Source organism: Nicotiana attenuata, chromosome 2 (assembly GCF_001879085.1).
Source record: "Nicotiana attenuata strain UT chromosome 2, NIATTr2, whole genome shotgun sequence".
Taxonomy (NCBI): Eukaryota; Viridiplantae; Streptophyta; class Magnoliopsida; order Solanales; family Solanaceae; genus Nicotiana; species Nicotiana attenuata.
Window position 1 is genome coordinate 80,688,968 of NC_031990.1, and position 72,089 is coordinate 80,761,056.

The 72,089-nt window shown below is 40.1% G+C and overlaps 3 protein-coding genes across 3 annotated transcripts; 2 read left to right on the forward strand and 1 right to left on the reverse strand.

The window, feature by feature from the left end:
• On the reverse strand, positions 588 to 11,044 carry LOC109213757 (succinate--CoA ligase [ADP-forming] subunit alpha-2, mitochondrial-like). Its single transcript, XM_019377590.1, has 7 exons — positions 10,618 to 11,044; positions 8,147 to 8,356; positions 6,330 to 6,500; positions 4,061 to 4,184; positions 3,322 to 3,383; positions 1,735 to 1,816; positions 588 to 1,172 (listed from the first exon to the last, which is right to left on the reverse strand). Exons 1-7 carry the CDS (start codon positions 10,846 to 10,848, stop codon positions 1,036 to 1,038), a joined length of 1,017 nt encoding a protein of 338 aa, XP_019233135.1. The 5' UTR covers positions 10,849 to 11,044; the 3' UTR covers positions 588 to 1,035.
• LOC109221485 lies at positions 52,854 to 53,309 on the forward strand. Its single transcript, XM_019385966.1, has 2 exons — positions 52,854 to 53,075; positions 53,160 to 53,309. Exons 1-2 carry the CDS (start codon positions 52,854 to 52,856, stop codon positions 53,307 to 53,309), a joined length of 372 nt encoding a protein of 123 aa, XP_019241511.1.
• LOC109221493 lies at positions 55,771 to 56,295 on the forward strand. The gene has a single exon (XM_019385974.1). It carries the CDS (start codon positions 55,771 to 55,773, stop codon positions 56,293 to 56,295), a length of 525 nt encoding a protein of 174 aa, XP_019241519.1.

Here is a 72,089-nt window from a genome sequence, read left to right on the forward strand (position 1 = left end):
ATTAACTCACAAATGGCTAAAGAAACAGGAAATACTAGCATTTATACATTCTTTGCTCAGGGAGAAAAGAAATACTATTCATCGTGAATCCTTTGATTTCCCGCATCTTCTTTACACATAAGATTATTGTAGCACTCTAGACGATGAAGTAAATGGAATGACTTCTTTTGCAGGGAAGCTCCATGCTAAAAATGTCAATGGCGCTATTACACTTCTTCAAATACGAGTAGCTTTGTAATCATCCCCGATTGTTGATAACCAATGTTCTCACCGCTTCGCTTGGAAGAAAAAAAACTACTACTTCCGTTTTAATTTAGATGAGCTGATGAGGTAATTTAACTCGGTACGGAGTTTAAGAAAAAAAAAAAAAAGACTTGAAACTGTGGTCATAAAAACTTTAAGGGATTAAAGCTTTGTGAGATCATGACATTTGTATGGTTATAAAAGCTTCTCATCAAGAGTAAAATAGGTAAAATGAAAAGTTTAAAGTTGAATTATTTCTAAATTTAAAAATATGTCATTTATTTGGAACAGACTAATAGTACTCTACGCACAACATAGGTAGTGAACGAAAATCACACCCAGAACAGGGGGAAATATTTGTGCAGAATGACATTATAGAAATGTGACAATTAATGGGAAAATGAAAGGATCCCCCAGACGGGCAGATTATTAGCCATTTGGTTTACACAAATAATTTGCTATTACAAAAGAAGGAAGGGTAGGAAATAACACAGCTCTGGATTGTGAGTTTGCTTTGCTCCAAAAACATGCTGTTAACATAAATTGCATTACTGCAAACTGCAACATCCTGTCATAACATGAAAATTAGGATCTAATAACAGTGAATTCTAAAATGTCAACATTATAAACCCTTCCGCAGTTTCTTCTCGGTTCCTGGATAAACAAGTATATCCATCAAATTTCTCTTTGTTATTATCTTCCATGGTTAATGGTGGATAACCGGACATCATTTAGCATGTCCGCGAACAAGCAAACAAAAAAGTTTCCAAATGAAAATGTCATGCCACAGGCCTACACAAGACCCCTCTGTTTGAACACATCGAGCATTGAGGCTCCAATTTTCGCAGGAGATTCACACACTGTAACACCAGCTTCCTTTAGTGCCTTGATTTTGTCTTGGGCTGTTCCCTTTCCGCCTGATACAATAGCTGCACTTCCAAAAAGATCAGAATGAAACAATTACTCTAGGCATGACAGCAGGTAATATGACACATCTTTTTATAGCTCATGCAATTTCATTCATCATCATGATAATGCAGCAAAGCAAACTCAGTATATATCAGAATAACACAGCAGAAAAGCGGCCATACCCGTTCCTAATAAACTCAAGAGATAAGAAAAAGACTAGCTTGAATGGGCAGATAAAAAGAGAACAGAGCCAGGTTGTGCAATAGCATCCCTAGTACTTCCGAATATCAATAACCAGCAGATTGTTCTCACGAGTATCGACAAGAAACAGTTTGGATCTATTTTTTAATTTTCTCCCATTATTTTTTGGTTTAAGGGGGCATGGGAATGGAAGGCACAGTTCAGAATTAACATAGAATCAACCCATTTACGATTTTGACCAATGAGGAATTCTCCCATAAGACTGTTTAGTATGTAACCAAAAATCAAATTTAATCAGTTCCCAGATCAATTTAACTATCAATATCGAAGGTTACAGAGTCAAAATATTTAATGCATGCAAGTTGTTGGCCAACTCAGTACCTCCAGCATGACCCATTCGCCGTCCAGGAGGAGCTGTCAATCCAGCAATAAAAGCAACTACAGGCTTTTGAGTTCCACTTTCCTGTTTCAGGAGCAAAATACATAAAACCGCACAAATCGTATGAATACAAATATTATTCAGCTCAGCTTAAAATGCTATTAAACCCAGAGACATGGCAAGAACTGGATGTTAAGAAATTCTAGCATAATAATCAGCCAAAGATTCTAAACATCCTCTCTAAAATACGAGAAGCTAACAGAGTATCTTCTTCTTATGCTCCAGCAGCCACATCATTAACTTTCTCGTAATTCTCAAACAGGGAATGATAGAGCAGTGCATACAGATGCAGGATCAAAAGCTTAAAATTATTGGTTTGGTCTCTGTTAGACAATCTAGGGCAAATTAAGGGTGTAGAGGATATAACCACAAGCTTATACGTGGAAAGGAAATCAAAATGATGAACCAAGAAAAGTTATTCAACAAAAGAGCCAGTCAAAGAAGGCACAAATACATCTGGGCTTAAGAATGTTCTCTTTGCACAGGTTGAATCCAAAAACATAATGGTGTGGAAATTAAGAATTCCAACTCTGGAGGTACTTTAGGCCTTTCAAAAAGCACAATAAAAAGGAAGCAGATAGAAACGTGGAGATTTCAATCGGAAGTGAGACAGCAAATCTTCAGTCACAAGAGAAATGAGTTCACTGGTAAGGTATTCCAAGTTGTGCAAGGGACACCTAAAACGAGGGGATATTTTAATTAAACCACAGTTGAAAAGATAATAGAAAGAAGTGTGTACTTTTGGTGTATGGCAAGATGTTAAATCTCTGCTATGGTTGTTGGACTAAGACAAGAGATCAAGAAGCATGATCAAGAGGTAGAGTTATTTTACTTCTTTTACCTTGACAGCTGGCAAGGAAGAACATCCTCTGCCGGAAGGAATTTTGTACCTATTGGAACCAATACCATCTTGCCTAGTTTGGGGTGCACCCACAACATGGATAGGATTTCTGGTATTTTTTATTAAGATGTTTTCTTTTGAAATAAAATCTAGAGATTGAATAGCTTGAATGTGAGTGATATAGTTTACTCCTACTATTCCATGAGACTTAAGTGGTATAGAAATATTTCTGAAGAAAGAAGAACCCCATTTACATATACTACCTAAATCTGACAAAATTCTGGAATGTTGATAAATCAATCATCACTAAAAATTATTTCAGTGAACTTCAGTGGAGATGCAGTATAAACACTATACTGCATACCTTGAATGATATAGTTCCTTAATACCAAATACATCTCATTAAAATTTTATAGTGCTGGATATGAAGGAAATCCTTGGTACTTACCATAAGAAAACTGTTACTCCTGACAGTATCGCAGTAACAGCTTGGCACTCATAAATATGGCTAGGACTCTCATAAATAACTTTCCAAATCAAGGTGGACAGAAATTCACATCACCACAGGACTACCATGAAAGAGCATATGATTTATTCCATAAAATGCTGAATGAGCCAGCATATACAACAGTATAATCCTGACATTGGGATACTTTACTCTGACATAAATATTTCATTCATCACGAACCTTTATGAAGGCTGCAGCATCTTCTTCTGCTGTGCCACCAATCTCACCAATAAGAACAATACCTGTCATACGACGGGCACGTATAAATAGATTGAATGATCCTAACCTTCAGGATAATGCATAGATCTTCTAACTTCCGTTTATCATCTAATTCTCAGTTCCATACTATTTCTTTCTTGATAAGTGAGTCATTGTCAGTTCCTTATAAATGGAACAATAGGTTAAAGGCAGCAGAGAAGTCTGGGAAAAGTAAAAAACATTCGCAACCCATCAAATTTTAATTAAGAAAAGATAGTAAAGTAAATGAAAAGTAATCCTAAGGTCTAACAACACTATGGAGAAAAAGAAGTACCATTTCTAGAGACAATAAATGTGATAAAGGATTAAAAAGAGTTCTTCCCCTGGGTTGGGCGCTTGGTGATGGTCGTCAACGTAAATAGTAAGAAAATTTTCTTCTTCCCACTTTCTGGGGCTGGGCCCACCTCCATTTATAAAAGCCCTATAGCAAATTTTCCCCTACAAATTCTTGTCGCTTACCGTACACTATTGCACTCTGGTTGTAACAGATGTTAAGTTTAATCAGGAAATCTGGTAATTTTGGAAAATATAAGTAACTATCTTATTTTGTCATCTACTCTCTGCTAAGATATGCATATAACACTACCACACAGAAAAAAAACATGTCATCCTGGCCATCATCTGTAATACTTGGATTAATTAATCCTTCAATAAGGTTTACCTTCTGTCTGTGGATCAGCAACAAATTTCTCTAAGCAATCAACAAAGTTTGTACCATTGAAAGGATCCCCACCAATCCCTACACAGGTTGATTGCCCAAGGCCAACAGCAGTTGTTTGAAAAACCTGAAAAACAAATATCAAAAAGAATAGTTCAGGAAAAAAAATGCTTATAAAAGAAGAGCATATATATAGTAGATTACTATTCCCCAGGAAGATCAGATGATTCCCAATGCTGTTTTCTAAGAGAAAAATGTCCAAATTATCTCACACGCAGGGACTAGATTTTTTGAAACTGGATCGTTTTGACTTCTTTAGGCACCGCTTCCTACATTTTATTATCCCTTTATCTTCCCAACATTCACAATGACAGGGCACATTTACACATGGAGAATTCAATGATGAGAACCTTAAATCTCATCAATGAGAAAACCATAGAAAACAAACAGATTGACCTGTGTCTGGTTAACATGCAATAACCGCATTTTTTTTTTTTGGATAAAGCATGCAATAACAGCATTATTGACTTGGAAAATTTATTTCAAGGACCGATGACTTCCTAGATATAGCAAGTCCTATTAACATTCCACACACATAAATGTTTAGTGAATAACATGGTCAAAGGGGAAAGGCACAGAAATACATCAAGTCTGCTGGACTTTATAAGCAAAGCGCCATAAAAGATCGTGCAGTTTCAGTAAAATGCAGATTGAAAAAAGAAAAAATGAGAAAAAAGTATACGTAAAACAAGAAAAATAACTACAAATACAAGCACTAACTATATGGACAAAATAATAGAGAAAAGCTGCAATGCGAAATATATGATGTAAAAACAATATCATCCATTTAAATTTAAAAATTCAGATGCAAAGATACAGCTTTAATTTTTAATTCAGATTCAATGACTAGACATAACACATTCATTTCTTTATAACCAAGAAATCCATTGTTCCAACTTCGAAACTCCATGGTTAATGGGCCACCCCTCTACCCTTTTCCATTTAAATACCAAGAGCGTGGTGCACTAGATAGGATTCAAACTCGTGAAGTGTGCCTAGCACACACATAAGCTAGGCAAAACACCTCGCCTCCATTGCACCAGATTCCGAGCTTAAGCGCACTTATAACAATGTTAATATAGACACCTCAAACCAATAACCATCACTAAATATTAAAAGGTTTAAGATCATATTTATCAAGAGACTTACTTTTTCCCTTAGAAATAGTTGTAAAAGTAAGAGGGAAAAGAAACTCAAAATAAGGTTTTAACTTTTTAGCCAATAAATTACTGATAAAATATATGCCCTAGACATAAATGACACTGGATCTTTTCAGACCACCAAAACATCTTTAGCCAACTACATTTATTGTCCCCTCTAGTGATGGTGCCAAAAATTCAATCAAATAGAGTTTTTTGCCCCTCTAAATGGTGCCAAAAGTGATACTATTTCAAGACATGGTTTTTCTTTTGCTGCAACAGTTAATGCACCCAACAACCCCTCCCTCTTTGACAACCATAAAGGGAATCTGAATTCTCTCATTTCTTCTCTTCAAGGCACAGTCTTGCTAGATATACATTCAAAATTAAGCAGCAGAAACAACTCCATCAAGTGTTTAAACAATGACCTATTAGCACAATGTCTTCTACAAGCAGCAATGAGACTGGGATTTATGGATCAATAATAGATCACCAAATAAAAATAACATCCTATTCATGTTTCACAAAGTTTGCATTCAGCTAGATTCTTTTAACATTTTAACCACAACTATGTTCGCTTGGCACCGGAAGAATTGCTCATAGATTCCCTACCACTCTCAAGCGACAGTTAGTGTCCCTCGTTCCCCTCTCTGCTTTAAAACCTTTTTTTCTTTTGAATAAGGTATATAATTTTATTGATGTGGAAAAAGCTCCTGTATACAAGCATGAAGTAAAAAAGCTACACACCAAAAATGGCCACTATGAAAAACATCAATCTTTTGTCTAACGAGGACCTCATGTGTACACCAAAAATCACTAAAAACATGAAGCTGTTCCTATACCTTCAAGCGTTCGCATATTTCTTGCCTTCAAAACCTACGAGTGAGGGTTTTCGAAAACAGGTAGGATTTTGGAAAAAGCAAATATCTAAGAGATCCTTTATTTTTTGGAAATATGGCAGAATCTTCTAAGCCTCCAAATCTTTAGCGGCTCATCATGAATATGAGGGGTGCACATAATACGTACAGTTTAAACAAGTTTAATAGAAAAATTTTACAGAGAATAAATCTTACCGCTTCATATGTCAGCGTACCAGATCGAGAAACAATTCCGATACGTCCTGGTTTGTGAATGTATCCAGGCATAATACCGATTTTGCACTCTCCTGGTTTTATAATACCTGGACAATTTGGACCAATCAGCCGAGTTTTAGATTGCTTCTTGAGAGCTGCTTTTACGCGAACCTGTAATTGCATGGGAAACCCAGGCAAAGAAAACAAGCCAGTGAGAGAATAACAGAGTGAAAAGACAAAAATGTGCAAGCTCAATTAACAAGCTAATCCCAATAATAACATTTACTGAATCAACTCAAAAACAAAGGATCATAACCCCCAAAAACAATTTATATAACCCTGAAAATAAACTCATCTAAGGGATTATTACTTGCAATCAAAATTAGCTTATTGTAATTTCCCTTTATTCGTATTTTCTTGTTGAGTCGAGCAGCTGGAAACTAGAGTTTAAACCTTAAAGTTGAGCATTCAGTTCTGAGAAACCCTGTCCAATCTAGTTGTCAAGAACCCATCTTAATGCATTCAATAATTAGGACTACAGCTTCAAAGCTAATCCAAGTAGAAGTGAAACAAATGTTATAAATGTCTTATGGCAAAAACATTCTTTTCTTTTCTAAATGGACATTGAAAGGGATCAAACCCCTTTCACCATTTCATCTTCTGCATGATGAAGAAAAATATCGATATTGCCCCTAATGACTATAATAATACATAAATCAACAAGAATGGCAACAATGTTTGACACATAAAATACACGAGCAAAATGACTAAAGCTGAACAAATAAAAATGACGGAGGGTGAACAAAAATGTTAATGTGAGATGTTCCTTTCCATTTTAATACAATTTCAGCCCATTTGCTCTTTTTTGGGGATCAGTCAGCCCATTTGCGCATCTTAACACATCCATCATGACAAAAAGTTTTAGATTTCAGCCTTCGTTGATAATCTTTGTTGTCGGGAGATACAAATAAGGTTCCCATATCCGTGAGTTTATACAAGAGATTGGCATTAGGCTAGTACTTGTTTCCCCTAGTTATGGATGAGCTAAATAACAACAAACAGGATTAAGTCCCATGGTTTATACTATATGCGGACAGTTAATGGCTCAATAGATACTATCCCCTCCAACTAGCACTAAAATTCCTTTTACACACATTTTCTTTCCGGCAACCTATTACACACTTTAACTTGAAAAATCCGTAGTTAGGACCCTTTGAACGGTCTAAGACCACATCTTCCTAAGAAATGCATTACACGATCAATGCCAGCACGACAAATGCCATTGCATTAGAACACTTCATCACTCCTAAGTCATTAGATACAATGAATGTTGGGCCACAATGGTATCACCCTAAAAGACTCCTAAAAAGCATAGGACCTAAAGTAAACATACTAACATGACTAGGTTATCAAAGAAATATATTAACATGACTAAAGTATATTTTCAACTAATTGGTATCACCTACATAAATGTTGTTCTTCCGTTGTGCCCTATCTTTCGTTGAGTCTACAGTGATTTCAAATGATTGTAAGTTTTTCAAGACAACTTCCTTCTATGTAATATCGAGACAACTTCCTTTCCAAAGAGTGAAATGTAAAAAGAAGAAAAACTATGTATTACTACATCGTAGTATATTTCTCCAAAAAGATTTTGTATGTCTCTAAATCATTGAATTGTAAATCTCCAAATTCTTGTGCAAGGGTAGAGTAGAATGTATTCACCAGCTCTGGTCTCCAGCTATAATTTAAAGACAATTCACTTATCTTTAATCAGAAAAAAAAAAGGAGAGTTCCAGTAGAATGGATTTGTATCTTACCATATCATGCTGAGGAATTCCCTCAGTGATGCAGACAACTAAGTCCAATTCAGCCTCCATGGCCTCCATAATAGCTGCTGCAGCAAACGGTGGAGGAACATAGACCACTGAAGCATTAGCTTTTGTTTCTGCTTTTGCCTCTGCAACAGTATTGAAAACAGGAAGCCCCAAATGTTCTGTACCACCCTTTTTGGGTGTCACTCCACCAACCTATTTAAGCACAGGAAAGACAAAATGAGCACTAGAGAACTATCTCTTTCCAAAGTCTCTTAAAAAGAGAGGGGGCGGATATCCATTATGATTAAACAACAAACTTTCCAAATAATTTCATTAAAGAACAACTGTCTACAATAGGCGCAGATCATACAAAAAATCACATTTTCTTCATGGGCTAGAAATCAATAAGGAGCTCAATAATAGAAAGGAATTTAAATACTTGCTCAAATGAAATCAATCTGAAGGCTGCAAATAATACCAACTTAAACAAGCTAGCAGCATTACTAACAGTGACAATCCCAAGGAAACATTAGAAAACAAAAACGAAGAGAAGACCTTGAAGACACAAGGAGTTTAAAACATCATAAGAACTTTTGTTTTGGATAACGATGGTGTTTGGGCCAACTTGCGCGCACTTTGACTATTTCACTGGATACCTATTACCTCCCACCAGCAGAGGTACCGAGTAATTTTGCCTACCAAGGCTTAGGCAGATGAAAAGAAATCACCCAGCATCTTTTGCCTCTACTGGGATATGAGTCCTAGTCAGAGGCGGATCCAGGATTTAAAGTCTATGGGTTCAACTTTAAGATTTTTAATCTTGAACATATTATATTTTTAAAGTTATGGGTTCAGATCTACTATTTATTCCAACGTTATTGAATTTTTACATATAAATTTATACCCCGCGTTAAAAGTTATGGGTTCAATTGAACCCGTCTCTTTTACCTTACATCCGCCCCTGGTCCTAGTCTCCCATGGTTTTCATCTCACTTAATTGACAATTAGGCTATTCATTAACCACCAGGTCACACCCTTAGATGTGCATCATACATGAACTTTTGACATGAGTATGAGTGAAAGAACTATGATGCTTACAATACGAATCATTTCCAAAGGAAGAAAGCACTATTATAGACATCCATAACGAACTGCTAACGAATAAGCCAGAAGAAAGGGCTAAGTGCTAACACTATTATGGCTAGGCAGTCTATCACAAGAATGTGCAGAAAGGATGCAACTGCTTATTGGAAAACTAATCCTCGGAACAGATTGGGACGTCTCAAAGATAATCTCTAATAATCATAAGGCTTATGCAACTTTTTGAAAGAGCTTCAACTTGGAAAACGTTTTGCTTTTGGCTGTCTGCCTGTTCTGCATTTCCCTAATGTGAGCGTAGCGCCTAAAAGTGCTTTCTGAAATGAAATATTCAGACATTATCGGTAACCTAAGCATGTATAACATTAATGGACCCTAATGTGCACATAAGAAATAGAAAATGTTAAGAAACAACTTGTTTCATCTTGAAAGAAAAAACAGAAATCAATTGACTGAAATTGTAGCATTATCCACACAAAATCACAGTTTAACAGAATTATACAATTAATACTACACTCGGTGGAATGAAAGAGAGCTCAGTCTTAAGATACTTTATCCAATATAGGATCTTGTCAATATCCCAAGGTCAAATAGTTGCAGGTTATCTTCCCGGTGAATTATATGACCGTATAAATTGAAAGACATTGAAGTTGACATAACAATTCCCATTTCAGTAAAACATAACTCCAGACTACTGTAGTCCGGGAATCCAGACTTACAAGGTTGCCTACCCCAGATAGTGAGAACTTTAAACAAACGAACCAGCAGCCACTTGTACATCAATATTGAAAGGTACTTGACCATCATGACTGAGGATAAGATAACAACTAATTACATGATCCTTAAATATAAACTGAAGAATAATTACTGAAATATTAGACCATTCTCAAATGTAACTAAGAAAAAGGTCATATTCTAATCAATTTTCCTAAAAATGGTAAGGCTTATCCGAAGCATGAACAAGCAGTAAACCAAGTCCAACTAATCATCAGCAATTTGAGATCTGTTATGGTCTCGTTTTGATAGAACAGTGGGTGTGTGAGATCGTCAAAATTGGATTTCAAAGAAATTTGAAGCAGTAATATCTTCATTTCACTATTATGTCCTCTTTCATGGATCAAAAAAGGAATAACAAAAACGCCATGTTACCCAGCGTGTAGCAGGTGCGGGTACACCCGCTGCTTTCAGCTCAAACTATAAATATATAACTGAGTTTCTGTAAACACATAGTATAAAATTATACTAAAATTGTGATGTTATGGTACTAATGCATCCACTGGTCTAAAATTCAAGATCCACCTCTGTTACACAAACAAACTGTCACTAACTAGAATGTGTAGACACGTTACAGGTAAAATGAAAGAGGGGAGGAGTACCATTTTGGTGCCATATTCAATGGCCTGTTCGGTATGGAAAGTGCCGTTCTTGCCGGTGATGCCTTGACAGATGACACGTGTGTTCTTATCAACGAACACAGCCGGCGAAGGCGGTGGCGATCCAAAGAATCTGTACTGCTGCCACAAGGACGAAGATGCAGAGGGTGTGGGGCTGCTAGAGTTCAGCTTTGTTGACAGATTTGCAATCAGTCTGGTGGCTTGGCGAGCCATGGATGCTCTTACTGTAAACCTTCTCTTTTCTGCGATTTATGGTGGCGTTTTTGGTGGCGTTCTGTATATGTAATGGAGCGGCAAAAGTAGTGAAAGTCTTCTCAATCGGAAAAGTTGAACTTGAAAGGGCGACCGAGGAATATTCTTCGGGGCGAAAGTGATGGGTCTCACTTGTCACCCAATTTCGAATCGGGTCTTGCCTTTGTTTCCTTGATTGTGCCCTTTTTTGTTTGCTCTAATAATGGACGTACTGATGCGCCACATCTATTCAGGGGAGGTATCGTGGTGCATGCTATTTACAGATGATATTATATTTATTAACAAGATGCGAGATGGTGTCAATGCGCAATTAGAGGTATGGAGGCAAGACTCTAGAATCTAAAGGTTTCAAGTTGAGCAGGACCAAGACTGAATACTTGGAGTGTAAGTTCCGTGGCGAGACTCGGGGAGGGGAAGGGGAGGTGAGGATGGACTCGCAGGTCATCTCTAAGAGTGGAAGTTTTAAGTACCTTGGGTCTATTATTCAGGGGATGGGGAGATTGATGAAGATGTCACACATTGAGGCGGATGGATGAAATGGAGACTCGCTTCCGGTGTTTTGTGTGACAAGAAGGTGCCACCGAAACTTAAGGGTAAGTTCTACAGAGTGGTGGTCAGACCAACGATGTTGTATAGGGCTGGGTGTTGGCCAGCCAAGATCGCTCATGTCCAGAAGATAAAGGTAACAGAGATGAGGATGTTGAGATGGATGTGCGGGCACACCAGATTAGATAGGATCAGAAATGAGTTTATTCGCGACAAAGTGGGTGAGGCCCCTATTAAGGACAAGATGCGGGAAGCGTGGCTTAGGTGGTTTAGTCATGGGAGGAGAAGGAGCACAGACGCCCCGGTGAGGAGGTGTGAGAGGTTGACATTAGAGGGCCAACAGAGAGGTAGAGGTAGGCCAAAGAAGATGTGGGGAGAGGTGATTAGGCAAGACATAGCGCAACTTCAGCTGACCGAGGACATGACCCTTGATGGGAAGGTATGGAGGTCGAGGATTAGGGTAGTAGAGTAGGTAGTCTAGAGTGTTCATAACAGTAGTATTGTCACGTAATCTCGCTTTCTGTTGGTAATAGGTTTTTATGACTAACGTTGTTTGCTTTCATTGTTGATCACCTTACTATCTTGTTATTTTGTTCTGCTTTTATATGGCTTTTTGTTACTGTCCCTTCTTGGCTATATTTTCATTAATGTGGTGCTTATGCTTTCCTGAGCCGAGGGTCTATTGGAGACATCCTCTCTATCCTCACAAGGTAAGGGTAAGGTCTGCGTACACACTACCCTCCCAGACCCCACAGTGTAGGATAATACTGGTTATGTTGTTGTTGTATTGATGCTTCCCAAAAGATAAAAATATAAAAACAAAAAAATGGTTTTAGTAATATTGTAATTAGTTATGTTAGAATTATTTGTTATCTGATTGTTTGGTTTGATGTATTTAAAAAATATGCATTGCATAATTTTTTTAAAACATTATTTGTTAACAAAAATACTCTTCGCAAACTTGAAAAAATACTGGAAAGGATTTTAGAAAAGGTTTTTGAAAGGGCAGTTTTGATTTTATATATGCTTATCCATGCGCTATAAATTATGGTATTGCTAATGTCATAGTTTACTGTGTATAAGAATAGTACTGAATATGGTGTATAACTAATACAAGTATTTGTTATAATAGGTTATAAAACACTACCAAACAAGAGATTAATAATACCATAGCTAATACAAATATTATTTTTCCACCCCTAAGGTCTTTGACTACAAGTCTAAAAAGATTACTCCTTTAGCTCGTCTAGATGCTAGAATAACGTTTACTCAAAGCAAAAAGGGGCAGAATTCACAAAAATTCTCCAAAATTTGGCTTGGATTATTAATTCTCTTTAAATTATGTGAAGTCCTTGTGAGAAATAACACACCGAAAAACTATATTATTGATGTGTTTAAGCTATACTACAAGGACCCCTATTTATACCAATACACAATACATACATTACTCCTATTCCATGTAGGACTATGACTATTTACATGAACTAACTCTAGCACTCCCCTCAAGATAGTGCATATAAATTAAATATATCAAGCTTGTTACATATATAACTAATACGAGGACCAGTGAGGGACTTGGTGAAAATATCTGCAAGTTGATCATTTGACTTTACAAACTTTGTAACAATATCTCCTGAGAGAATCTTTTCTCTAATGAAGTGACAGTCAATCTCAATGTGTTTAGTCCTCTCATAGAACATTAAATTTGATGCAATATGAAGGGTAGCCTAATTATCACATACAAGTTCCATCTGGTTGGTTTTTTTTCAAATTTTAACTCTTTGAGCAACTGTTTGATCCAAACTAGCTCACATATTACCATAGCCATCGCTTGATATTCTGCTTCTATACTAGATCGAGCAACTACATTCTGTTTCTTGCTTTTCCAAGAGACCATATTACCTCATATAAAACACAATATCCAGATGTGAAATGTCTATCAGAAGGTGATCCTGCCCAATCAGCATCTGCGTATCTAATAATATGCTCATGACCCCGATCCTCGAATAGCAGTCATTTACCTGGAGCTGATTTTATATACCAAAGAATTCAAATAACTGCATTCCAATGACTATTGCAGGGAGAGTCCATAAACTGACTTACAACACTCATAGGAAATGAAATGTTAGGTCTAATCACAATGAGGTAATTCTATTTGCCAACCAACCGCTTATATCTTGCATGATCGCTAAGAGGCTCCCTCTGTCCTGGCAGAAATTTTAATATGAGTGTCAACAGGTCTGAAACCGATCATTCATGTCTCCTCAATAATGTCTAAAGCAAATTTTCTTTGTGAAATAACAATACCTGAGCTAGACTAAGCAACTTCAATACCTAGAAAGTACTTCAATCTGCCTAGATACTTAGTTTGGAAGTGCTGAAAGAGATGTTGCTTTAAATTAGTAATACCATCCTGATCATTGCTAGTGATAACAATATCACCAACATAAACCACCAGATAAACAGATTAAGAGAAGAATGCCGATAAAATACTGAGTGATCAGCTTCAATACGAGTCATGCCGAGCTCCTGAATAACTATGCTGAACTTTCCAAACCAGGCTAGAGGAGATTATTTCTAACCATAAAGTGACATGTGCAATCGACATACAAGACCACTAGAACCCCCCTGAGCAACAAAACCAGGTGGTTGCTATATATAAACTTCATCCTCAAGATCACCGTAGAGAACGACATTCTTAATGTCCACTGATAAAGAGGCTAATGACGAACAACAGCCATGGACAGAAAAAGGTGAACAGATGCGAGTTTAGTCATGGGAGAGAAGGTGTCACTATAATCAAGCTCAAATATCTGAGTATAACCTTTTGCAACCAGACAAGGTTTAAGCCGATCAACCTGGCCATCCGAACCAACTTTGACAACATAAACCCAACGATAACCAACAATAGACTTACCTGAAGGAAGAGGAACAAGCTCCCAAGTACCACTCGCATGTAAAGCATACATCTCGTTAATCATTGTTTGTCGCCATCCTGGATGAGATAGTGCCTCACCTGCATACTTAGGAATGAAAACAATGGACAAAGATGATACAAAATTAGAATGGGAATATGACATATGGTGATAACTTAAACCAACATGATGGAGGTTAGTATTAATTGTGGATAATACACCTTTCCGAAGTGTAATCGGTGGACTAGGAAGAGATAAGTCTACAATAGGTGCAAAAGCTGATGCAGGACGTGAATCATCTGGGCCTGATGCTGGACGTGGACGACGATGATAAGTCAAAAATGGTGGCTTTATGGATGGAGATGTAGGAGGAGAAACTGTAGACTCCTCTGAAGTTGGTATAGGTAGGAGTGGTTGTGGTAGTATTTTAAATGTCGATGGGGATGTAAGAAAAGGAACAATAGATTCCTCACAAGTAGGTACATGTAAGGCCTCAGATATATCTATATGATCAAATGAAGTAAATTAAGGCTGAGACTCAAAGAACTCGACATCGACTGGCATAAGATACCTATGAAGATCAGGTGAGTAGCAATGATACCCCTTTTAAACCAGAGAATAGCCAAGGAAGACACATTTGAGAGCACGAGAAGCTAATTTATATTTTTTGGGAGCTAAACATGTACGCCCAAAAATACGATAAGGAAAAGAATATAAGGATGACTTAGGGAACAATACTGAATGTGCAATCTGATTTTGAATGGAAGATGAAGGCATCCGATGAATTAAGTAACAAGTTGTACGAACTACATCACCCAAAAAATGGAGCGGAACATGGGACTCAATGAGAAGTGTGAGAGCAGTCTTAATGAGATGCTTATTCTTTCTCTCTGATACCCCATTCTGTTGAGGAGTATACGGACAAGATATCTGATGGATAATTCCTTGAGAATTCATAAACTGCTGAAACTAAGAGGATAAATATTCTAAGGCATTATAACTACAAAAATTGCGAATAGAAACACCAAACTGAGTTTTAATTTCAGCACAAAAACTCTGGAATATAGAAAATAACTCAGAACGATCTTTCATTAGGAAAATCCTAGTACATCTTGAGTAATCATCAAATAAACTAACAAAATAACAAAATTCTAATGTTGAACTGACTCTACTAAGACCCTATATATCATAATGAACTTAAGAAAAAACAGACTCTGTACGACTCTGAGTTCTACGTGAAAATAAAGTCGATACAACTTACAGTCTAATATAGATAAACTAGCCACCATCTTTTGAAGCTTGGATAAACTCAGATGTCCTAAACGTTTGTGAATTAGGTCTGGAGGATCTGTAACTGGACATGATGTAGAGGGATTGGGTGAGTTAAGGTAGTAAAGGCCTTATGATTCACGCTTTGTGCCAATCGTCTGTCCCGTACTGCGGTCCTGCATAATAAAAGAATCATCAATAAATATATGCTACAATGGAGGGCACGAGCCAAACGACTAACAGATGCAAGATTAAAAGGGCAATCGGGACATAAAGAACAGAATCTAAAGTGACAGAGGACAGTGGATTAGCTTGTCCAACTCCGTTTGCTTTTGTTTGGACTCAATTGGCTAAAGTAGTATTGAGAAGGGACTGTGAATAAATAATATTCGACAAAAAGTGACCTATTATCATAAATATGATCAGAGGCGCCTAAGTCTATGACCCATGGTCCAAGAGTAGTAGACTGGAAAACACAAGCAAAGGAATTACCAACAGCAGAAGTATCAGTCTGAGAGATAAAGGCTATTTGTAGAGGTGTCTTCTTAGTTGCTCGATACTGAAGGAACTTATTATACTCCCCTCAGATAAAGAAAACTCATGGTTACCTGCAGTCTCGGTCTGAGCAACACGAGCATTTCTATGTGGTTGACCATGTAGAGAGTAACAAAACTCACGACTGTGCCCAAACTTATTACAATAAAAACAATTTGGTCGAGTTCTTCCAAAACGACCTCCTCGTCTATTCTCCATAGTCTGAGGTGCCCGATTTTGCACTACCTGGGATGCGAGAACAGAGGAGTTAGTTATCTGTAATGATATTACTGTGTGGCTGGGCGCTGCAGCGAGGCAAAGTAATCGAGAGAGTATCATCAATTGTAGGGACAATCAGACTAGCCAAAATTTGGTTGCACACTAAATTAAGGTTATTAGGAGTCCAAAGAAGGTAAGAACTAGAAACATCTTCTGTTGTTGCTCTTGTTGCTTTTCAACACTAGTAGAAACTGGCATCAACTTCTCAAATTCCTTCATGACTACTTGTACTTGTCCCAAGTAAGTAGACATATCTAATTCATGTTTTTTTTAAATTTATCATCCACGATATCACATCATAGAAATGAGATATGTCATTAGCATATAAAGCGTGAGCCTTTTCCCAAACTAAATAACATGTGTGGAGTAGACGAAACAAGGACATCAACTTAAAATCAATAGATCGCCATAAGATACTATACAACTGAGCGTCGATCTTCTCCCAAAGTGCTTTGGCCTTTTCATCTCCTTCGCTAGCCTTTTTGGTTAAATGAATTGAATACCTTGAACTTTACACCACAACTCGACAGACGAAGCCCAAGTTAGGTAGTTTGAACTTTCCATTAAAGGCGTTGAGTTAATCATAATACTGGAACTTCCAGAACCTCTGTTTTTAGACCCAAAAACATCAAATCCCAAATACATCGTTGGATTGAAAAGAGGTCTAGCAAATTATCACCAAATAACACAAAGAATCAACTATAGTTGCCAGAAAATACTGTATAGCTGTCGAAAAAATACTGTAGCTACCAAGAATGTTTCAAAGTGAAATAAAATAGTATGGGTAGGCTCGGAAAAGGTAGGCTACCACATTGTTCCAAAGAAATTTTTTCAAAAAATAGCCGAAATAGATCTCGCCAAAATTCCTATCTTCTGATCAGAGCGCGAGGGGTCGTTTGTGTGAGATCTTTTTTCGGGTTTGGTCGCGAAAGTCTTGGGGACTCTAGGGTGGTGTTGGTTTTCGCACAACACCAACAGAGACTGATTTGACGTAAATCAGCCCTAGAATGTCGCCGAAATTTGACGCACAACAACTGTCCAACTTTTTTTAGATGTGTCTCACTCATACTCTGATACTATGTGAGAAATGATACACCAAAATTTATATTATTGATGTATTTAAACTACAATACAAGAACCCCTATTTATAACAATACACAGTACATACATTAATTGCCTTTCTTTACTTGGATATATGAAAGCCTAAACTCTCGATATGCCACATGGCTCAGAAAGTGACTTTAGAGCTTTTCAAAGTTAGAGCTTTTTTCTTTCTTTCCAGTTGTTATTTCATATCTTCGTCCTATTTATAATACTTCATATTTACCTTTTCTTCTCCATTAGAATTTAATTCTATTCTTCCTTATTTTTCTATAATTGTGTCACGCTCGAGTGAGCGCATGATTGACACTCAATACCTTATTTGTGATCGAGTGAACCAACTATACATTCCTAAACATTCATAAGCTATATATACTTCGTGATAAAGAAAATCTCATAAGTGAAAATCATCAACATTTGACTTAATTGTCACGACCCAAAACCGCCCCGGTCGTGATGACGCCTATCATGGAACTAGGCCAGCCGACACATTCCCAAAAACCAATCAATATTTTTTATTCTTATGATAAAATCAAATCTATTTAACAATAAGCCTTTATAAAGTGTTTAAAACAAAACAACAGTGCGGAAAGAAAGCCCGATATCGGGGTGTCACTAGTCATGAGCATCTACTAGAACTGTCTGACAACATCAAGACCAATATGGCCGGGAAAATCACAAGAATACACTAAGGGAGAATAAGGAGGGAGAAAAGCAGGGCTGCGATCGCCAGGCAGCTACCTTGCTAACTCCGATGAACCTGCCACCGAGCTCAGAAATACCTGAACCTGCACACAAGGTGTAGGGAGTAATGTGAATACGCCAGCTCAGTAAGTAATAAAATTAAATAGAGACTGAGTGGTAGGAAACAAATAAGATCCACATCATGAAAAACTCAGTAAGCACAACATGCTTTTAATTAGAATATGAGTCAAATCATCTCATTTTTAATCCGGTTTTTGGTAAAAATCTTTTGAAAATGCTTTCCAACAGTTCCAATAGAGGTTCAATGCAGTTTACAGTAAAAGTGATGAAGATCATAATCGCCCCCTTGGGCAAAACATAGTTCGTATACAGCCCCTTGGGCAAAACATGAATCGTAAACAGCCCCTCGGGCAAACCTCTCGGTCACTTCTATACATTTCACAACATAAAAATCTCAGTGGAAATAACAAAGCCAAATCAGTGATTAAATTCCGAACATCTCGTAAAAACTCCAGTTTCATTGAAAGTTGTTTAAAAAATTGTTCAACATTTTCAATAGAGGCTTAGTATAACGAGGAGTGAAAACAGTAATTTCATAAAAACAAGCCCCTCGGGCAAAGCATCACTCATATATATATATATAGCCCCTCGGGCAAGCCTCTCAGTCACTCGAGACTCAACTCTTATCAATCAGCGCTCATACTCAGCACTCACGCTCAATAGGTACCTTATAATAACCGTTGTGGCGTGCAGCCCGATCCATAAGTATATAGTTGACTGCGCTCACTGGGGGTGTGCAGACTCTGGAAGGGCTCCTACAGCCCAAGCGCTATATCGCTGCGGCGTGCAGTCCGATCCAACATATCGCTGCAGCATGCAGCCCGATCCATATATCGCTGCCGCGTGCAGCCCGATCCATATACATATACATATATATATATATATATATATATATATATATATATCGTTGCGGCGTGCAGCCCGATCAATAAATATGTAATCCTCACCACCAGGCCCTCGGCCTCTCTCAGTCATCAACCTCACAATCAGGCCTTCGGTCTCTCTCAGCCATCAACCTCATAAGCCACTCGGGCTATCAGTAAAATATGGTGCTCATCCCAAAATATCATTTTTTTTTTATGCATCAAAGGAGTGATAAATACTGAGTTATGAAATCAATAAAAACATAACATGACTGAGTACAGATCTTAAGTCAAAACGGTGAGGTAATAATAAGGAAAAGCCCCTAAAGGTCCAAACAACTTGGCGCGAGGCCCAAATATGGCATTGAGCCCAAAACATAGTAATATTTTCCAAAACACAAGTGTATCAAATAGTTTGCAGGCAAATACGCAACTTAAGAGTCGCTACGGGACGGACCAAGTCATAATTCCCAACGGTGCACGCCCCCACGTTCGTCATCTAGCGTGTGTGTCGCCTCAATATAGCGAAACAAAGTGAAATCCGGGGTTCATACCCTCAGGGCAAGATTTACAATCATTACTTACCTCGAACCGGTCAAATCCCTGACCCGCGATACCCTTGCCTCTCGACTCGGCCTCAAATCGCCCCGAACCTATCCAAATTCAGAATCATATCATCAATACATGCCGAAGGGACAAAGCCCACGCGAAAGTTATCAAATTAAACTCAAAATCCCGAATTTGCTCAAACCCGGTCCCCCGGGCCCACGTCTCGGAGTCCAACAAAAGTTACAAAACTAGAAACTCCTTTCACTCCCGAGTCTATACATATAAAAATCATTAATATCGGACCTCAAATGGGCCCTCAAATCACCAATTTAACTCTCCAATTTCAAGCCCTAATTTCCCAAGTTCTTCCAAAATTTTTCCACTAATATCATGATTAAGCAAGAGGATAATTGCCATAAACATAAAATACAAGGTCCAAGTAGCTTACCTCACTGAAAACACTTGATTCCCCCTTGAAATCACTGCTTGGAGCTCCAAAATCGACCAAAAATGGTGGAAGAATGACCAAAATTCGCGAAGGGTGGCTTTTATGGTTTCTGCTCAGGAGACTCGCACCTGCGGTCCAAATGAGAGCACTTGCGCTACCACATCTGCGGTCCATAAGCGCACTTGCGGATTCCACTTACCCGCAACTTCTGCATCTGCGACTACACACCCGTACTTGCGGCCCCGCTGGTGCGATAAAATCACCGCACCTGCAATCAAACTTCAACTGGTCCAAAATCGCATCTGTGGCCTTCCTCTCGCATCTGCGACCTCGCACCTATGGTCCCCAATCCGCAGGTGCGGATATGATAGAAGTAGCAAAAATCTGCTGCATCAACTTAACACAAATCCTTCCGTCAATCATCCAAATCCATCCCGAGGCCCTCGGGATCTCAACCAAATACGAACAAGTCACATATCACCATTCAAACTTATCCCGACCTTAGGAACACTCAAAACAACATCAAAGCATCAAATCACCCTCGGATTCAAGCCTAAGGATTTCCAAACTTCCGAATTCTGCAAACAATGCCAAAACCTATCAAAACTCATCCGAATGACCTAAAATTTTGCACACACGTCACATATGACACAATGGACCTACTCCAATTTCCAGAATTCCATTCCGACCCCGATATCAAGATTCCACTGCCGACCGAAAATGCCAAATTTCCAATTTCGCCAATTCAAGCCTAAATCTACTACGGACCTTCAAATTACATTCCGAACACGCTCCTAAGTCCAAAATCACCCGACGGATCTAACCAAATCATTAAAATCCAAATCCGATATCAAATACTAAGAAGTCAATACTAGGTCAAACCTTTCAAATTTAAAGCTTCAATCTGAGAATCATTCTTCCATATCTACTCTGATTAACCTGAAAACCGAAACCGACAATTTACATAAGTCATAATACATCATACAGGGTTAGTCATGCCCGGCGAGCGAAGTGCAAATGCTCTAAACGACCGGTCGGATCATTACATTAATAGCCTAAAATGTTATAACTTTTTATAACATTTGTCGCGCCCCCTTTTTCTCGCGAAATCGGGTTTATGACATTTTGGTATGGGACAACTCGCTCCTTTTGGGAACTGGGTTTGCATTTGAAGAGTCGCCACCTAATGGTTAAGGTGCATTAGGACACCAATAGAGATTCAACTCTAAGCTTGCTTGAATAACCAGAGATTGGGTAAGGGCTTGAAATTATCCTTAGGGGAAGGTGTTAGGCACCCCTCAGGATCCACTAGTGTGGTTCCCGGCCAGACAATTATTGTGAATTTGGGGTACAATTAACATGTAAGCAGATAAGGCTCAAGTAAGAGGGGATTTCAATACATAATGGTTTGAAAGTAAACAAATTTGAAAGAACAATCAAAGAGCTGATTTTTAAATAAGGAGTTACAATGCTGAAGAAAGAATAAAGAATAAAGGAAAAAGGGGGAGGGGTCCTAGGTTTATTAAAAATATGGATCACCCCACACAATGTCCGGTAATCACTCCTCAATGAGGGGCTACACGTGACATTATCGCGTGGTCATCATATCCATATCTACCCTTCCCACCCCGTTAAGGTATTAAAGTGCGGATTGGTCTCGATTACTTATTGCATGCTATTACTCGTCCCATTCCTATCAGTCTCGGAGGCATTTAGGACTACTACTCCTAAAAGGGAGGGGTATTAGGCTTATTTGAAGTTTCAAAGGTAAAAATTCTAAGGCGACATACAAAACATATAAAGACTGCACATTAAAGGGGGGAAACACTTAAGCATATAAGGCTCAAGTATACCTCCTCAAACAAAAGCACATAAAGACGAGGGAAGTTAATTGTTGAGGCAGCTTAGTTTATTACATAACTCAGATAAGAAGTCCGAATCAGGCCTGCCTGCTGGTTGTAGCAATTAAGAAAGCGGATTTAGTTTTACAATTATTATCCTAAGGCTTGCCTGAGTGCTTAGACGGAGTCCTATAGGCATGATGTCTACTTAGTTCAGAAGGTAGTAAGACAGTAGAACTTGAACGAGTTATTTGAAATCCTATAGGCATGCTTGCTAAACCTTGTTAAGTAAGAGGATTAGATTATTAAAAGAAGTTCAGAAGGGACAAAATTAAATTAGACTAGTTACAGGTTCTGCAGGTGATAGTATCTACTATTACTGATTTTTAATCCCTATGAACAGGATATCTAATATTGAATGGGAATGAAACGAGTCTGATTTTATTTAAGGATCCATGCAGGCATGATTTCTATATGTTACTGATTTCAAAATTATGAATGTGATACTTATTTATAGCCGTTTAGAACCTAAAGCATGATATCTAAGTGGCATGCAGAATTCGAATACGACCTATAGGCAGGTTATCTAGGTGTGAAACTGAACAAGCAGGATTTAGTATAAGTCCTAGAGACATGATTTGAAAGTGCAGAATTAAAAGAAGTCCAATAGGCATATTTTCTCATGCAGTTTGAAAGTGCAGAATTAAAAGAAGNCTCATGATCTTCCCGACTCCGGGAATACACCAGAATATCATCAATAAAAACAATCACGAACGAGTCAAGATATGGCCTGAATACACTGTGCATCAAATGCATAAAAGCTGTCGGGGCATTAGTCAGCCCAAAAGACATAACAAGGAACTCGTAATGACCATACCGAGTCCTGAAAGCAGTCTTCAGGATATCTGGCTCCCGAATCTTCAACTGATGGTAACCTGAGCGCAAGTCAATCTTAGAGAACACCTGTGCGCCCTGAAGCTGGTCAAACAGATCGTCAATGCGAGGTAAAGGATAACGGTTCTTCACTGTAACCTTGTTCAGCTGGCGGTAATCAATACACATGCGCATGGAACCATCCTTCTTCTTCACGAACAAAATAGGAGCACCCCACGGTGAAACACTGGGTCGAATAAAACCCTTACCAAGCAATTCCTGTAACTGATCCTTCAACTCCTTCAACTCAGGAGGAGCCATACGATACGGAGGAATGGAAATGGGCTGAGTGCCCGGTAACAGATCAATGCCGAAATCAATGTCTCTATCAGGCGGCATGCCCGGAAGATCGGCTGGAAATACATCGGGATAATCCCGTACCACTGGAACAGAATCAACAGAAGGGGTATCAACACTAACATCTCTCACATGGCACACCCCTTCTCAACCATGCGCCGAGCTTTAAGAAAAGAGATAACTCTACTGGGAGTGTGATCTAAAGTACCACTCCACTCAATACGCGGAACACCTGGTATAGCCAGTGTCACGGTCTTGGCGTGACAATCAAGAATAGCAAAGTGGGGCGACAACCAGTCCATGCCCAAAATAATGTCAAAATCCACCATACCGAGTAATAGTAAGTCTGCTCTGGTCTCAAAACCACGAATAGTAACCAAACATGACCGATAAATGCGGTCCACAACAAGAGAATCTCCCACAGGAGTAGAAACATAAACGGGGGCACTCAAAGAATCCCGAGGCACACCCAAATAAGGAGCAAAGTAAGAAGACACATAAGAATAAGTAGAGCCCGGATCGAATAGAACCGATGCCTCTCTGTGACAAACCAGAATAATACATGTAATGACGGAGTCGGAGGCAACAACCTCAGTACGAGCAGGAATAGCATAATATCTGGCCCGGCCCCGCTCTTGAGGGCGACCTCTATCTCCCCGACCTCCGCCCCTAGCCGGCTGGGTAGGTTGGGTAGCTGCTGGAGCTGTGATCATGGCCTTAGAACTCTGAGGAGCACGCTGCGGCTGAGCAGCCTGTGAAGATGCACCCCTACCAAGTCTGGGGCAGTCCCTAACCATGTGGCGTGTATCACCACACTCAAAAAAAGCTCTGGGAGGTCGCGGTGGCTGTGACTGGTTGGGACTAGGCCTGCTGGGCTGCCCTCTGGAAGCACCCCGCGCAGGAGGCGTGCTAGAAACTGGGGGTGCATAATAAGGCTCCTAAGGTGGAGGTGGAGCTGGAGTACTGCTGGCTGCTGGAAGAGCTGAATGTATAGGGTGACCCGAATAACCTCTGCCATAACGACCTGCTGATGAGGTACGGGCACCAGAGTAGTGACCCGACTCTCGAGACCTCTTGGCCTCCCTCTCTCCTCGCTCCCTGGCGAGCATACCCTCAATCCTCCTAGCAATGCTCACTACCTGCTGATAAGGAATGTCCATCTCCAACTCTCGAGCCATGCTAGACCTGATGGGTGGAATAAGGCCCTCAATGAACCTGCGAACTCTCTCTCGAACTGTAGCAACCAAAGCCGGTGCATGTCTGGCCAGCCTGGTATAACGGATGGCATACTCTGAAACTGTCATAGCACCCTGGCGCAAGTGCTCAAACTCTGCGCGCCATGAATCTCTGAGGCTCTGGGGAACAAACTCTCTCATAAACATGTCCGAGAACTGGGTCCAAGTCAGTGAAGCAACCTCGACTGGACTGTCTAACTCATAAGTGCGCCACCAATCATAGGCGGCTCCCCGAAGCTGAAAAGCAGTGAAAGAGACCCCGCTGGACTCCAGTATGCCCATAGTACGAAGAATGTGATGACACTCCTCCAAAAATCCCAAGGCATCATCTGATGCTAAGCCACTAAACACTGGGGAATCATATTTCTTTAACCTCTCAAGCCTCCGTTGCTCGTCCTCTGAAGCAGCTGACCCATCCCCGAGCTGAACTGGTGCTGCAGGCGGTGGGGGAATAATCTCGGGAACCTGCTCAACCTGCACTCGCTCCTCAGGAGTGCGGACGGCGGGAGTCTGCGCTCCTCCCCCAGCCTGGGATGTGGCTGCAGCAAGGGGAAGCAACCCCGCCTGAGCCAAGGTGGTGTACATGCTCATGAACTGAGCCGAAGTCTCCTGGAGCGCTGGAGTAGTAGTGGCAGTAGTAGGAGTGCCAGGTGCCTGGGCTCCGGCTGGATCTGCTGGTGGTACCTCGGCGGCAGCTCGCGCAGGTGCTCTGGCTGCACCACGTGCGCGTCCTCGGCCTCTCCCCCGGCCCCGACCTCGGACGGCTGTAGTAGGGGGCGCGGGTGCCTGATCATCTCGAGTGGCACGTGTCCTCACCATCTGTGAGAGAATAGAAGTCAGAAGTTTAGAATTGATGTCAAAATATCGCACGACAAGGAATTCAAATGAAACGAAGATTTTTCCTAAACAGTTACATAGCCTCTCATACATAAGTACAGACGTCTCCGTACCGATCAGCGAGACTCTAATAAACCGGCCTGTGTTCCGTGACTCCTATGAACCTAGAGCTCTGATACCAACTTGTCACGACCCTAGTTTACCAACCGTGAACATGTCATGACGGCACCTGGTCTCCTTGACCAGGTAAGCCTAACATTTGCGGAAATATATTAATTGCGGAAAAATAGAGAAAATCAAATCAAATATCTAAAAGAAACGGTACTGAATGCCGCTTGGCAAGTACAACTCAATATCACAAGTCTAAAACAATTCCCAAATCCCGGAAACTCACGGGCAACACAGGCTACAGAAGTCTATAGTAAAGGTTCCAAACTTCAGAATTTCTAACAACCGAAAGAAGGAAAAACTAAGTACTAAAGATAGAATAAGAGGGAGACTCGTCGGTCTGCGGACGTAGCAGATCTACCTCGAAGTCTCCGTAGTCCTCCTGCCTCACTGATAGGGCGCCTGAGTAGAGGTACCTGGATGATCTGCACATGAAGAACATGCGCAGGAAGGGCATGAGTACACCACAGCGGTACTCAGTAAGTGCCAAGCCTAACCTCGGTTGGGTAGTGACGAGGAAGGTCAGGGCCATACTGAGACAAAATATAGTAACAACAATAATTAACAGTATGATAATCTGATAGAAATAATAAATACAGCAGTGATATAAGACAGATTAAGCAAGGCAAAGCAAATACACAAGAACGGAACAACCACAGAATAAGTACAGCTCAACACCAATGGTAACAATGAGGATCTCCCAGGATACCGTCCTGTAGTCCTTTTCTCAACTGTCTAGTGGATCTCCCGGGATACCATCCCGTAGTCCATCATATGTGTATATCCGAAGGATCTCCCGGGATACCGTCCCGTAGTCCAACTATCAATGTGCAGGAGGATCTATCGGGAATCTAACCCGCAGTCCCAAAGTAAAAGTGCAGGGGGATCTACCGGGAATCGAACCCGTAGTCCCAAAGTAAACAAACAAGGGGGGGAGCTACCGGAATCCCACATCCGTAGTCCCAATATAAATGCGCAATCACAACCAGAAGGTACACGGAAACGAAGTACAAAAAGGCAAGCAACAGATAGTACTGACCTAGCATGCTTCACGTAGTACAGTTAAGGCAACTTAAGCAATTAGGCAAGTTAAATCAACTAAACATGCTTTCCTAATCTAGCACAAGTTATAATTTCAAGTAGAATAAAGCAAATACGGAAGGAACTCAATCTCAATATCTTAAGAAAAACCAGGTTTTCCAACAATTGGCTCAAGTACACGCCCGTCACCTCGCGTACAAGGCACTCAAATCAACAAATAACAAATCCTAAGGGGAAAGGTCCCCCACACAAGGTTAGACAAGCCACTTACCTCGAACCGACTCAATATCAATAGAAATCACGCCTTTGCCACGAGTATCTAACTTCAAATGGCCCAAATCTATTCAATTCAATTACATATCGTAAATAATATTGCAAACAACTGATTCCACTATTAAATTTAGAGCTAGGGCGCGAAAATAGGTAAAATGACCAAAATGCCCCTCCATCCATCGTCTCGGAATCGAATAATTTTTACGTTTTCAGAACCCTCGTACTCTCACGAGTCTAACCATATAAAAATCTCCCAAATCGGAGGTCAAATGACCCCTCAAAATCCCATAGTTAGGTCTAAGAAGTTTACCCACTTCCCATTCAAAAACACAAAATTAAAGGGTGAATTTGCGATTAGATTAATGGGTTTTAGTCATAGGAGAGTAGAGAATCGTTACCCGGTGATTGCCCTTGAAAAACCCTTGAAATTGCTCCCAAATCCGAGCTCCAAACCTTGAGTTTTGATAAAAATGGCAAAACCTCGTTTTTGAAATGTTAAGTACTGTTCAGGAGTCTAAAGCATCGCGAACGCGATAGGAAGCACGCGTTCGCGAAGAAGGAAAATATCAGGGCCCAAAAATGCCCTTCGCGATCGCGAAGGGAGGAGCGCGAACGCGAAGGCCAGGGGATCAAGAACTACGCAAACACGACAAGGCTTACGCGAACGCGATGGAGGAAATAGTGAAGCTACGCGGGCGCGGGTGATCTTATGCGAACGCGAAGAGGAACGGGCCCCCCTCTCCAGACTTACACTACGCGAACGCGGGAGAGTGGCCGCGAACGCGATGAGAGGATGGCTACTACTACGCGAACGCGGTGCCTTCTTCGCGAACGCGAAGAAGGAATTCAGACCTGCAACTTTCTGCAACATTTCCAAACTTCAAATTGCTCGGATGAGCATCCGAAACACACCCGAGGCCCCCGGGACCTCAACCAAGCCTACGGACATATCCCATAACATCATTAAAACTTGTACCAATCCTTAAACCACCTAAAACAACGCCGGAAACACGAATTAATCGAAGATTCAAGCCTAAGAACTTCAAATTCCAACAAAACACACTTTCGATCAAAAACCAAACCAAAACTCGCCGGAATGACCTGAAATTTCGCACACACATCCCAAATGACATGACGGAGCTACTGCAACTTCCGGAATTCCAATCCGACCCTCGGATCAAAAACTCACTATCGGACCGGAAACTTCAAAAATTCAAACTTCGGCATTTCAAGCCTAAATGAGCTACGAGCCTCCAAAATACATTCCGAACACGCTCCCAACCCCGAAATCACCTAACGGAGCTAACAGAACCATCGGATTTCCATTCCGAGGTCTTCTTCACACTGTTCCAATTATGGACCATTTTTCAATTCTTAAGCTCTCATTTAGGGACTAAGTGTCCCAAAACACTCCGAATCCCAACACCGAACGTCCCGGCAAACCAAAATAGCAGAAATGAACTTAGGGGAAGCAGTTAATGGGGGATCGAGGCGTAAATTCCAAAAATGACCGGCCGGGTCGTTATAAGATGTGGTATTCCGGGAGATCCCCTATGCATTATGAGTTGGACTATGGGATGACACCCGGGAGATCCACTGGATATTTATATTTGGGACTATAGGACGGTATCCTGGGAGATCCTCGTTGTTTTCTCTGTGTTGAGCTGTATTCCTTCTGTGACTAATTGTCTCTATTGTAGTTGTTGATGTTCTTATTACCTTGAGTTATTTAATACTGCTTTTTCCCTTATATATTATTGTATATGACCGGTTGGGCCCTGACCTTCCTCGTCAATACTCGATCGAGGTTAGGCTTGAGACTTACTGGGTACCGCTGTGGTGTACTCATGCCCTTTCCTGCACATATTTTTCGTGTCCAGATCCAGGTACTTCGACTCAGCCCTACTACCCTTAAGGCGAGGCAATTCTCCAGAGACTTCAAGGTATATCCGCCGCGTCCGCAGACCAAGGATTCCCTTTTCATTCTCTCTCTTGTAGTGATAGCCCTTCTATCTTTTCTTTTGATTTAGATATTTCGAAGTTAGAGCATTTTGTCGTATTCATAGCTTGTGATTCATGGGATTCCGGGTTTTGGGAGTTGTTCAGTTTTGAGATCTTGTATTGTGTAGGCCAAGCGGCATATTAAACACTTTTATATTGTTATCTTCCGTTTTATATTAGTTTTTCCACATTTGTTTTCTTTTTCCACAAATTGTTAGGCTTACCTAGTCGTAGGGACTAGGTGCCGTCACGACATGTTCACGGAGGGCGAACTGAGGTCGTGACAAGTTGATATCATAGCTCTAGGTTCATAGGAGTCATGAATCACAAGCCCATAGGTCGCGATATTCCATCCATCCCGGTGTCGCGAAGATGTATCAAGATTTGAGACAGCACTACTGGTGGAGGCGGATAAAGAAGGATGTCAACAGGTAAAGTATGAGCACCAGAGGCCGGGTGGATTGCTTCAGTAGATATAGGTTCCGGAGTGGAAGTGGGATCGGATCACCATGGACTTCATAGCTAGGCTCCCACGGACTTTGAGGAAGTTTGATGCCATTTGGGTGATTGTGGATCGGCTGACCAAGCCCGTGAACTTCATTCCTATGTGTACCACCTATTCTTCGGAGCGGTTGGCGGAGATTTATATCCGGGAGATTGTCCGTCTGTATGGTATTCCAGTTTCTAGTATTTCAGATAGAGGTGCTCAGTTCACATCACTATTCTGGAGGGTCGTACAACATGAGTTGGGTATTCGGGTAGAGTTGAGCACAGCATTCACCCCCAGACGGACGGACAGTCCAAGCGCACTATTCAGATCCTTGAAGATATGCTCCGTGCGTGTGTGATGGAGTTTGGAGGTTCTTGGGATCAGTTGTTGCCACCGGCTGAGTTTGCTTACAACAACAGCTATTAGTCCAACATTCAGATGGCACCGTATGAGGCCTTGTATGGTAGACAGTGTAGATCCCCGGTGGGTTGGTTCGAGCCGGGCGAGGCTAGATTATTGGGCACAGACTTGGTACAGGATGCTTTGGAGAAAGTTAAGGTGATTCGGGATAGGCTCCGTACAGCCCAGTCTAGACAGAAGAGTTATGCGGGCCGGAAGGTTCGTGATGTTTCCTATATGGTTGGAGAGCGGGTCTTGCTACGGGTTTCGCCTATGAAAGGCGTTATGAGATTTGGGAAGAAAGGGNCTACCCTTACCCTCGAAACTACCCACCCCGAACTACCCTCGACTAGAAAATCACATGGCCTAAGAATGCCACAGAACTCAACCAAAACTCACATTTTGAGAACTTTGCATATAACTTTTTCTCCCTCAAGATCTGTAGCACGGTCCTCAGATGCTGCTCATGATCTTCCTGACTCCGGGAATACACCAGAATATCATCAATAAAAACAATCACGAACGAGTCAAGATATGGCCTGAATACACTGTGCATCAAATGCATAAAAGCTGCCGGGGCATTAGTCAGCCCAAAAGACATAACAAGGAACTCGTAATGACCATACCGAGTCCTGAAAGCAGTCTTCGGGATATCTGGCTCCCGAATGTTCAACAGATGGTAACCTGAGCGCAAGTCAATCTTAGAGAACACCTGTGCGCCCTGAAGCTGGTCAAACAGATCATCAATGCGAGGCAAAGGATAACGGTTCTTCACTGTAACCTTGTTCAGCTGGCGGTAATCAATACACATGCGCATGGAACCATCCTTCTTCTTCACGAACAAAACAGGAGCACCCCACCGGTGAAACAACTGGGTCCGAATAAAACCCTTACCAAGCAATTCCTGTAACTAATCCTTCAACTCCTTCAACTCAGGAGGAGCCATACGATACGGAGGAATGGAAATGGGCTGAGTGCCCGGCAACAGATCAATGCCGAAATCAATGTCTCTATCAGGCGGCATGCCCGGAAGATCAGCTGGAAATACATCGGGATAATCCCGTACCACTGGAACAGAATCAACAGAAGGGGTATCAACACTAACATCTCTCACATAAGCCAAATACGCGGCACACCCCTTCTCAACCATGCGCTGAGCTTTAAGAAAAGAGATAACTCTACTGGGAGTATGATCTAAAGTGCCACTCCACTTAATACGTGGAACACCTGGTATAGCCAGCGTCACAGTCTTGGCGTGACAATCAAGAATAGCAAAGTGGGGCAACAACCAGTCCATGCCCAAAATAATGTCAAAATCCACCATACCGAGTAATAATAAGTCTGCTCTGGTCTCAAAACCACGAATAGTAACCAAACATGACCGATAAACGCAGTCCACAACAAGAGAATCTCCCGCAGGAGTAGAAACATAAACGGGGGCACTCAAAGAATCCCGAGGCACACCCAAATACGGAGCAAAGTAAGAAGACACATAAGAGTAAGTAGAGCCCTGATCGAATAGAACCGATGCCTCTCTGTGACAAACCAGAATAATACCTGTAATGACGGAGTCAGAGGCAACAGCCTCAGTACGAGTAGGAATAGCATAATATCTGGCTCGGCCCCTCTCTCGAGGGAGACCTCTATCTCCGCGACCTCCGCCCCTAGCCGGCTGGGCAGGTGGGGTAGCTACTGGAGCTGTGATCATGGCCTGAGAACTCTGAGGAGCACGCTGCGGCTGAGCAGCCTGTGAAGATGCACCCCTACCAAGTCTGGGGCAGTCCCTAACCATGTGGCGTGTATCACCACACTCAAAACAAGCTCTAGGAGGACGCGGTGACTGTGACAGGCTGGGACTAGGCCTGCTGGGCTGACCTCTGGAAGCACCCCGCGCAGGAGGCGCGCTAGAAACTGGAGGTGCATAATAAGGCTCTTGAGGTGGAGGTGGAACTGGAGTACTGCCGGCTGCTGGAAGAGCTGAATGTACAGGGCGACCCGAATAACCTCTGCCATTACGACCTGCTGATGAGGTACGGGCACCAGAGTAGTGACCCGACTCTCGAGACCTCTTGGCCACCCTCTCTCCTCGCTCCCTGGCGAGCATACCCTCAATCCTCCTAGCAATGCTCACTACCTGCTGATAAGGAATGTCCATCTCCAACTCTCGAGCCATGCTAGACCTGATGGGCGGAATAAGGCCCTCAATGAACCTGCGAACTCTCTCTCGAACTGTAGCAACCAAAGCCGGTGCATGCCTGGCTAGCCTGGTATAATGGATGGCATACTCTGAAACTGCCATAGCACCCTGGCGCAAGTGCTCAAACTCTGCGCGCCATGAATCTCTGAGGCTCTGGGGAACAAACTCTCTCATAAACATGTCCGAGAACTGGGTCCAAGTAAGTGAAGCAGCCTCGACTGGACTGTCTAACTCATAAGTGCGCCACCAATCATAGGCGGCTCCCCGAAGCTGAAAAGCAATGAAAGAGACCCCGCTGGACTCCACTATGCCCATAGTACGAAGAATGCGATGACACTCCTCCAAAAATCCCAAGGCATCATCTGATGCTAAGCCACTGAACACTGGGGGATCATATTTCTTAAACCTCCAAAATACATTCCGAACACGCTCCCAACCCCGAAATCACCTAACGGAGCTAACGGAACCATCGGATTTCCATTCCTAGGTCTTCTTCACACTGTTCTGATTACAGACCATTTTTTAATTTTTAAGCTCTCATTTAGGGACTAAGTGTCCCAAAACACTCCGAATCCCAACACCGAACGTCCCGGCAAACCAAAATAGCAGAAATGAACTTAGGGGAAGCAGTTAATGGGGGATCGGGGCGTAAATTCCAAAAACGACCGGCCGGGTCGTTACACATAGCCCCAGGTATAAATGTTCGAATGTATGATGCTTTGTCAGGTAAGTATCTTAACACAAACTTTAAATTATATTAACAAACAACTTCTCGCCACCCCTAATGCAGTAGTAAGCAAATTACTAGTAGATCACAGTAATGACCCAACCAAATTGGCCACAATTCAAAATGCTAAAACACACGATGAAGGAGAAAGCAGTTTTGCTAATCCACCTAAATAACACGAGGTTTTGAAAAAAAAAAAGGAAACAAAAGTTAATCAAAATTCCAAAAATCTGCATGACAAAAGAAAACTCTACACTACAGGTGTCCCAAATGTGGCACAATATCCTAACACTGATAATAGCAAAAATCTTTTGCTTAATACAATGGACTTGGAAATAAATCATACACAAACCAATCAGAAATGCCAAGAGGAAATCAATTACCCTAATAATAACAACTACAATACTAATAATGACTACACTAAAAATCACCATGCAAAGTCCACCCTAATAACCAATCCTCACTCCAACACATGGTAAACAAAAGCAACCAAATGGCGGAGGACATATCCATGCTAGATTTGGATAGACACCTCACGCAACCTCCTTCCCATCCTATACAACTAGATACAATCATTAGCAATCCCCCCAATCACCTAAACTGCACTCCTCATATAAAACAACAAACACACCAAAATGCCAAGACCTCCACTAACACTAAGGAGAAGGTTCCGACTCATTTAATTAATCCACCTTTCTCGAAATCAAACCATGAACAATCTTCCCAATCTCACTCCTCTCTTTCCCTCAAATCCTATGATCTATGCCCAACCTCCAAGTCCACCAAACCATGTACCACAATCGTGGATGGAATTGGGCCTTCAAGGCCATGCAGTGTCCTTCAACATGGAGATCAACGAGTAAGAGTCCATACTGATAATCCAAAACACACACTTTCTAGCTCAATTGATCTCAGAAGGGACGAGCTTGGCCATGAACAACTACATCAACCAAATGTGGATGAGCAACATTCTTCAACCACTAGCTCCCTCAATGAACCAAAACCTAGTGAACAACATGCAACAGATGTGGAACATCCCAAGCAACTCCAACCAACAAATCCCACAAAATCCACATCTAAATCTTCCATTCTTTGCTCCGGAGGATCTAATGCTCTTGAATCCAATATTCACACAGTGGACTGCTCAACACATGCAAAACCAACAACACGATCCACAACCAGATCCAATGGAAGAGCAAGCTCTAGTTCCAAACATGCAAAACCAGGAAGGGCTCCAGGAGGAAGAAGAGGAGGAGGACAACTTGCCATGGGGGAGCCGACAATGGCATTTTCAAGCCTAAGCGAGGTAAAAATACTCATCTTCAAGGAGATGCTAGATAGGAAGTCTATCTTCAGCTGCCCAGTGACATTTTACAAGTGCTCATTGGATGTACGACCTCCACAAGACCCAACTGTGGGGAAGAATGTAGTGATACTAGTCCCCTCCCTCAGAAGGAATCTCAACAAGTTGCTCTATTGGAAACAAAAATGGAGAGTCACATATCTATCCTAGAGGAATTTCACTTTACTGAGATGATAGAGGTTCCTTCTACTGGGCAAGCTGGAGGGTTGGTAATTCTGTGGAATCATGAGGTGGTGACTGTCAACAACTTCACTAGGAATGGGCAGGCAATACATGCAATGATCGAGGTAAAGCCCAAAAACCTATCCTGGTTATTTACTGCTATTTATGCTAGTAATGATATAATTACTCGTAATATGTTATGGGATAACCTAAAAAATATTTATGATCACTACAGAGGACCTTGGTTAGTTGGAGGTGATTTCAATGAAGTAGTGAACTCCGGGGAAAAATATGGGGGTAGAAGCATTAACCAGAAAAGAGCAAAGTTCCTAATAGACTGCCTTAACTAATGTAATCTAGTAGACCTAGGGTTTAAGGGGTATAAATACACATGGTCCAACCATCGTAGAAAAAAAAGGGTTTAATCATGAAAAGATTAGACAGGGTCTACTCTAATGAAGATTGATTACAAGCCCTTTTTAATGTGACCATAACACACCTCCCTAAAATCCATTCTGACCATAACCCTATTCTAATTAACCTTAACAGTAGAATTAACTCTAGTCATGACAGACCATTTAGAATAGAACCTATTGGTGTTCCCACCCGGATTTCCCTAGGATTGTATCACATAGCTGGAAAAATAAAGACCTAGTAGAAGGAACTGAGTCCTTTCAAATAAATGTTTTAGAATGGAAAAAAAATACCTATGGCAATATTTTTGCTAAAAAGGGAAAATTTTGAGTAGAATTGATGGGATTCAAAAGTCTCCTAATTACTCAACAAGTTACTTCCTTAAAGATTTAGAAACATCTCTTATTGAAGACTATAACACAATTCTTAAAATAGAAGAAGATTACTGGAAGCTACGCTCTAAGGTTAATTGGTTAAATGAAGGAGATGCAAATACCAAATTCTTTCATATAAAAGCCACTGATAGAAGGAGAAGAAATAATATTGTCTTTTTCAAAGACAACTCAGGGAATTGGATTGAGGACCAAGCCTCCCTAATGAACCATGTTACAGAGTACTTCTCAAGTATTTTTACAACCTCCCACGATAGGACTAACTGGCGATCTATTAAAAAAGACATTGCTAACTTCTCACAAATTGACCTCTCAAGCCTAGACAAACCCTCAAGAAACCAAGAGATAAGAAAAGTTGTGTTTTCTTTTAAACCTTACAAGGCCCCAGGCCCCGATGGGTTACATCCATTATTTTTCCAAAAAATTTGGCACATTCTAGGAAGTAAGGTCATAAATCTATGTCAAATTTTTTTTCCACCACAGTTATGCCCTATGATATTAACAAAACCTATCTTTGCTTAATCCCTAAAATTAACAATGCTAATAGCTTGATGAATTTTAGGCCAATAAGTCTATGTAACACGATTTATAAGGTGGTAACTAAAGTCATTGCCAATCGAATCAAACCTTATCTAAATCACCTCATTAATATACAACAAGCTAGCTTCCTAAAAGATAGGCGAGCTAGTGATAATGCTATTATTATCCAAGAAGTCTTAAAATGTTTAACTTAGCCAAAGGAAAGGAAATTTTTTTACTAAAGCTTGATTTGAAAAAAGAATTCGACAAATTAGAATGGTCCTATATCTATCGAACGCTTAAATTTTTTAAGTTCCCTCCACAAATATCAGACCTCATCCTTGTTGTATTACCACAAGTACTATCTCTATCTTGGTTAATGGTAACGAAACTAAAGAATTCATTCCCACAGGGGGTATTAGACAAAGGACCCCATGTCTCCGTACATATTCATATTATACATGGATATGCTTTCCAAAAATATTAACAACCAAGTAGATACTACGAATTGGGTGCCTATCAAACTTAATCCTAGCCCCCCTCCCCTATCTCATTTGTTTTTTGCTGACGACCTAACCCTTATGGGTCAAGCCAACACAAAAACTATTACTACTATTTGCAGACGTATGGAGAGTTTTTGTTACATCTCTGGACTAAATATCAATAAAAAAAATACAAATTGATCATGTCAAAGAGCTATAAACAACACAATAGAGATCTGGCTGTTAAGACTTTTGGGATAACCATTAGTAAGATCTTTGGTACACATCTAGGTTTTCCAATGCTAAACCACTACCCTAGGCACAATGATTATCATCCCTTACTTGATAAAATGCGAGCTAAATTAAATAATTGGAATGCTAGGTGGTTAAGTATGGCAGGCAGGTGCACATTAATAGCCTCTACCCTAAATACAATACCAAACCACCTAATGCAAATAAGTCTTCTACCAATTAAAACCCTAAAGGAGATAGACAAAATTAAAAGAGACTTCCTATGGGGGACTATAAGGGAAAAGAAAAAACTACACCTTATTGGATGGAACATGGTTACCAATACAAAACCCTTGGTGGACTAGGTATTAAGAAAGAAAAATAAAATAACCTAGCCCTTCTAACCAGCCTGGCATGGAGGATCCTTAATAATCCATCCTCCCTTTGGGCTCAAGTTCTTATTAGTATTTACGGGAAGAGTAAGAGAACAATGGTTGTTCAAACACATGGAAAAGTCCCCTCAAGGGATGGGCTGTTTGCAATAAGGGTATTATGTGGCCAATAAACAGACATTCACATATGAATGTCTGAGATACAAACTGGATTCCTAATATTATCAGTCTTCGTAATAATATTTCAGGCCCATTAACTCTTAATGAAGATAGTTTAACCATTAAAGATATTTGGGATAAAAAGGGTTGGAATTTAAGGAAAATCTCCTTTGATAAATTATTATAAACAGTATTAATGCTTTAAACCCCAAATGCCACATCAATGCACCTAGCAATCTCATTTGGAGTCTAAACCCAAGTGGTACATTCTCAACAACCTCTTGCTACAAGCTAATTGATGAGCAAATACCTCCAAGTCTCAATTTCAATTGGATCTGGGACCTCAAATGTCCTAACAAGATCAAACTATTTATATGAAAATGCTGTCACAAACGACTTCCTACAAGAGGTTATCTAGCCAAAATTGGTGTTAATATACACCCTAACTGCCCAATATGCAAAGACACCACTGAATCTATATGCCAGATCTTCTGGGAATGTACCATTGCTCAATCTTTTCGGCAATCTATGGGAGTGACCATTACCAACCAGTTGCATACTAATAATTGAATTGAATTATTACAAAATGTTCGCCTACTATAATTAATAACTACATAACTTGGGATGATATACTACCCTTTGCCCTATGGGCCACTTGGAATAACAGAAACCATAACAATCAAAACAATACCAATAACCATATTAACGGAAAAAAAGTGATTGACCAAACTGTGGAATACCAACTTCTAACGTCCAGGGCCAATACTAACAACATAAAATTAAGCATTAATGTTAAATGGCAAGCCCCCCTAGGGGTTGGTATAAGATCAACATTGATGGTGCCTTTAGAAGCAACTATCTTGAAGGAGGAATCAGCGGAGTCATTCGCCACTATAAGGGCCAATGGAGGACAGGCTACCACAAGAAAATACATGCAATATCACCAATCCAAGCAGAACTTCAAGCATTTCGGCATGCACTTCAACTAATCATCAGGGAACAAATATTCTCAGTTGAAGTAGAAACTGATGCCACAGAGGTCATACGTTTTCTTCAGGATGATTATCCCACTTACAATAATTTAATCTATGAATGCAGGTGGCTAATGGACAAGGCAACCAGGCAAGGGAAGATCACATTGAAGCATAGCTTCCGCGAAGCGAACATGGTAGCACATCTTTTGGCAAAAGCAGCACTCATGCAAACTAGTTACAATAAATTATGTGTCTTAGTTTTACCACCTGAGTTTGTAATAAATGTCTATCACAAAGATCAGGATGGTTATATCTATGTTAGAAGTTGTTCTACGGACCAGTGTTGTAATATGGCTGCTTTAGGTAATGACAATGCCATACAAGGCATAATTTTAGCCCATAGCGGCTTATGTACTAACGACAGTGCTAAGGGTCATGAACCGTAGTTATTATTATTATTAATATAAGTACCTTTTATGTTCAAAAAAAATATTGTATAAGTTATGTAATAATTAATTTTCTCATACATTTATCTAAATATAATTTCTTTTTATGCGAAAGTTTAAGTTGAGATTATTGTTTCAAATTTTCAACCAAATGTTCCCTAAATAAATTATGAAATAAGTAATCAATTTTCAGATATGCGACTCTCCTTTCCTACTTTTTCAATAGGTAGCTTTCTTATGAGTTAAATTAAAACAATTGTTACATGTAAATCAAAAGTAATTTTATTTTGATTTTTATAAGTTGCTAATGCTTTGGTCAAATCCGAGATTAACTAATGTTAGCGAAAAATAAAAACACAAGAAACTTCGTAATATTACAAGGCAATTATTTTATTTGATACTTGGGCCGTGTTAACAATCATGACTAGTGAGTCTAACTCCTTATATTGGTTCTAAGCTAGTCTAATACTCTCTTGAAAATACGAAAATCTTCTATGTGGTGAAATATATATTATACGCCCTATTACGCGTCTAATGCCAAATTATATTTCTTTCACCTTTTTTCTTTTCACCTGTCTTTCATATTAATTGCTTCTTTCCTCCCTGTCCTACACCTAAAGCAGCGAATGATGGCTTGAATTAAAATATTTCTTCGACAAACTTTTTATGATCTTTCAAGAAAAACCTTCAATCTCGCACTCCGCATATCATGGACATAGAAGACAAGGACAACTAATCTTTATAAAAGATACAATACCTTATTTTATCTTTCCGTCAAATCACTCCAGCACCGCTTTACTGGATCATAACTCTTATCCTCGCACAAGAACTTCAATATTGATCATTAAACCTATGTTCATTGCCTAGCATATTCAACGATTTTTACTGTGAAAGTTAATGTCTGTTAAACCACTGGGACACTACTCCCTTGCCGGAAACTCTCATCCGCGCACGAGTACTTCAATCTTGACCATTAAAACTTTATCCATTACTTAGCATATTCAACGATCTTCATTACCAAAAATAATCTCCTTAAGGATCCTGATATTTGGCCAAAATCCTATAGTTTTAGTATATTACTCGCCCCATATTTTGATGGTTTAGTGATTAATTGTGCGATATTTGAGCTAAATTGTGTTGTTTTATGTATAGTAACATCGGGACAAAGAGTCAGATGAAAGTTTTACGAAAAGAGGACAAAAATACAAGAAAAAAGCACAAAATCATCAAGTACCCAAACCGTGCTACATACTAAGTAAAGCTAGCTCTATAGCCTGCCTAACCGTGCTACAGATTGAGTAAAGCCAGCTATATATCCAGCTTGACCGCGCTATAGGCCAGGCGTAGCCCGCTCTATAGCCAGGCTGACCGCGCTATAAGCCTGGCCTCGCGAGGTCTATAGCCCGGTGATTAAAAGTTGTTGGTTAAAAGACTCCAACCCGGATTTGGACTCAAGTATTTCGGGCCTAACATATAAATACTCCCCAAATGAGTTGAGAAGGGGTTAACACAATTTTGGAGAAGAAAAAGGCTACAGAGCACTGTGGAGCAAGAATTAAATGAGTTTTCCCTCCGTTTATCTCTTTACTTTGTAGTTTAATGTCTTTGAATATAATGATGATTGTTGATACATTTATGAGTAGCTAAACTCTCTAATGTAGGGTTTGATGGAACCTATTGGAGGATGATTTTCTATTACGTTTAATATAATTTAGCCTTTGATTTTTCTCTACTTGTTCAACTACGTTTTCATTGTTGTTGATTGAAGAGCTCTCAATTGACTGTGCCTATTTAGTGTATATTGCTTGGAAAAGGGTACACATTTAGGTAGTTGTTGAACAATATCACTCCTAACGTATATGAGGAATTAATACGAAAGGTTTAAAGGTGGGATTAGGAATAGCGAAACCTTGGTGCGATCATAGTGAGCGGTAAATTAGTGTCAGCTAGCGTAGTTCGGAAGAATACGTCTAGTAAATTGTGGTCGTTACTCGAAAGAGAATTACGACACACAAAGTAATCACGATCAGTAGATAATACTTAGACGAATTTATTGGAAACGTAACGAGGAGGATTATGATAATAGGGGAAATCATAACCCTAGACTTTTCCAAATCTTGTCCACAACATTTGCTCTGTTAGTTGTAAATTACTGTATTTTAATTACTATGATCTTAGTTAGTAAACATTCAAATCGTTATTTAATATTTCTGAAGGTTGATTACTTGAATTCGTGCAAAACTAGTAGTTGTAATTAGTAAGTTAATTCCCTGTGAGATTCGACTCCGGACTTGTAAACCGAATTATATATGAAACGATCACTATACCTCTTGGAAGGCATATTTGGGCGTGATCCAATTTTGGCACTGTTGTCGGGGACCGAACCTGGGTCACCCGCGTGACAGGCGGGAATACTCACCACTATACCGTGTAACAGTCGCGTTACCCGCGTGACAGCCAGGTCACCCGCCGTTGGCGCCTTTGCCGAGGAATTAACAGTGTTATTAATTACAACTAAAAGAATTGTTAGAATTCTTACTTTAGTCAACTTTCTCGACTTGAAATTCATTATACTGAAACTCTAACCTTTGCAGTCTTGTGTGTTACAAGTGCATGCCTAGAAACTCTTCAAGAACTGGTGAATTGTATGAAACATTACCAGACCATGGAAAGCTTTCAAGGCACTAAATCGAGTTGATGTTCTAAACGTCAATACCACATAAGGGGGGGGGGGGTGATTTGTGTGGTACTCAATTTTCGTTCTAGAAGAACCTGGTTCTTCTAGGTGTACTAACTACTACTGTTTGCGAAATTAAAAGTACATCAAATAAAGAACACAGAGATTTTTTACGTGGAAAACACCTGGCTCAAAAGGTGAAAAAACCACGACCTACTACTCAGTAGGATTTTCCCAAACTTCCACTAAAATCACTGAGCCAAAACAGCATTTACAAAAACTCTTTGTAAACCTAAGGATTAACTCTAATCCCTTTGTAGCACACAGCCTCAACTGTTGCGACAACTTCAAGTTAGCCTATAACTTGAATACTCAAAGTACCTATTACAATTGCTTCTATAAAAGCTGAAAGGTACAACTTTAATCCACCTACTACAATTGAACTAGAAATAAAGAAAGACACATAAAACTCTATATGGAGCTGGTTCTTCAATCTTGTTCAAGTAGCTTCAGGAGTGCACTTAAATCTCACATAAATTGCTTGCAAAATCGCCTTGCTCTTTTGCTCTCAATTTAGTTTAACTTCTGCGTATGTGCAATACCTGTATAAGATAACAATCACTGTTATTTAATGAGTTAGTAATTAGAGTTTGATTGAGACTCAATTGCTGATCTTCCATCGAAGTTGAGTCCTTGAACAACAAAAACTCCAACCCTATCTTTTATCCGGATTGTATTCTCTTCTCATAAGGAGACATTCTCTCCTTATCCCATATGCAACCTTTTCGATCAGTTCAGGAGATATTGCGGCTTGATCAATGGGACTTATCTCCTTCACGTGCATCTCACATGTATAGGTTGACAAACACTGTGCTTCACATGATGGACCTGGTCCATGACTGAGTTCATTTGTCATTCTTCAAAACTTCACCTGTTCTTGGGCCAACAAATTCCCCCTTTTTGATGATGACAAACTCTGTGCTTTTTACTGATCAAAGAACCTGTAAGAACTCAGCTTAACCATCAACACTTAGCTTAGAAATTTTACTTATCATCAAGGACCAGGTTAATTAGGTTATAAATATCACTTAATTCAGAATAATGAGTAAAGCACAATATATCTCTTCCCCCTTTTGGCATCATTGAAAAGTTGCATACACAGTGTGAATCCCCGATTTTAATAAGTACTCATGGCCACTGGGGCAACTGCAAGTGAAATCATTGTGCAATTATCAATAATCAACAAACATATTTAAACTATTAAGATCAGAATCATCATTGAACAAGAGAAAATAGCAGTTGTCATTGATAAAGATATGGTTCCACAAACAGTCCACAAAAAGAAAGAAAAACTTCCAAAACATGAGCAAAAAAAACAGAAACATCCCTAATCCGGGTCACTGGGGGTAACTGGGGGTACTAGACTGGTTCAGAAGACAAGTGCTGGGAGACCTAGGGCTTGGAGGAACTAGAGGGTTGGGACTGGAGAAGGTTTAGCATATTCTGAAGCATTCCATCACTCTTCTCCTTTTCTTTTGCTAGCTCAGTTCTAAGGCTATCTTTCTCAGATTCCAACTCAGTTACTCGAACCTTGAGCCTAGCAATTTCATCATCCTTAGTTCCACATTCCTGTACCAAAGCCCTGACCTTGCTGTTTATGGGGGTCCTCAGAGATGAACCAGGTTCAACTGGGATGGCATTGACTGGATAGTCACAAGCCAGCAGGGTCTTAACACCAAAATGCTCCTTTCTTGATGCCATTTCCCATTTCTTCAAAGGCACATTTAGCCTGTCCAACACAGTAGTCAATATGAACCCATATGGAGTGGCATGAGCCTTAGAGCCATTGATGACCCTGTCGAGCAATTTGATAATGAAAGCAGGCCAATTGATTTGCATTCCTCTCACCAAGCACTCCATAAGAACCAGGTCCATGTAATTTGCAGTGTGCCTTCTCTCATGTCTGGCAAGAGGCACTTGTTGACAAATTCAAACAAGACCTTGTGCTCAGGCCTCATTTCACTTTTCTGCACAAATCTGGCTTCAGGCACATTTCTAGAGTCACAGAACCTCCTAGTGATTTCAAGAGCAGTAGGGAGAGAATCCAGATATGGCCACCTTTGCCTTGTATAGTCATCATACCCTTCAGTAGGTATGTCTAGGATCTCACCCAGTTTGACTGCATCAAACTTCACTTTGACTCCTTTCACCAGGCTGGTGACTACTCCATCCTTCACAGCAGCATTGACCATAAATTCAATCAATTCATTCCTGGCCAGCCTCCCATCCATTTCAAGGACCATGTCCTTCCAACCTTGTGCAGCTAAAGCATCCACCAGTTTCATCATCCCTGGTTCTTCCAGGTCCTTCAGCAATCTACCTTTCAAGATTTTTCTCCTGCCAAAAATGGCAAACTTATCCTGCTCCTTCTCAGATTCCTCTTCTTCTTCTTCTCCACTCCACTCTTCATCTTCTTCAGTAATTTTCTTTTTCTTGCCTTTCACTGCAGATCTTGTCCTCTTGGCCAATGAGGGTTCAGCAGACACAGGTACAGGAGAAGACTTCTTGGAAGAAGTCTTGGACTTTTTAGATTTTGGTGTAGGAACCTCCACTGTTGTTCCCCTTTCTTGATGGACCAGTTCCATCTTCTCTTCTTCTGCAACCTCAGAGGACTCTGCAGCCTTTCTCTTTCCCTTCTCCATTTTCTTTTTCTTGCTTTCTTCCAGAGCTTTTTGTAGGTCAGCTTCACTTTGTCTTACCCTGCTTCTTGTAGCTCTTCCCTTAGGCACTGGAGGGGCAGTAGATTTTGGGGATGAAGGTTTTCTTTTCTTGGTTGGTTTGGGTACATTTTGGGCCTTTTGTGAGGTAGCTTTGCGTTTCTTTGGGTCATAACTTGCCCCAACCTTTTTCAGAAGATCAGCCAGGGTTTCCTCAGCAGATGAACCAGGTTCATCTCTTTGTTTGCTTAGATGAACCAACCCTTCAGCTGCTTCTCCAGAGCCACCTCCCCCTGACTTTATGCCACTCTCTTCTGCACCCCCACATATAGCAAGAACTGCTCCTTCCCCTTTTCCCCTCTCTTCACCACTTGCTCCCTCTCTCTCTTTTCCTTTCTTTTTACCTCCACTCCTACTCGATTCAGCCAACATTACATCTCTAACAGGTCCAACTAGAACAAACCTATTTTCTACGTTTTCAACCACAGAAGAACTTACCTCAGCAGGGGTTTCTTGAATTTTCTCAGAGTCAGAAGACCCATTTCCTTCACCTTCACTGGCAGATATAAAGGATTCGGAGTTAGAACTGGAGTCAGACTCTTGAGCTGGGCTTTCTTTCATCTGGCTAGCTTTCAATCTCTCATTTAAAACTTTCCTCAGAGCTCCAGATGCTACTGTTTATCTAGCCAACATTTTCTGCCTTCGAAGCCTAGGCTTTGGGGATTCACTAGGAGGAGTAGATGAGGATGAATTTGAGGGTGATGGTGGTGGAGGAGTGCCAGGATGATCTTGTGGGTTAGGCATGGTTGATTGTTTCTTGAGAGAATTTGGAAATTTCTGGAGAAGAGAAGCGATTAGAACTAGAGAAATATTTTTGACGATTTTGGAATAGTGAAGAAGATTAGATATGTGGTGTGTATTTAAAGACAATTTGACATTAATGCAGTAACGGCAGCTTTTCAGGGGTCAATTAGAAGTCTAATCAAGGAGTAATTCCAGGCTTTTAATGATTATTTTGGCTTCCCTAGATATTAGGAAAAAATCACGGTTTTAGAGTTCTAAAAGGACGAAACTGGTTCAATGCCTCAACGGATAGAATTTTCTAGGAATTTGGCAAGTATAGGACTTCTGCTCATGATTGAATTGTTAATCTTTCTAATTATGCAAAGTATTGAAAACATACCTGAACTTTCATATGAGCTCATACTGATGAACCAGGTTCTTCATATAGAATTCTCTTGAACATGCCTCAAATGCCATAATAGAAAAAACTTTGTGAGAGATCAGTGAATCATATGTACACATGTCATAAGAGTATACTAATTAAAGTATGAAACTGAGTAAGAATTAATCTAGATATTTACACAAAGTTAGAACTCCTAACCAATTTTTTTTTCATTGTGCATTCTGAACTGGACCTATTAGGTGATCTTAATCATCCCTAATTCCAACATGTGCCTCTCAAAGTTTTCTCTACTCAGTGCTTTAGTGAAAATGTCAGCAATTTGCTTATTAGTAGCACATAATTCTATGGAGATCAGTCCTTTCTCATAGTTATCTCATAAGAAGTGGTGTCTAACATCTATGTGCTTAGTCATCTTGTGATGAACGGGGTTCTTTGTCATACTTATAGCACTAGTGTTATCACAGAATATTGGAATACAACCAACTTCAATACCATAATCTACCAGCTGTTGTTTGATCCATATCAATTGAGCACAACAAGAGGTAGTAACAACATACTCAGCTTCAGCAGTAGATAAGGCCACTGAGTTTTGCTTTTTGGTAGCCCATGACACAAGACATGAACCAAGGAAGTGTGCCATACCTGAGGTGCTCTTCCTGTCCACTAGAAAACCTGCATAATCCGCATCAGCATATCCTACTAGATTAAAATTGCTACCTTTGGGATACCAAAGACACAGATCAGTGGTGCCTTTCAAGTATCTTAGTATCCTTTTGACAGCAGTCAGGTGAGACTCTTTAGGATTTGTCTGAAAGCAAGCACAAAGCCCTACACTGAAAACAATGTCAGGTCTGCTAGCAGTAAGATACAGAAGTGAATCAATCATACCCCTATACAACTTTTGATCAACTGATGAACCAGGTTCATCAACATCTAATTTAGTAGCAGTTGCAATGGGTGTGTCTATTTCTTTAGATTCTTCCATATGAAACTTTTTTATTAGCTCATTTGCATACTTCTGCTGGTGGATCATGGTTCCATTTGGACTTTGTTTGATTTATAAGCCTAAGAAGAAGTTAAGCTCACCCATCATGCTCATTTCAAACTCACTCCCCATTAATTTTGCAAAATCCTTACTTAGCTTATCAGTGGTGGCCCCAAAGATTATGTCATCGACATATATTTGTACAACAAGGAGATCCTTACCTTTTTTCTTTAAGAATAAGGTACTATCAATTTTACCTCTCTTATAACCATGCTCCAGCAGAAATTTTGACAATCGTTCACACCATGCTCTTGGGGCCTGCTTGAGTCCATATAGAGCCTTGTCTAACTTGTACACATGCTCAGGACATTCCTTGCTCTCAAACCCTAGAGGTTGTTTCACAAACACTTCTTCTTTCAGGTAGCCATTTAGGAAGGCACTTTTGACATCCATCTGATGAAGAGTGAATTCCATATGTGCTGCAAAGGCTATGAGAAGTCTGATTGCCTCTAGTCTTGCAACTGGAGCAAAAGTCTCATCATAATCTATGCCCTCCTCCTGGCTGTAACCTTGAACCACCAGTCTTGCCTTGTTTTCTTGTAACAGTTCCATCTTCATCAAGTTTGTTCCTAAAGACCCATTTTGTACCAATAACTGATCTATCTTTGGGCCTTGGAACTAGATGCCAAACTTGACTTCTCTCAAATTGATTGAGTTCATCTTGCATTGCATTGACCCAATTTGCATCCTGCAAAGCCTCAACAACATTTTTAGGTTCAATAAGAGATAAAAATGCATCAAAAGCACACAGATTCTTTAATTGTGATCTAGTTTTGACTCCAGATGATGGATCGGTGATAATGTTCTCAATGGGATGAGAACTTTGATACTTGTGAGGTTTCACAACCAACTGGTTTCTACTAGATGTTTCTCCCATGTTCTGTTGCTGAGGAACAGGGTCATGAACAGGTTCCTTTAAGGAATTTATTTCAATTTCTCTTTGATTAGTTCCCTCTATCAGGTTGCCCTGGATGGAAGAACCTGTTTCATCACCTGTTCCTTCTGTTGGAGCCACTTTGACTTGTGCTGAGGCTTCAGTCAAGCCCTTTACCAATCCAATGGCTTCATCTTCATGTTCCTGTCTCTCAGAAAGAATGTTAGTTTCATCAAATACTACATGTACACTTTCTTCTACACACAAAGTTCTTTTATTGAACACTTTATATTCTTTGCTATGTGAAGAATATCCCAAGAATACTCCCTCATCACTTCTGGGATCAAACTTACCTAGGGAGTCCTTTCCATTATTGTGCACATAGCACTTACAACCAAATGCCCTAAGATGGGATATGTTTGGTTTTCTCCCTTTAAGTAACTCATAGGGAGTCTTCTCTACAAGAGGTCTATTCATGCATCTATTGATTATGTAACATGCAGTGTTTACAGCCCCTGCCCAAAAGCTATGAGGCAGTTTACTAGAAAGCAGCATGGTCCTAGCCATGTCCTCAAGAGTCCTATTCTTTCTTTCAACTACTCCATTTTGTTGAGGAGTCCTAGGGGCAGAGAAATTATGATCTATACCATTTTCATCACAGAATTCACCAAACTTGGAGTTTTCAAATTCAGTTCCATGATCAGACCTAATGGATGCAAGTTGATTTCCTAATTGTTTCTGAGTTTTTCTAACAAATGCAGTAAACATGTCAAATGCTTCATCTTTAGAAGTTAGAAATAGAACCCAGGTAAATCTAGAATAATCATCAACAAGCACCATTACATATTTCTTTCCACCTCTGCTCATGGTTCTCATTGGACCACAGAGATCCATATGGACCAGTTCCAACGACTTGGTTGTGCTTACCATTTTCTTGCTTTTAAAGGATGATCTTACCTGCTTCCCCCTTGCACATGCCTCACAAACTTTGTCTTCCTTGAACTTGATGTTGGGCAACCCTATCACCAAGTCCTTAGAGACTAATTTGTTTAGCTGATTCAGACTGGCATGACCAAGTCTTTTGTGCCACAGGAGGGGATCATTAACCAACACACTTAGGCAAGTGAGTTCATTTTCTGAGAGAGTGGACAAATCTACAATGTAAATATTGTTAACTCTCTTTCCGTGCAAAACAATCTTGTCAGTGGTAAGGTTAATCACAAAGCATTTAGTAGAGGTGAATGCTACAAGGTTACCTCTGTCACACAGTTGTGACACACTGATCAGGCTATATTTCAAGCCATCTATCAAGTAGACATTCTCAATGGAGTGAGAGTCTGTCTTACCTACCTTTCCAACCCCAATGATCTCACCTTTCTTTCCATTCCAAAAGGAGACATTACCTCCTTTTAAGTCCTCAAGTGAAAGGAACTGGTCCTTGCTCCCAGTCATATGTTTTGAGCAGCCACTATCCATATACCATATTTGGCTACTTCCTTTCACTTGGACCTGCAAAAAGAAATCAGGGGTTAGTCTTAGGAACCCAAACTAGTTTGGGTCCCTTTCTATAGGCAAAAGGATGAATCAAATTCCTTCTTGCCCACCCAGGCAGCTTACTTTTCTCTTGAACAAAGGCTTTGTTCTTTTGACTGGCCTTTTCTTTTGCATTACATTCATTTTTGTAATGGCCAGTCTTGCCACAGTGTGTGCATACTTTATTCTCAGGAAGAGTGAGGTACTTGCTTTTAGGGTCCCACTTTGGTGCTTGAGTCCCATAGCCAAGTCCTCTTTTGTTGCTACTGTGATGCTCTTGCAACCAAGAAAGTGCATCAGAAGCCTTGTTCCATTTGCAAGTTCTGTCTAGTTCATGTTTCACTTTTCTTAGATCTTCTTTTAGGACCTTAATCAATTCATCCTTCTTGTACAACTCATCCTTCATTTTCCTAAGTTTTCCTCTAGAGTGAGATATGTGTGATCAGCTTTCTTCTTTCCTGTTCCTAGTTTCAGTTTTAAGTTTTCAGACCTAAGTTCTAGGACACTGGTGTCAAGTTCAAGAACCTGGTTCTTCAACTCAGCATTTTTGCTATCACTCTCATTAGCCCTAGACTCTAGACTTTTGCATTTTGCTTTTAGGATCACACATTCCCTAGACAAGTCTTCCTTCTCATGGTTAATTATTTCAGACTCATCAATGAAGTCTAGTAATAACTCAGCCAGCCTTTCTTTAGATAGAAATTTAATCTTGTCATTGAGATGAAGAATACTTACCTCTTGTTCATTATCTGATTCTCCAATAGCCATAAGGGCCTGTTCATCTCCAGCTTCATCTTCTGAGTCCTCATCTGATGTTTCTCCCCAGGCAGCAACCATAGCCTTTGTTGATCCTTTGTTCCTTTTTGGTTGAACCTGTTCCTTCTTCCTGTTCCTTCATTCAGCCCTTTCTTTCTTCCACTCAACTTCCCATTGAGGGCAGTTCTTGATCATGTGATCAGTCTTACCACACTTATAGCAACCCTCATTGGTCTGTTTCTCAGGAGCCCTTGGTTTGTTGAAGGTTGTACCTCTTGAAGAGCCCTTTCCTCTCATCGGGTGCTTTTTGAAATCCCTTGTGATCATAGCCATTTCATCATCCTCCAGATCTGAACCTTCAGCAATTCTGAGAGCCAGACTTCTTTCCTTCTTGGGTGTATCCATCTTTATGGTTTGCCTTCTCAGTTCATAGGTAGTAAGATTTCCAATTAGTTCATCCAGCTTGAGGGTAGCAATATTCTTAGATTCCTGAATAGCAGTGATTTTGCTTTCCCATGAGACTGGCAAAACCCTTGTCAAGATTTTCTCAACCTTGTCTTCTTAAGAATAATCCTTCCAAGGGACTTAAGTTCATTTGTCAGTGTAGTGAACCTAGTATACATCTCTTGGATAGTTTCTCCTTCCTTCATAGTAAAATTCTCATATTGAGAATACAGCAGTGTTCCTCTGGACCTCTTCACTTGAGGTGTTCCTTCATGAGCCACTTGCAAAGTGTCCCAGATTTCTTTAACAATGGTACAACTTTGGATCCTGCTGTACTCATCTGGACCTAGTCCACACACAAGCCATTTCTTGGCCTTAGCATTTTTCTCCCACTTCTTTAGGTCTTCAGCAGTGCAGTCAACCCTTGTCTTTGGCACATCCACTCCTTCCTCATTCTTCTTTGTAGTTGCTAGAGGACCATCAGTGACTATGTCCCAGAGTTCATAATCTTCTCCTATGATGTGATCCCTCATCCTGTTCTTCCACCAAGAATAGTACTGTCCATTGAAGAGTGGAGGCCTAGCAGTGGATTGCCCTTCCCAGTTCCCAGGTGGTGCACTCATTTTGATCTTTTCCTAAGGTGTTAGCCTCTTCAAGGATAACCTGCTCTGATACCAATTGATGTTCTAAACGTCAATGCCACACAAGAGGGGGGGGGGTGATTTGTGTGGTACTCAATTTTCGCTCTAGAAGAACCTGGTTCTTCTAGGTGTACTAACTACTACTGTTTGCGGAATTAAAAGTACATCAAATAAAGAACACAGAGATTTTTTACGTGGAAAACACCTGGCTCAAAAGGTGAAAAAACCACGACCTACTACTCAGTAGGATTTTCCCAAACTTCCACTAAAATCACTGAGCCAAAACAGCATTTACAAAAACTCTTTGTAAACCTAAGGATTAACTCTAATCCCTTTGTAGCACACAACCTCAACTGTTGCGACAACTTCAAGTTAGCCTAATTTGAATACTCAAAGTACCTATTACAATTGCTTCTATAAAAGCTGAAAGGTACAACTTTAATCCACCTACTACAATTGAACTAAAAATAAAGAAAGACACATAAAACTCTTTATGGAGCTGGTTCTTCAATCTTGTTAAAGTAGCTTCAGGAGTGCACACTTAAATCTCACATAAATTGCTTGCAAAATCGCCTTGCTCTTTTGCTCTCAATTTAGTTTAACTTCTGCGTATGTGCAATACCTGTATAAGAGAACAATCACTGTTATTTAATGAGTTAGTAATTAGAGTTTGATTGAGACTCAATTGTTGATCTTCCATCGAAGTTGAGTCCTTGAACAACACAAACTCCAACCCTATCTTATATCCGGATTGTATTCTCTTCCCATAAGGAGACTTTCTCTCCTTATCCCATATGCAACCTTTTCGATCAGTTCAGGAGATATTGCGGCTTGATCAATGGGACTTATCTCCTTCACGTGCATCTCACATGTATAGGTTGACAAACACTGTGCTTCACATGATGGACCTGGTCCATGACTGAGTTCGTTTGTCATTCTTCAAAACTTCACCTGTTCTTGGGACAACACGAGTAAATAAGAAAGACAAATGACAACAGAACTCAACAGAACGAATCGAACTACATGGGTGACGTAATAAACAACCCAAACAACAGAAACAATTTGAATGACCCGAACAATCAGGGTGTGGCACCTCTTGTGCTAGAAGCAGCCTTCTATGATTGGGCACAACCCACCACTGAAAACCTGGCAACCGCAATTGCAGTCCCTCCGATTCAAGTGGATTCATTTCAAATTACAAACAACATGCTACATTTGTTGCAGAACAAGGGTCTGTTCTCGGGGTCTTACATTGAAGATCCACAGCAGCATCTGAAAAATTTCCTGTCGATTTGTGTCACACAAAGGCAACCGAATGTGACACCGGAAGCAATAAGACTGTTGTTGTTTCCATTCTCAGTGACGAGAGAGTCTCAGACTTGGCTCAATTCGCTCCCCATAAACTCCATCACTATTTGGGAGGATTTAGTCAAGCAATTTTTGAACAATTTCTACCCACCCAATAAGACTACCAAGCAAGTTGATGAGATATTGAGATTCAGACAAAAACTAGCTGATACACTGCAAGAAACGTGGGAGAGGTTCAAGGGGATATTGGTCAAGTGTCCACACCATGGCATTCCTGATCAGATGTTGGGGTAAAGGTTCTACATGGGATTGGCAGACAGCTTGAAGGCCAATGATGATGCTTCAGCAGGTGGAACATTTTTTAGCAAATCATTGAGAGAATGTAAGGTCTTACTTGATAAAATGACTCAAAACTCGAGATGGATGACAAGAGACTCTATAATCACTCCTCTAGTTCACTCAGTACCCAAACAACTCCATGGCTGAGAATATGGATACTATGATGACGTAATTGAGTATACTAACCAAAACGATTGATGAGTTTGGCTAGAAGCAGGTGCACATAGTTGACACGACAAATGGAGGATTATGCACACCATGCATTAATCAACCATATGTGTGCTCGTGGAGTGGTGAGAGTGACAATCAAAACTATCAAGAGAATATGAACTATATGGGCAACCATGGAGGCCAGAGACAAGTTGGTCAGACTTGGGGACAACAAAATCAACAATATAGGCCTGTACAGCAGCAGTACAATAATAATAATAATAATGTTGGAGCTGCACGACCATAGGGTCAGGTTGTGCCTTATCAAAGGCAACAAGGGTACAATCAGCAGAATCAGCAACTAGCTTATCAATAACCTCAACAGCAACAGATAGTGCGACAAGATGATGGGTTATTTGAAGTTAAAGGAATGTTGCAATAACTCGTTGAGTCCGGGGGAAAATGGAAGAAAAAGTCCAACTGATGCAAGAAAAGGCACACTAGATGCACGAAAATGTAGTATCACACGACTCAGCTATCAAAGGCATTGAGATTCAACTAGGGCAAATTTTAATGGCCCTTAATAATCGTCCTCAAGGGACATTACCTGCAGACACACATGTTAACCTAGAAGAGCAGGGCCCGAAGCAGTTGATGGCTGTGAGTCTGAGAAATGATAGAGATCTTGATCTAGAGCAAGAAATTGCTCGCGAAAGCCGACTAACTGAGATACTTGTGCCAATACCAATTGAGATAGATGAGTCAACTAAGCTAATAGAAGTAAGAGTACAGCCAGCTCAGGAGGAACTAAGCAAAGATAAAGAGGTTGCAAAGGAGACTGAGAAAGTGCAAGAGAAGGCATTAGAAAAAATGCCCGAGCAAGATCTAACTCAAGTCACAGGAAAGAAGCGACCGCCAGCACCCTTTCCTCAGAGGTTGGCCAAATATCAAAAGGATGAGCAGTATAAGAAATTCATGGAGATATTCTGGTGAACATTCCACTGATTGATGCCTTGAGAAAGATGCTCGATTATGCAAAAATGAGAAGGACTTGATGTCTCGCAAGTTCAACTTTCAAGACTTGGCGACTGTGACACTAACTCAGACCTGCAGTGTTGTCGTGACAAGACCTATTGCTGAGAAGCTACCCGACCCAGGGAGTTTTACAATTCCGTGCACCATAGGGAGCTATGCTTTTGCCAAAGCATTGTGTGATTTGGGGGCGAGCATATACTTGATGTCCTTGTCTATCTATAAAAGGTTAGGCATTGGAAGGGCAAGACCCACATCCATGTTACTACAGCTAGCCGACCGAACGGTGAAGAAGCCATAATGTATACTTGATTATGTACTTGTGCAGGTTGGAAAGTTTGTGTTTCCGGTAGATTTTATTATTCTAGATTGCCAGGTTGATGAAGAGATTCTTATAATTTTGGGAAGGCCATTCCTGGCTGTAGGGAGAGCTTTGATTGATTGTGAACTAGGAGATAAAGATGAGACTGAACGATGAAGAAATAACATTCAATGTGCAGAAGTCTATGCGGCGACCAAGTGAGTTTGCTAATTGCTCTCTGATCGAAGCTGTGGATGTGATTCTGGAGGAGGAAGATGAGGCACTGAATGCAAAAGACCCCTTAGCAGCCTACTTCATGAACTTAGAAGAGGTAGATGGTGAGGACTTAGTGGAGTGGGTTTTGGCCCTTGAAGGACAAGGGTACAGGAAAAGAGAGCTCAAATTCGAGCCTTTACACTTAGAAGAAAGAAAGATCCCTCTAGCTAAGCCATCAATTGAAGAGCCACTACAGTTGGAGCTAAAGTCGTTACCGTCTCACCTCAGGTATGCCTTCTTGGGACCTAGCTCGACATTACCTGTTATTATCTTATCTGATTTGTTAGATGTACATATAGAATAACTTATGCACGTTCTGAAAGAGTGCAAGACTGCAATTGGGTGGACCATTACAGATATAAAGGGTATCAGCCCAACATTTTGTTTGCTTATGATTCTACTGGAAGATGGGCACAAACCTTCCAGAGAACATCAAAGAAGGATGAACCCCAATATGAAAGAAGTGATCAGGTGGTTAGATGCGGGAATCATCTTCCCCATCTCTGACAGTAATTGGGTCAACCCAGTTCAGTGTGTGCCAAAGAAGGGTGGAATGACTATAGTGCAAAATGAGAACAACGAGTTGATCTCAACTAGAACAGTCACGGGATGGCGAATCTGAATGGATTACAGAAGCTTGAACAAGGCCACCCGAAAAGACCATTTCCACTGCCATTCATTGATCAGATGCTAGATAGATTGACGGGGAGGTCCCACTTTTGCTTCCTGGATGGATACTCGGGGTATAACCAGATTTCTATTGCCTCGGAGGATAGAGAGAAAATGTCGTTCACCTGTCTGTATGGCATCTATTCCTTTCGGAGAATGGGGTTTGGCCTATGCAACGCACCCACCACATTCCAAAGGTGCATAATGGACATCTTCACATGGTAGATAAAATAATGGAGGTTTTCATGGATGACTTCTCAATTGTTTGGAACTCATTCGATGATTGCCTTATGAACTTGAAAAGAGTATTGAAAAGGTGTATGGAGACTAATCTGGTACTGAACTGGGAAAAGTGTCATTTCATGGTATAGGAAGGTATAGTCTTAGGACACCTAATGTCAAGTAAGGGAATTGAGGTGGACTGTGCTAAGGTTGATGTAATTGAGAAGTTACCTCCACCCATTTCCATCAAGGCCATAAGAAGTTTCCTTGGTCAGGCCATTTTCTACGTGCGGTTTATAAAAGATTTTTCCAAAATTGCTAACCTTTTGTGTATCTTTCTTGAAAAAGATCACCCCTTTGTGTTTTCTGATGACTGCATGGTAGCTTTGAGAAGTTGAAGAAGAGGCTGGTGGCTGCACCAATCATAGTGGTCCTGAGTAGGAACAACCTTTTGAGTTGATGTGTGATGCAAGTGACCACGTTGTGGGCAGAGAAAAGATAAGGTCATGCATCCAATCTACTATGCAAGTAGAACATTGAGTGGTGCCTAACTGAATTACATAGTGACAGAGAAAGAGATGCCAGTAGTGGTGTTCGCATTTGACGAGTTCAGGTCATACCTGATAGGCTCGAAGGTAATTGTTTATACTAACCATGCTGCTCTCGGGTACCTAATTGAGAAGAATGAGTCAAAGTCGCGCCTGATTAGATGTGTGTTACTGCTGCAAGAGTTCAACTTGGAAATATGTGATCGAAAGGGAATGGAAAACCAAGTTGCCGATCACTTGTCCAGGCTTGAAGGAGCTGAAAAGAGGGTTGAGGTGGAAGAGATCGTGGAGACTTTCCCAGATGAACATCTTTTAGCCCCAATCCTTGAGTTAGCGCCATGATATGCAGATATTGCAAACTACCTGGCGAGCAGTATTGTTCCCTATGACTTGTCCTCTATGCAGAAGAAATAGTTCTTTTGTGATTGTCGCGTGTATTTCTGGGATGAACCATATTTTTTTAGGATTTGTATTGATAACATGATCCGGAGATGCATTCCCGAGATAGACCAAGCTTCTGTTTTGCAGGCATGTCATGCTTCACCTGATGGATGCCATTTTGGAGGAGTAAGGACAGCTGCTAAAGTGCTGGAGTTGGGCTTTTATTGGTCGACGTTGTTTAAAGATGCACACTTTTGGGTAAAGAGCTGTGATGAGTGCCGACGGACGGGGAATATTTCCCGTCGACATGAGATGCCCATGAATCCAATTCAAGAGGTGGAAGCATTTGATGTATGGGGAATCGATTTTCATGGGACCATTTGTCAGCTCATATGGCAATAAATACATACTGGTAGTTGTGGACTATGTCTCGAAATGGGTAGAAGCCGTGGCACTCCCAACAAATGAAGCAAATGGAGTTATTGATTTTCTAAGAAAAAATATCTTCACCCGATTTGGTACTCCAAGAGAGATCATCAATGATGGAGGCACCCACTTGTGCAACCGAGCCTTTGCAAAGTTGTTGGAGAAATATGGTGTTTGCCATAAGGTTGCCACTCCGTATCACCCACAAACAAGTGGGCAAGTGGAGGTGTCAAATAGAGAAATCAAGAACCGTAAATGCTACTAGGACTGATTGGGCGAGAAAATTGGATGATGCACTATGGGCCTACCGCACTGCATTCCAAACTCCGATAGGTATTTCACCATACAAATTGGTGTTTGGAAAAGCGTGCCACTTACCGATGGAGTTAGAGCATAGAGCTTTTTGGGCGTCAAGGCAATTAAATCTTGACTTGGAGGCCACTGGAATGAGTAGAGTCACAGAGCTGCATGAACTTGATGAGTTCCGTTACCATGCTTTTGAGAGTACAAGGCTATATAAGCAGAGAATAAAGATGATGCATGACAAAAATATCTTTGAGCAAAATTTTAAACCTGGAGATGTGGTATTGCTATATAATTCGAGATTGAAGTTGTTTCCGGGCAAGTTGAAGTCAAGATGATCAGGACCATTTCGTGTGGTAGAGATGCATCCTGCCGGAGCCGTAGAAATTACATCAGAAGATGGCACTCGCATGTTTAGAGTCAATGGGCAAAGGTTGAAACATTACTTTGGCATGGATGAGGACAAAGTTGTATCGGTGATTCATTTGAAGGAGCCTCAAGTGTCAAGTGATTCTTGAGTTTGAGTTATTGCGTTGTGCCACGGCGTTAAATCAGGCACTTCGTGGGAGGCAACCCATTAAAATGTTGTATTCGTCATGCTTTGACATTAACTAAGACGCTCGTTAGGAGGCAACCCAATTTCTATTTTAGTTTAGCTAAACTAGAATTTTCTCTTTGCTTTTAGGCACTAACAAGTTTTTAGTTAAGTCTTGGTGTTTGAACAGGTACTGGAGCACGTTGGTAGGTCATAATGCTTGGAGTCGTTCACAAAACGGAATGAAAATCACATGAGTACGCTCCAGACCTTGCTGCCTACCTCGTGCTGCATAGCCTAAAGCACAATGGACCTGTCAGTAGACCTCGCATCACCCAGCTCTTAGTGTGATACTCCACGCTACACAGCTCGCGTCGCACAACTCCTAGCACGCTAATCCATGCTGCTTCCCTCACGCGCCCGATCTCCTCCTCATTGCAGAGCTCGCGTAGCCTGGTCCCCTGCTTGCTGCCTCCTTTGCGTCGTGTGGTCTAATGCGAGAATGTCCTCGCTGCTGGACTCGCGGTGCCATGTAAGTTTGAATTCTTTTTTTTTCAATTTCTTTTCTTTTCTCCTTATTTCCTCCTTTTCTTAAAACACCAAACATCACCACTGCCCGACCACTGTTCTCTAAAACGCCACTGCTCACCCTAATCTCCCCTCTCACAAACTCCATTAAATTCATACATTCCTCCACTCATTCATTCCCTAACAACATCAATTAAAGAGCAATCTCCTAAGCATCTAAGGTATGGGTTCTAACTCTTCTCTTTGTCAAATTTCGAATTGGGTGAAGTAATGAAATCAGACACCTTTTGGGTATGTTCTTCATAGTAACAATGTGCTTGTTTGTCCTAATCCCATAAACCCCATAGGAATGGTATTTTTGTTGTTTACAAGGGTGGTAACACGAAATTCCCAAGCCGATTTGGGAGGGTGAGGCAATCCCTCATTCCTACGAGCACCTCCATGGAACTAGTGCATGCTAAGTGTTTGTCAAAATGCCTCAAAGGCATTCTTTGTCCCCATTGGAGCCCGAGTCTCCGGGGGTTGTTATACTAGTGCTATGTCGTCTTGCACTACTTGAAATTTTAAGTGTGGGGTGGATCACCGGAGCCGAGATGGTAGTTATATGCATCGCATTTGTAACAGACATCATTGTGCCATTGCTTGATTCTCGTGCAGAAAAAAATAAAGAGTTGAAGTCTGAGTAGCCTCAAAATTGTGAACATCATGTGATGATTTCTTAAGTGTGGGGTCGTAAGACCATGTTTTTAATTGATTCAATGTCTTTAAGGCTGACTAGTGTCTACTTGTGTAGGTACAAATATGCCTCCTAAGAAGGACAACGGTAAAGGAAAGGGCAAGGCCACTGCCCCAACCAAAGGCAAAGGCTTCCTCCGCACCTCTACTGAAAAAGAGGAAAGGAGGGGAGGCCACTTCAAGTCAGGTTGAGGGGTTGCAAGCAGTGGCAGCTATAGCAGCCTCACGCCCACAGCCTGCAGGACAGGGAGAATTTTGACTTAAGAGTATACCCCCATCGGCCAAGGGCCGGTACAAGAATGTCGGCCGAGACATATACACTCTAAGTTGACTGTTCATGAGCGCCGTCTAAAAGCGAAGTATCAATCAATTTGGAAGGGTATTCATGATCTTGGATTGAGCTACGTGTTTAGAAACACTGGGGACATCAATGTAAACCTTGTCCGTGAGTTTTACGCCGGCTATGATACGAATGATCCTGAGCAGCTAGTGCCTATTCGGGGGAGGTTGATTGATTTTTCTGCATTAGCTATATACTATTACTTGGGAGCACCGGATGTTCTCTAGGAGCCCCTAGATAACTTCATTGCCCGCCCAACATATGTGGCGCTGAGACACACTCTCTGTGGTGCAATTATGTGGCTGCTTGGGTCCGTGACAAGAAGACCCAATGTCATGGGAAATCCCAAAGAGAAAAATGAAGCCGGAAGCTCAGGTGTGGTTGAAATTAATCAACACGCGGCTGCTACCATGCAACCATGAGACTCTAATTAGCCGTTAAAAGGTTTGTCTGTTGTACTTCCTAATGACTGGCCAGAAGGTGAATGTGGACCAGTTGATACAATACCAGATGGCATAGGTGAGAAAAAGCAAGAGAATTGATACATTGTCCTTCGGTAATATGCTGACTCATTACCTGAGAAAAGAAGATGTGGAGGAGGAGCGAGATTTTGATGTAGTCATTCCACCACCCCTCTGACTGACGGACATCACCAGCATCCAGTCAAAGGAGGAGAGTGATATGTCCTCACTGACAGGTGCTAAGTGCAATGCTCGAGATGACAGCTATATGGCCCATTTAAATGGGATGATGGACTTGTAGCTTAGGATTGGAGGGAGGCCGGACACTACGGAGGAGAGTACTATCTTGGAGGAGCGTTTTCCGCTCAATGCTCATGCCCAACATCTGGTTGGGCTTGGTGATGGCCAGAGATTCCTAGAGGAGGAGAATGTCAACACGCCAGAGTGTTCCGAGGCCGAGCCGGAGCAGTTCGAGGAGGAGGAGGAGGAGGAGGAGGATGTTGATAAGAGAGCAGAGGATGAAGAGTGGACAGCTGCAAATGGGGCCTTCGACGACGAGGGCGATGAGGATGATTGATCAGGGAGTTTTTCCTACCACCTTACTTATTTTTATTGATTTATATATGCACTGAGGACATTGCATGAATTAAGTGTGGAGTGGGGGATTCTATATTCTCTATGACTTGTAAATATTAGATAAACTAATTATTTCTTGTTTTTTTAAGCTTTTTTTCCTTCTATTTTAGCATAGAATTTAAAAAAAATTAATAATAATAAAAAAATAAAAAAATTATTATAATATTCTAGCTTAGTCTTTAGTTTTTAGAACTGCTTTAATAGTTAATCTCTTTTAAAAAAAATATTGGACTTTTCCTGACGATGGATCTCCTAGGCAGTTTTCTTGAGGGACTAAAGTCTAACCAAACATAATTTTTTTTTTGAAAAACAGAAAAATCCAAAAATATGTGCATGTGTTAAGCATGCCGCCAGCGTTCATCCTGAGCCAGGATCGAACTCTCCATGAGAGCTTGCAGCCATTATCTATGCTTTTCAGATATGGTGACATTACTTGTATGGGGGGAAGTGCCAGATCTTTACGGATCATAAGAGCTTGAGGTACTTGATGACACAGAAGGAGTTGAACCTTCGCCAGGATGTAGGAGCCGTTATTTTTGCTTTGTTTGCCGGATTGGTATGCTTTCTTTTCTAAAAACCCTTCTCTCATAGGTCGTTACATTTCAGGCCATTTACGATCGTTTAAAGGGCCCGATCGAGCTTATGTGCTTGCCAGGTCTTTCACCATCTGCTTTTCCTCTTTATTATTTTAGGTAGTAATAATCCCTCGTGATTTTTCTTTGTGACGCGGTTCTTTTTCACGGGATGTAGTTGAACCGTGTAGTAGTTTTTTTATCTTTAGAGTGGAGTATGATTTAGGGAATAAAAGTATGGGAAAAAGAAGATTTGCTTGGTGCCTTTGACTAGTTTGATAGTAGCATATTTAGGCTCTAGCATGGGTAGTGTTGATATCCAATTTTTCTCTATATATTTTAAATATGAATAAAAGCATTCAAAATAGCATATACATGCATATATAAGCATGCACAAGGCTTTTATTATTTTTTTCATAATTTTAAGGGTTTAAATTGATTTATTTTCTCTCCTTTTATCCATAAAATCCCCTATAATTATTTCCAAAATTATTTTTTTGGTAATTCATTTATTTTATTTCTATACTTATGCCAAAATATGGCTAATGTAATTTTTATGTATTTTTACAATTACATTTAGCCCATTTTAAAATATAATTATATTTTATATGCATAAAATTGGCCCCTGTATTTTTAAAATGTTAATTAGGTATTTTTAAATCATTTTGGCAGCTTAAATTATTTTCCAGATATTACTAATTATTTATTAAAATTAAAATAAGGAAAAACTGGTTATTTAAATAACAGCCAAATTTGGCTTTCAATTATAGCCCAAATCGGACCCCAATCCCAACCCAATTTTATACTTAATACCCCGACCCAGATCCAATTACCCACTACCCGACCCAAGCTATTTTAAATCATGGCCGCCCTCATTTCTCCTTTCCTTTAATTTCCAAACGACCCCTAACCCTACTCACTTTCCAAATTCCCGCCGCCCTCAGATGCTCTCATTTTCTCTCCTCTCTCAAACCCAACCCTAGACTCCGTCAAACGCCTCCTTCTCCGGTCATCTCCGGCGACCATCCTTTCAACCCAAGCCTCCAATGAGTCTCTCATCGCCTTGCTCATCATCTCTAAGTCCTTCAAGGGTCTTGGGCCATGCCGATTTGGACCTAGGGTTTCTGTTTCTGTTATTTAGGAATTCTCCAGTGTGATTTTGGGCAAAATCACACCTTATATGTTACGATCGCTGAAGTCTGCAACAGGTTCTTTCGATTTCTATTTGGGTTTCCCTTTGAAACCCTAACTCTCCTGTGAATCTCTCAGATCTGTGTTATTTTTAAACTTTAAGCCCGTTTCCTTCTATGATTTGCTTATTCTCGAGCTTCTTCTGAAAGATCCTCCACTTTAAATCGTCTTTACTTTCTTTGAAAAACTAGGGTTTCTCGGAGATCCTTCTACGCTTGTTTTAATCGATTTCCTTATGATTAAACCCTTTTCCTTGCTTATTTTTGACCAATTTTATGCTCCTACTGTTTTTTTTAAACTCGACTCTGTTAAAGCCCTAATTTTTTAAGATTTTCCTCGCTTTGGTTCTATGTGTTAGCATGATTTTCTTTGCCTTGGTTCTGTGTGTCAGCATGATTCTCTTTGCCTTGGTTCTGTGTGTTAGCCTGTTTATTTGATCTCTCGTGGTCACCATGCTTCGAATGTGTTTACTGAATTCCTAGCCTACTTATGTCACTTCTGTGTGACCATGCTCACTTTGTTTGTTTATCTCTTGCTTCTTGTTGTCAATATGGCTAACCATGCCCTTTACTACGTCTGTTGAGCTCCTCTATTTATATGTTGAACATATAGAATCATGACTCCCTCTTGATTGATTCTGATTTCCTTAATTGATGGAGATTGAAAGATTTTCTTTTAAAGCCTTACAAGCTTTACCCCGTCTGTTTAAGCTGACTAATTTCCTTGCCATATTTGCTATGATACTTATTTCTACTGAGTTGTGTCCTTAATTAAGGCTTTATGAATTTGGTCCTAATCGGCTACTCTATGCTTATTGAACCTTGACTCCTTCCTTATTTAGTCATGCACTGATTTTTCTTCTTGCCTTATATGATATTGAATCTCCCCATTTGATTTGATTCCCTTAACTTAAGGGAGTACTTCCTTGATTCTCTAATTGATTGATTCTGAGTTCTTAAATTAGTATACTACTATGATTTTTACCTTATTTCACTACCTACTTTGAACTATAAATACCCTAAGTCTTTCATTAACAACGGACGGGGTTTTTCAAAAACTACCTCTCTTACTAGAAAATCTCTGCTCTCCCTCTCTCCTGTGCTACTTGCTACTGTTAGCCGACTGAAAGCCAAGGCTAATCATCTGTGCTCTTTGGTTCTTTCATTCTGCTTACCTCTACCTTCACTGGTATGTCCTAGTTTTGATTTAAAGCTCCAACAACAATATGCTTCTCTTATTGTTTCAGTTTCTTTTATTCCTAGTTTGCTTCTACTTGTGGTTCTATTGTGGAACTTGTAGTTAAGTTGCCTTATCAGCATGATATTATGTCTCCCTTTCCCTTTGGATTAATATATCCCCTTATGTGTGTTTCAAAGCATGCTTTGTCAATTGTCTTTTACTTCTTGTGAATCCCCAAATCCTCATCACCCTTTCTATGTGTTTGTATTTCTCCTGACTGGTGTGTGATTATGCCAGAGTCAACTATCTCTGAGCATGTCCAAACCAGTCTTAAGATATTTGCTGGGTTGTGCAGCCAAATGTCTATGTATCCCCAACCCCTTGACCCCTGCATGACTACTGAATTCTGCAAACTAGCTGTGTATGATCTTTTCTTAAGGTGTTTTAAGATTGTTTGCTACTCCAACCTCTTTCAAACAATCTTTGTTGCTTTACTAATTGCTTTCAAAACAGACTTTCCAATATAGTCTTTAATAACCCCTTTTCAACTTGTGTCATGCACTTCCACTTTACTCTTAGTCAATAAGTTCTGCCCCCTCTAGTATGTGTACTGCCTTGGGATCCTCTTGAGAGCCCTCTGAACTCTGGCATACTGAGGTTGTCCTTTCCACACTGCACTGGTTTAATTCTTGGTTGCTAAGTCTAGGTGTAAGCATTGCCCGGGGTTCTTGAGGCCCTTAGGGAACTTTGATGCACCTAGACTCTAATTTGTCTATGGAATTGAGGCTCATGAGACCATTGGAGGCTTTCGGAAACTTGGGCCTAATTGTAGGCTCCCTATAGAATAGCTTCTTGATTTTCTATTTCATTTATGTAGTTCATTCATCAACTTGTAATAATTTGTAAACAAACATTTGGGGATATTTACTAAAGGGATGGGTAGATGTATACTTTATGGGGTAATATGGGTAGAAATTCTGCTCTTAGGATTTTACTTTTTTTTTTCAAATCTGCCTGTTTTACTCAATAGGAAGCATGTTCATAGGGTTTTTGATTGAATCTGATCGCTTTTGCATAATAGAGATCATGCCTATAGGATCTCCACTTCTAATTTCATTTGCATCAAATAGAAATCATGCCTATAAGGTTTCACTTTTAATGTCGTTTGCATCAGATAGAAACCATGTTCATAAAATTCTGCATTTGTCATATTAGAAACCATGTTTCTAGGTTCTAAGCCATCATGTCTTAAATCAATTCAAATATAGATACCATGTCTATAGAGCTTAATTACGAGTCAGTCCTAATGAGTCTTTCCTCATGTTACTGCGAATTGACCAAAACCTTTAACGCGCCTAGATACCATGCCTGTAGGGATTTCCATTTGCAATTATGTCTGATAATCTAATTAGCCTAATAAATCAATTTCATTTCGCCTAGTTTATTTCTTAAAACTGGTCTTATTAAGTGTCAACATTTCCTGAAAATAGTTCTTTCAAAATTGCTTTGATCTCATTAGATATCCTGCCTACAGGTATTAAAAGGGTCTATTTTGAAAACTGGTTTGTTTCTGCATTAAAATAGACACAGTACTGCATATAGGCAAGCCTTGGGGCATTTTCAAGACCTGCATTTCCTTGAAGTTGTTTCCGTCATTCAACGTTTCTGATTCTAATAAGCTGTTAAAAGGAGTCCTCAGACAATTACTAGATTATAACTTCTGGATCTAGAAGTGGTCTATTTCTGCATAATCACTTGGAAATCTTGCTTTAGGACTTTGATTCATGAAGACCTTAATTGTGCTTGAGACGTGCTGTTTGTATGTATGAGGAGGAAACTGTGAGCCTCTTAATTGCTCCCATTATATGAATGTCCTAAATGCTTTTTGACTGTCACCTTAGATTTTTGCCTTTAAAACCTTAGGGGTACGTCTAGAACCACCTATAGGTAAAGGTCCTAACTCCCTCCAGGACCGTTAAGAAGGGACGGGTAGTAGCACGCAATAAGTATCAGTGACCAAACACTCGCTTTGCATGACCAATAAGGGGATGGGAAGGGTAGACATGGGATATGATGACTACGCGTTAATGTTAGGTGTAGCCCCTCAATGAGGAGTGTCTAACGGACATTGCGTGGGGTGATCCTATAGGATAAAAAACCTAGGACCCCTCCTTACCCCAAACCCTCTCCCAGTTTTAAAACTTTTTCTTTTATAATTTGTCCAAACTTCTATTTCACTACTTGAATTGTTCAATGTGCTTTACAAACAACTTATCCGATTCCACTATTTGTATGGACTAATTTGTGAATATAAGTTCGGCCGGGATCCACAGTTGTGGACCAAGAGGGGTGCCTAACACCTTCCCCTCGAGGTTACTTCGAGCCCTTACCCTAATCTCTGGTAATGCAAACCAACCCAAGAGTTAATTACTCTAGGTGCCCTAACGCACCTTAAATCGTTAGGTGGCGACTCTTCAAATACCCAATTCCCAAAGGAAATGAGTCATTACACCCCGTGAATGTCGAAACCCAGACTTTTCCCCGCGGAGGAAAAAGGGGGCGCGACAGGTAGTACCTTCCCTGTGGTTTGAAAATGCTTATGATGCCTTGTTCAGTAGATAACATGTTTATTGACGCATATATCTCATTTTCTCGGCTTGTGTCACTTTGTGCTTGATACTTAATATTTTTTGGTTCCGTGAATACTTGCAATTGTTTGAGAATCGGAATGGAACCGTCCTTAGTAAGTCATGTGCCATGTGTGATGAGAAACTGTATAGTCCGTGTCATTGCATTAGAGTCTAGAACTTTCCGGCATGTGAGTTGAAGCAAAATTTTAGGTTTTGCTCGGTTTGAAAAATGATTTTAGGCTTTCTTTAATCTTTTTGAGCTTAATGCTTACCACAAATAAAAATTATCCCTTTTGAGCATATAAACTTTTATTTGGCAACCACATTACAAGCCTATACTCCTTTATTCTCAATTGTCATTGTTTTGATCCTTCTACCTCTTAAGACATTTTAATCGAAAAATGAGGGCTAAAAGAAGTAAGGAGAGAACTTGGGTAGATTTTGAGTGGAACAAATGAAGGAAAGAAAGGTGCACTTGTATTGTACGGAATACACCACTAGCAGGAATGGTAAAAAAAAAGTTTTGTTGAAAAGAAAAAAAATATGTAGCAAAAGAAAATAAGAATACCTTGTCCTTTTTAGTGGGTATGAATTAAAGTAGTGCTTAAAAAAAGAGAAAATATTTTTGGAGGTGATATTGTTTGTGAAAGTGAAATTGCATTGAAGAAAAATACGCATAAAAGTTAATTTCGTGATGTATAAAAGTGCTTAGGAGGGTTAGTCACTATTCCTAAATTAATCCTACCCGTCCCTTAACCCACATTACTACCATGAAAAAGTCCTAATTGATTTTAGATTGAGCAAGCCTATATTAGTAGATGTTTACATAATGGGCAAGCCTATGGTACTTTGTGCATGCATGTGACTTCTTTGTGAGAGTGAGGAATTTCTTTGATTTATATGAGTCCTTAAAATATATTTGAACATTTGGTTCAAGTGTATGGATTCGACTTACTCTTTTGTTCTTGTTGTGAGGGCACATGATTTCGCAAGGATATGTGACATTATTAGATGTCTCTGTGATGTTAAATGTTCAAGCCATAGATGCATTGTGATACTGAGTCGGTTTGTGAGGCTAGGATTGTTATAAACATGTTGCCTTGTGTTGATTAAATTTTTGAAGTATGGCATAAAGTAAAGGGAAGTGTGTGTTGAAGGCATATGCTAAAGTTTAATTGTTTCTATCAACCATAGTCATAGGTATGGTGTCCTTCGGATTTGTTAAAAGGAAATAAATTGCTCTAGGTTAATGTGAATTGGTGGTTGACTCGAGGACGAGTAATGTTTAAGTGTGGGGTGGTGATGTTTGGTCAAAATGTTATAATTTTAGTACATTACTTGCCCTATATTTTGTTGGTTTAGTGATTAACTATGCGACATTTGATCTAAATTGTGTTGTTTTATGTGTAGAAACATCGGGAGAATGAGTCGGATGAAAGTTGTACGAAAAGAGGACAAAAATGCAAGAAAAGAGCACAAAATCATCAAGTACCCAAACCGTGCTACAGACCAAGTAAAGCCAGCTCTATAGCCTGCCTAACCGTGCTATAGACCAAGTAAAGCCAGCTCTATAGCCAGCTTGACCACGCTACAGGCCAGGCATAGCTAGCTCTGTAGCCAGGCTGACCGCGCTATAAGCCTGACCTTGCGAGGTCCATAGCCTGGTGATTAAAAGTTGCGGGTTAAAAGACTCCAACTCGGATTTGGATTCAAGAATTTCGGCCCTAACATATAAATACTCCCCCAAACGAGTTGAGAGGGGGTTGGACACGATTTTGGAGAAGAAAAAGGCTACTGAGAACTATGGAGCAAGAATCAAACGAGTTTTCCCTTCGTTTATCTCTTTACTTTGTAGTTTAATGTCTTTGAACATCATGATGATTGTTGATACATTTATGAGTAGTTAAACTCTCTAATCTAGGGTTCGATAAAACCTATTGGAGGATGATTTTCTATTACGTTTAATATAATTTAGCCATTGATTTTTCTCTACTTGTTCAACTACGTTTTCATCGTTTTTAATTGAAGAACTCTCAATTGACTGTGCCTATTTAGTGTGTATTGCTTGGAAAATGGTATACATTTAGGTAGTTGTTGAACAACATCACTCCTAACGTATATGAGGAATCAATACGAAAGATTTAAATGTGAGATTAGGAATATCGAAACCTTGGTGCGATCATAGTAAGCGGTAAATTAGTGTCAGCTAGCGTAGTTCGGAAGAATACTGTAACACCCCGTAAATTTGAATCAGTTGTGGATGCATTAAATGAGTATTCATGTGATGGTTATCAATTGGTTATTATAATAAGTGTACGAGACAAATCATAAGTGATTTGGGGTCCAAGGAGAGGCCTAAGTCTAAGCCAAGTTGGAAATTACATGATAGACTAAAAATTCCAAATGAGTACGCATAAGACCTCACTTAGGACGAGCATATCTACATGTATATAAGGATTTGTGTGATGTACAACCTATCAAATTAAAGCTCATTGAGTCTAGTTTCCAACGCATCAAATCGTTCATCATTTGGAGGTGTATACAGAAAGTTATGACCGTTTTCGTGTCCCTTCCGTCGCCAGCGTCCTGGGTAGCGCGGGGCGCTAGCCGTGGCGCTGGGAAATTTTGACATACTGGAATCAGCGCCACAGGCAGCGCCCAGCGCCACCTGTGGCGCCCGAAACACTATATACTCAATTCGGGGTTCATTTTTACCCATTTATCTTGGCCGAACTTTGGGGTCTTCCTTCACCCTCTCAAGAGCACCAACTCCTACCATCTTCAAGGTAAGCAATCTCCATTAACTTGATATGAAATTCCATCATTCCTACACTAGTATTGATGAAATCTACTCATAAAACACATAGATCTTCAAGAAATTCCTTCAAGAACTCAAAGGAGGGTTTTGCAAGATTTCTTCCAAAAGGTAATCCTACACTCTTAGACTTACATGTATGAATTTATTATGGGTATATGAGTGTGAATTAAGTATTGGGACTCTTGGTGTGGTGATTAGAAGCCATAAGTTCCCAATATAAATACATAATTATTGTAGAGATTGGAAAGTGATTATTTGATGGAATTTTGTTGGTTGGGTGTAGATGGATTGTCATACATGTGATGTTGGAAGTTATAAATNCAGTTATCAGTTATCTACTTCAGTTTTCAGTTTCTAATAGTTATCTATTTTAGTTATCAACTTAGTTTCAGCTTCAACCTTTATAATTCTTTCTTTCAGTTGTTTTACATACCAGTACAATTCAAAGGTACTAATGTCCCTTTTGCCCGGGGCCTGCATCTCACGATGCAGGTAATGATTTATAGGTTGAAGATTCAGAGCGCTAGGATTCTCGTATCAGCTATTGGGTAATCCTAGTTCTTTCGGGGCATTATCATTACCTTACAGTCATTCAGTATTTACAGATAGATATTGTTTTCAGTACTTCAATAGAGGCTTCATAGACTAGAGTAACAGCTAGACAGAGTCGCAGGCTTTTCATATTAAGCTATGTTGACTACAAATATGTTTCAAAATTGTATTAGTATTTCCGCACTTAATTTTTATCATTCAGACTTTCAGTATATCAGCATGTGTTAGTTTATCTTCCGTATTCAGTATGTTATGATATCACATGTTGATTCAGCCAGCCAATTGGTTCGCTCGGTCACATGTAGTCAGGCACCGAGTGTCGTGTTACGTCCAGGCCCAGGTTCGGGGCGTGACAAAGCTTGGTATCAGAGCACTAAGTTCAAGAGTCATAGGGAGTCTATGAAGCCGTGTCTAGTGGAGTTTCCTTTATATGTGTGTGCCGGCCACTCATATAAACGGTTAACTACCAAGACATCCAGGATTGTCTCATTTCTTTCTACTCTAGATCGTGCCATGAAGCTTAGAGCAATAGTTAACCTTCTCTTCCTATCGAATTCCAAACGTATTGGATGCCCAAGCGACGCGCAGGAGAAACCTAAGGTCCTAGAGAGGATAATTACCCATTGGGTATAATTATGGAGTACATGTTGGTAAATATTAGACTTGAGAGGATGTTAAAAGTGGGACGTAAGCAGTACAGATTAAAGCATAACCTTATCAGAAAGTACAAAAGTAGTTATGATATCTTATGGTTATCAGTTTACCTCAGTTACCAGTTATACAGTCTTTCAGTTAGCAAGTTTATGATTACTCAGTACGCTAGTACTCAGTTATATGGTTACCAAATATCCATTTTCAGTGTATCAAAATTTCTGGTGACTTGTGAGCATATGGTGATGCATATGGGTTCTCAAAAAAAATGTAAGTAAAAGTGATTATAGAGAAACCTTCACATATTTTAGGTCTGGATTAAGACCAAGACTCACCGGATGGGGCAGGAAGTGATCTATCAGATGATGGTATACTTTGAAGGATAAGTTTGTGCATGGTAGTGTATTTATATGTGTTTTACCTCCTAGAACAACCTCATTTAATTCTTGGAAATGGAGCCACAAGTTGGATGATGATAGTTCAGATGTCAGAGCCTAACATTGGTCACAATAGCTTTGGACAGAAAAGAGCCTAAGGGTAAAATACCTAGGAGTTAGAAACGTTTGTTATTACCAAAGATGTGATTTCGTACAACTCATGCAAATGACTAGAAGATATGATGTATGCAATGAGAACCAAGAGCATCCTATATTGAATTTCAGGGAATGATTTTAAGTTGTTTAGATTTATACAAATCAGAACTAGAAGTACCACGTTAGTAAGTTACTATAAGAAGTGGCTATTATTGTGAGATAAAAAGATATGGCAGTTCCCCTTTAGGTTATGTGACTAAATGATTACCCCAGATGTTTATAGTATGATATGATTTTGTATTGTATAGAAAGTTTGGGGTTAGATATTCTAATTTTGTTTAAGATAGATGAATTCCCTAAGTGTGATCCACGCACATAGTTTAAAAAAAGAGATAGTATTCGACCGTAGGATAGGGTCGGATGGTGACGGATTTTAGGAATAATCTTCTGTTTCCCTTTAGTTATTCAAAGAGGACTAGAAAACATGATGCTATCAGGTGGTTAGTAAAAGAATAGTAAGTAAGTTTTGAGTTTATACAAGGAATTAGAAATTTCAGAAGAGCTAGTAGAGGTATAATTTGATTCACTTAGCCAAGTTAACTCTAGTGAGTGGATGACAGTTTGAAATACCGAACGTGTGTTAGAACACAAAGAGTTTAAGTTAAATTCGAAGTACAGTGATAGTGGGAAAAAAATCAGCTAGGCAGTGAGAGAGCAAGCTACAGAAGAATAGCCTTTAAGAGTTATCGAAAGGGGTTTTCTCCAAGATTAACAGTGAGAGCAGAGTTAAATTATTAAGATTGTGTATGATAGTTGTGAATACATTAGCTTTCCGTTTGTGAATAATTTAGTTTTTCCTAGTTCAGAAGTAAGTTGGAAGATGAGTCGTCATTGGCATAGAGTGCAAAGAATTTGCAGAAAATAAGGAAAGGTATTTGGATCCCAACAAAAAGAGAAGGATCCACAAGTAAGTGACCTTTGGTCTAAGGGGTGATGTGAAAATTTTCGGTAAGTCCAATTAGAGATTTGAAACCTGAATAGTTAGCATGGGATATGAAAAAGAAAATCAGTTCGGTAATGAGGAAAAATTGTATAATTACCACAGGGATTATGTCTAGCATGTGTAAGAAACACAAAGTGGTTAGAATGATCACCGAACTTAGTTATTGATGATAAAGTGATCACAGAAAAGCTATAAAACCATGCCTATTTATGTGTTATGAGGGTAGTGGCGTTGCACGAGACTCTAATTTTGGAATACAAGTCAAAGACTTAGCTCACAATAATACTATTAGTATTTTCAGAAAGTTCTTAAGAAGATAAAGTGTGAGAAGTATAACTCATGATAGAGGTAGATAAGAGAACTTTGGTGAAAGAAGTTCACCAGCCAAGATAGGAGTTCGACTTCGGACTCCGAAGATGACGGAGTTGTTGTATAGAACAGGACTTGTTCCCCCTTAGTAGCCGAAGAGAAGGAGAAACAATTTGATGATCCATAAGTGTTGCAGTTGAAAGAGGAGATTCACAAGTATAAGACGATGGCTTTTGAATAAGGGGGAGATAATGGTACTTTGAGGTACCAAGACAGATTGTGTGTTCTAGACATAGATGGACTTAAGGAGGAAAGATCATGTTAGAAGCCCATAATTCCAGGTATTATTTCCATCTAGGTTCCCCAAATATGCATCATGACCAAGGAGATTGATTGGCTGAACGACATGAAAAAGAACGCCGTAGACTTTGTGGCCAATTCTCCTAATTGTCAGCAAGTGAAAGTCGAGCAGCAGAAAGCCTAGTGTTTTATCACAGAATACACATATTTTGAGTGGAGATGGTAAATATGAAATTTATAACAGGATTATCTTGCTCATTTTAAAAGCATGATTTGATTGGTTAAAACGACTTACCAAGTTAGCACACTTCTTGCCAAGAAAAAAACTACAGATTTAGTAGAAGATTATACCAAGTTATTCATTCAGGAAATCGTCTTATTGCATGGGACTCCGTTGTCCATCATTTCGGATTGTGGTGCTCAGTTTAAAATGATCTTTTAGAAGTTCTTTCAGAAATGATTAGGCACACGTTTTTCATCATCAGAAAGATGGCTAGGCAGAGCGCATTGTTCAAATAGTTGAGGATATGTCCTTGATGTTAAAAGTAATTGGGATGATCACATACCTCTCGTTGACCTTGCTAATAATAATAACCTACCATTCTAGTATCAAGATAGCACTGTGAGAGACTCTGTATGGGCGAAGGTGTAGATCACCAATTGGTTGGTTCGAAATTGGAGAAGTGGAGTTGCTATGACCCGATTTGGTCGATCAAACTATAGAGAAAGTTAAGTTGATTCAAGAGCGTTTGAAGAAAACTCAGAGCCGCCAAGAGTCCTATTCGAGCGTGCGGCATAGAAACCTAGAGTTTCAAGTTGATGATTGGGTGTTTCTGAAAGTTTCACGTATGAAAAGCGTTATGAGATTTGGGAAGAAGGGGAAGCATAGTCCCTACTATATTGCGCCATTTATATTCTTGCAAAGGATCGGTCAATTAGCTTGTGAGTTAGAGTTGCCACCATAATTAGTGGTGGTACATCCAGTATTTCACGTGTCATGTTATAACATTCAGGTTTCCAGTTTTCAGATACTCAAGTCAGTTCAGTACTCAGATACTCATGTCAGTTCAGTACTCAGATACTCATGTCAGTTCAGTACTCAGATACTCATGTCAGTTCGGTACTCAGATACTCATGTCAGCTCAATACTCAGCTACTC

What these genes read in the sequence shown, in the direction of transcription:
- LOC109213757 (XM_019377590.1), bottom strand. Translation starts at nt 10,848, where the DNA reads ATGGCTCGCCAAGCCACCAGACTGATTGCAAATCTGTCAACAAAGCTG. An exon ending in ATGCTGCAGCCTTCATAAAG is followed by an intron (nt 1,817 to 3,321) that starts GTTCGTGATGAA and finishes CTCCTGAAACAG; the next exon opens with GAAAGTGGAACTCAAAAGCC. An exon ending in GCGAATGGGTCATGCTGGAG is followed by an intron (nt 1,173 to 1,734) that starts GTACTGAGTTGG and finishes TTGGAAGTGCAG; the next exon opens with CTATTGTATCAGGCGGAAAG.
- LOC109221485 (XM_019385966.1), top strand. Translation starts at nt 52,854, where the DNA reads ATGTCTCGCAAGTTCAACTTTCAAGACTTGGCGACTGTGACACTAACT. An exon ending in AAAGGTTAGGCATTGGAAGG is followed by an intron (nt 53,076 to 53,159) that starts GCAAGACCCACA and finishes GTACTTGTGCAG; the next exon opens with GTTGGAAAGTTTGTGTTTCC.
- LOC109221493 (XM_019385974.1), top strand. Translation starts at nt 55,771, where the DNA reads ATGGAGGCACCCACTTGTGCAACCGAGCCTTTGCAAAGTTGTTGGAGA.